The following is a 69,138-nucleotide window of genomic DNA, read 5'->3' on the forward strand; positions in this document are numbered from 1 at the left end:
CTGGCTGCAGGCCAGGCGCACCCATTGGTGCTGGGTAGAGTTTACTGAAACAAATCATTTTTTAATTTTTATTTTTATATATATATATATTTTTAGCATTTTTTAATTTTTAAAAAATTTATCTTTATTGTCGAAAGCATTACAGACGTCCGCCGTTTGCTCCCTCATTGACCCCCTACAGAGCATTTCTTGTAAAATGTCCGTGGGTGACCCGCCCGCCTTGTTGGGCGACATCCGTAAGCTCCACGTGGTATCAGATTTCTGAAGGAGGAAAACATCTCTCCCCCTAGAGATTAATTAACAGCTCTTCTCACAGGCCCACGGTGCCAAATCCCAACTTTATGAAAAACAAGACTTTTCCCATAAGCTAGTGGCAAACGCATTTGGCGGTGAAACCTGACCTGGTTGGATATCGGGACGGTTCAAGTCACGGCGTGAACATTGAAGCATTTCCCCCAGACACGCGGGTGCACTTGGTCGTGGGCTGCTCCCGTTCGGCTGTTACTTACAATCCATCATATGCACATTATTTCTGGCCTAAAACCCAATGTCCGGCCCGGCTGGTGCGGCTCAGCGGTTGAGCATCGACCTAGGATCCAGGAGATCGCGGTTCGATTCCCGGTCAGGGCACAGGCCCGGGTTGCGGGCTCGATGCCCAGCAGGGGGCGAGCGGGAGGCAGCCGATCCCTGACGGCTCTGCCATCCTGCCTCCCAAGGGGTAGAGACGGGGGTGGGGCTGACACAGTTATGGATTGAAATGCTTCCCAGTCTGGTTCTGTGGAACACGATTAAAAAATTGATCATAGAGCTAAATGTAAAACTATAAGCTTTTCAGATGTGAACATAGGAGAAAAATCTCCACGACCTGTGGTTTAGGCAGAGAGCTCTTGGGCTTGACATCAGAAGCATAATCCATGAAAAAATGTAAATTAGCCCCGGGTGGTGTGGCTCAGTTGGTTGAACGCTGTCCTGTGCACCAAGAGGTCAATCACCAGTTTGATTCCCGGTCAGGGCACATGCCCAGGTTGCAGGTTCGATACCCAGCAGGGGGCAGGCAGGAGGCGGCCGATCAATGATGTTTCTCTCTCATCGATGTTTCTATCTCTCCCTCTCTATAAAAATTAATAAAAACATTTTTATTTAATTTATTTTTATTTATTTTTTAAGTATATCTTTATTGATTTCAGAGAGAGGAAGGGAGAGGGAGAGAGAGAGAGAGAGATAGAAACATCAATGATGAGAGAGTCATTGATCAAACCCACAACCGGGCATGTGCCCTGACTGGGAATTGAACCCCGATCGCATGGATCCTAGGTCAACGCTTAACCGCTGAGCCACGCCCAGCCGGGCTAAACATTTTTTTTTTTTTTAAAAAGAGGGAGGTCACTTCTAAAACCTGGGGGTGGGGGCCCTGCAAGGGCCTGGGGTGATGACTACCAAGAGGAGTCAGTGTGCCTGCAGCACATGGGGAAGGGGCATAGTTGGGGCTCAGGGGCAGGAGCCAGACCCCAAGGTTCCTCCCTGGAGCTGCTCCTTCGGCGCCCACAGCCTCTGTAGGGAGGGGGCCTGAGCTCTGTGTTAGCGTAAGTGAAACGAGGGGTGAGGGACGCGGCCCCCACCTCAGGCAGCAAGGCCCATGGAGGGGACAGATCCGAAAGCTAACGGGCCAGGGCGCCCTTCAGGCCTGCAGGGCAGAGCAGCAAGGAGAGCTGCGTGCTCTGTGTCCCAATGTGGGAAATGACGAAATACCTTCTGTCCATTGACCTTGACACACAACCGCTTAGAAGGTCAGGCTCAAGTGCAGTGTCCTGAGCTCCCAGGTCAGCCCGGGGAAGCAGCCTGGCCCCGCCCCGTCCCTTTGCTCCCACTCCCCGCCCAGCAACCCCTCCCTTCGCTGTAAACCCTGGGCCCACGGGTGTGCACACCTGCTGGGAAGAGACCTGGGGGAGGCGCACAAAGGCCCGGGAAGCAGGGAGGGGCGTTTGGCAGGAGCGTCCGGGTCGCCCGCGTCCGCTGCGTGTGCCAGGTGCAGGCTCCGGGTGAGCATGTCCCCTGGGCCTGCAGACCCGCCGCCCATGGGAGGGCTGCAGCTAGAGGGACACACCCAGCCGCCCCCCCTTCCGCCCACCCTCTGCCATCACGTGCCTGCCCGCCCAGCCGAGGCCCACAATGCAGCTTTGTGCCGCAGCTGTGCCTGGGGCAGCCCTGGCCAGTGGCAGTGCCAGCCCTGGAGGCCAGAGATGCCAGGCTGGGGCTGGAGGATGCGCCCTGCCCAACCCTCCAGGGCCCTGGGCCAGAGACTCTCTAGGAAACCCCTGGGCTGGCCTGGGACCCCAAGGGAGAGGGCAGCCACCTGGGGCCAAGGGGACTTAATTCACCTCCAAGCGCAGCACCCACCGGGAGATTTTATCAGGCCCCAAGCCGGTCCCCACGGGTCAGGCCATCTGGAGGGAGGGTGCAGAGCTCGGGTTGCCCCCAGAAGAGGCCTAGCAGGAAAAGCGCTTGTTATCGGCTGAAAGGCTTAGGAAACGAACACGGGGGTGTCTGTTGTTTCTTCCTTTCGAAGGCCACGGTGGGTAAGGTGTCAAACGTCCTTGAGGAGCTGCACAGCCCGGCTGGTGTGGCTCAGCGGTTGAGCTCGGGCTATGATCCCGGAGATCGCGGTTCGATCCCCAGCCGGGGGCGTGCAGGAGGCAGCCGATCAATGACTCCCATCGCCGATGTTTCTCTCTCTGCCTCGCCCTCGCCCTCCCTCTCTCTGAAACCAATTCTCTATATACGTATATGTACGAGCTGCACAGAGCTGTCTGTGACGAGCGAGCAAACCGAAAGGAAACAAGGCCATCCCTCTGCGTGGGAGGCCGCCAGCCTCGGTGTCTGCAGAGCCCGGCGCCCGCTCAGAGCAGGATCGGGCCTTTTCTCCCCCTCTCTCCCCCTCCAGGCACCGAGGCGCAGAGGTAGGCGCCCTGGGAGTCACACCGCTGCGTCCCCCCACGTGCACACTCAGGGTGACACAGGCGCCACCCCAAAAGCCACCCCGCGGGGCGCCCCCGGCCTCTCCCTGTGCTCGGGGGCCTGGCCCACCTTCCGAAAATTACAACTGCCCACTGTTGCCATGGCGACTGGCTGTGTTGCTTCAGCCCTGCGGAACTGGGGGTCGGGGCGCCCCAGGCAGTCCTTCCTCTGCTGCGGGGGACAATCCCCACCTCCAAGGGTGTGTGTGTGTGACAGCCACCACCCTGGCCCTGCCCGTCGCCCTGCCTGGCACCCTCTCCCTCTTCCCAGGCCCCTGCCCCCCAGGCTCACAGGGGCCCTGGCTCGGCCGGGCAGGAAGTTGTCCACCTACCCACCCCGACCCAGATGGCTCCTGTGTGGTCAGCCCCCCCCATCGGTAGGCAGGGGCACCCTCCGTTTTCCTTTGGCTGAGTTCCGTCCTATGAATGGACAGCCCCTAACCCACCTACCCACCCCCCGCAGACAGCTAAGCCACGTCAAGTGTCTGCCTACCTACCGCATGGATCTGCAAAGAATAACCTTGAACACAAGTCATTTTGTTCAGGAGAGAGTATCCTTGGGGCCTGGCCGGCATGGCTCAGCGGTTGAGCATCGACCCATGTACCGGGAGGTCGCGGTTCGATCCCAGGCAGGGCGCAGGCCCGGGTTGCGGGCTCGATCCCAAGTAGGGGACACGCAGGAGGCAGCCGATCACTGATGTTTCTATCTCTCTTTCTCTCTCCCCTCCCTCCCTCTCTCTGAAATCAATAAAAACATGTATTTTTTTAAAAAAGAATATTCATGGGATAAATTCCTAGAAGCAGCACGGTTGGGAACCCAGCATGTGCATTTCCAAGCATTCCAGACGAGAAAATCGAGGCTCAGAGGAGCGTGGGAATTCGCCGAGTGGCCATCCATCCCGGCCAGTGTGCGCTGGGGTGGGGAGGGTGCCTGAGGGTGTTGGCCTGGGGCTCAGGCCCTTCCCTGGGTCACACAGGCCGGGAGCCTGTGGGTGGGTCCTCTGCCACCGGCCGGCCTCCTCCAGGAATCGGCCGCCCCACCTGGGGCCTGGGCGCGCACAGCCCCTCTGCCTGGGGGTGACCCACCCCAGATGCTGGCCCCCAGCCCCGCAGGCTCAGAGGGGCCTGTCCCAGCGGCCTCCTTCATTCTTCCCGGCCGGTTGCACAACTGAAGGTGACGTCCTCCTGCCTCCGGTTACTGAACCGAGAGTCCCCGAGAGCCAGGCCCCGGCCAGGCTCGGTGCAGGGCAGGGCTCGCTAAGCCGGGCCGGGGGTGACAGTGGGGAAGGCCGGGCAGCTCTGGGACTGGGAACCGGCGGGCGCGGGAGGCCCTGCCCCATCTGCAGCACAAGACGGTTCTGGGGGAGGGGGCGAGCTGGGAACCGCCCTGCATTTGCATCACAAGAGCCATCGCCCAGAGCCTGGAGGCCACGCTCCCGGCGGCTTTGTTGAGTCACACCAACGCTCCCACGAGCCTTGGGAACTGTCCCCCAGCGCAGGTTGTCCCCGGCTCCGCGGCCGCCCGGCTCACAAAAGCCACATTGTGGGGCGGGTGGCAGCTGCCAGCATCTGCTCCCTGCGCCGCCACCCAGGGGCCTCAGGGCTGCGCCCTGCAAACGCCGTCCTTGTTAGGGACACGGCCGAGGCCGCAGCTCTCACCCGGAACGGGACCCGGGGACAGGCCTGCCCTCCGCTGGAGAAACAGGTCTCCAGGTCACCCGGTGACTAACAGTAACCCTGAACTTGAAGGAAACGACCGTGGTGCACGTGCCTGCCCCGCTTTAAAGATGGGGAAGCAGGCTCAGAGAGGTTCATTAGCTGGCCCAGGGTCACACAGCTGAGCTGAGGTGTGAAGGACCCAGCCCTGCAGGGCGTGACCCTCTCGGCCATCCCCTCCTTCCCCTTCCCCTTTCTGAACATCTCACTCCTTTCTCTCCCCCTCCCTCCCCCTCCCTCCCTGTGCCATCCAGCTGCCTGGGCGAGAGAGCCCACTCCCTGGCACCGGACCCTCTGCCCTTGCCAAGCTCCTTGGGGCTGCGTCTGCCATCACACCCGAGCCCCCTTCTGTCTCCGATGGGCCCACAGGCTCCTGCTAACCCACCCGGCCTCTTGCACACGCCTCGCCTGCCCTGGAGGCTCCCCCGGCTCCAACGGAGGCCTGCTGCCTTCTCTCTGCTCAGGGTCCCACGTCCCTTGTCCTTCTGCATCTTGGGACCCTCAGCACTTAGCCGGGAAGCCACACCTCAGTGCCTACGATCAGCGGGCATTTGTGGAACAAGATCCACTTTAGGGCCGTGTCCCAGTGAGCAGGATCTGGCCGCTGGGCTTTCGGGAGAAACGCTGAACTCTGCGAGTGTGTGTCTGTGAGTGTCTCCGGCTGGCCAGCCTGGCAGGGCGAGGGTTGGGTTGTGTTGGCCACACATGCAAATGCACCCAGGTGCCGACTCTGAGCAGCCTGCGAGGCCTTGGCCATGAGCAGTGCAGAGAAACCGCAGGGACGGGGTGTCCCCTTGGGTCAAAAGAGCTCCGGAGGGGCTGGTTACCACCCACGGTCCCCTGGGGCGGGCAGACAGTGCCTGGGACCAGGAAAAGCTGTGTGGAAAGGGGTCCCTCAAAGCCAGGGCCTGCTCCCGAGGGACCCAGCCAGTCCGCAGACACCCAGGGGAGGGTCCCTCCTTTTCTCTCCCGCGATTCCCAGCTGGGGCCCTGCATCGTGCAGAACCAGCCAGAAGCCTAGGAAGGTCCCGAGAGGCCGGGAAGCCCAGTGAGCGGAGTGGGGGCCGGGAAGCCAAGGTCGCCATCATGGGAGAGAGACACCGCTCAGCTCGGAAGCTGGGGCCGAGCTGGCCCTTGGGGGGAGAATGGGTTACCCTGACCAAGCTCTGACTCTGAGGATCCCGTCCCCAGGCTGGTCAAGCCAACCGGCAACCTCAGCAAGAGAGCCCGGCGATGTCTCGGAGCCCGGCTGCAGGGGTGCCTCAGGCACGCTTCATCCTTTGTTCCTCCCCACCAGGAAAATAAAACCCCACGGACTGGGGCCCTGGCCGGTTCCTCAGTGGGTTCGAGCGTCATCCTGATACACCAGGGTTGTGGGTTCGATCCCCGGTCAGGGCACATACAGGAATCAACCAGTGATGCCTAGATACGTGGGACAACAGATCTACGTTTCTTTCCCTTTCTCTCTCTCTCAAATCAATCAATAATTTTTTTTTTTTTTTAAAACCCACACATTGGGCATGCTCAGTTGCTAGGTGTCCAATTAAACCTCACAGGGCAATGGAAATTGGATGAGTCTCCAGACTGTCCCAAGCTGGTAAAGCATCTGACTCAGGCAGCATCGTAATGAGAGGCCAGGGGTGGCCCACAGGGGCCATGCCCAGCCCCTGTCCCTTTGGAGGGCCTGCCTCGTGGTCACCCACCAGACCCGATGCCGACCACTCAAAGGGCCTTAGTCAGCGGTTTCCAGTGGGAACTATTTCAGGCCTTTCAAGAAATGACTTCTGGCCAGGGGTGGCTGCCTCTTGGCTGCTCTCAAGTCACCTGTAATGAGATTAACGCTAATTCATTTTCAACGTCTCCCTTCCTTTTTCTTGGGGGGAAAACATTCATTTCCCTGTCCCCCCCCAATATCAGTAGCCTTGGTTGAACTGCTATCTGCTTTACATATGAAAGAAGTTTCACCCGGCCTGTGTGGCCTAGTGGTTGAGCGTCAAACCATGAACCAAGAGGTCACGGGTTCGATTCGCACATGCCTGGGTTTCGGGCTCCATCCCCCGTGGGGGGCATACAAGTGGCAGCCGATCAATGACTCATCATTGATGTTTCTGTCTCAAATCAATAAAGACATATTCAAAAAAGAAAAATTTAAAAAAAAAGAAGAAGTTTCATATCAAGTGCCAAAACCAAACACCAAAACCAGGAGGCTGCAGTGGACAGGGGCTGGGGTGGAAAGAACCAAGTCACAGCACATTCTGAAAACACTTCAAACATCAACCAGCTTAACTGCAACACCAGGCCCTGCAGCTGCTGCGGCTCCCGAGAGACTGTTCCACACAGAAGCCCAAAGCCCCGGAAACCAGCTGAACATCAGGAGGGTGCCAAGGACAGAGGATGGTCCCGTGGGGCTGAAGCCGTGTCCCCTACTGAAGAGCTCCCCTGAGCCTGAGTGGCATGACCCGGCAGGTCGTGCCCAGTGTCCCTTTCGGTGATTTGATGGTGCCTAAGTATTGGCATCCTACCAGCTCACCCTCCCACCCCTCAGTTGCCATCCCTCAGTTCTTTGTAAATAGCTGAGAATTATCATTGTTAAAAATTTATTGATTTTTAGACAGAGAGAGAGAGAGAGAGAGGGAGAAACATTGATTTTCTGTCCCACTTATTTATGCCTTTTACGGGTTGATTCTTGTATGGGCCCTGACTGGGGATCGAACCCACAACTTTGGGGAATTAGGAGGAGATGCTCTAAGCAACTCAGGTGCCCGGCCAGGGCTGCAAATAGCCAAGAAGTCGAGGGAGTCCTAATCCTACCCGGTTCGCGGCAATCCTTCCAATCTCATTAACGGGATTACTCATTAGTCCCGAGAGAGCCCAGAACGGACCAACCTGCCTCTTATCTAATTGATTTGATAAATCCCCACATTAATTAGCCAGCTTCCTCCAGGCTGGGGGTGGGGCACCACTGTGAGGCGAAGGGACAGGGCTGAGGCTCTGGGCTCTGCCTCTCCCTCTGTGTGGCCTCGGGAAGGTCTCTCGGCCTGACTGAGACTCAGGGTCCCCACTTGGCCCCTGGGAAGGTGTGACATCTTCCTGGGGTGTTTCCCTTGGGGGGGGGTCAACGTGGCAGGGGCGGGCTGAAGACTCACAAAGAGTGGGGGGCTATTGTTATTGACGTGGGCTGGGCCGGAATCTCAGCATCTGGTCCAAGGGATGAAATGAGGCCCCGGCCAGCGTGGGTTTGATTCCCGGTCAGGGCATGTACCTGGGTTGCAGGTTTGATCCCTGGTCCTGGTCCGGGCACATGCAGAAGGCAATCCATCAATGAGACACGTCGATATTTCTCTCCCTCTCTCTCTTTTCCCCTCCCTCCCTCCCTTCCTCCAGTCTCTAAAAATCAATGGAGAAAATATCTTCAGGTAAGGATTAACCAACCAACCAACCAATAAATTCAAGGCTCACGGGGGAAGGGAAAGTGTAGTTTGCCTGTGAGAAAGAAACATGAGCCACATTTCTGGGTCAACGCTCCCCCGTCCTGCCACGGCGACCAGCATGTTCTAGACTGAAGCCGCTCCGTCACCCTGGGTGTCCCCAGGCGCCTCACTACGAACGCACAGCGGGGCCAGGAAGAAACCACTGAGATGTGCGGGATGTTTATGCCGGGAACGTGACCCAGCTTCTCCTAGATTCTATCTGCTCCACCTTTTCAAGTGTCCCTGCAGCTTGTGGCCTGCCCCAGCCTGGCCTGGTGGCCCTCTGCGCCCCTCCCCGCCCTCCTGCGTGCCTCCTGGATCACTCGCCTGTCTCTCTCTGGGTTAAATTCTTTATTTTCAGGAAGTTATTATCCCTGGTAGCTTCCCACCATGAGAAAGAATGCATGGAAGGTAAAGTGTTCTTAAAATTTTTTTAAATATATGTTTTTATTGATTTCAGAGAGAGGAAGGGATAGAGAGAGAAACATCAATGATCAGCTTCCTCCTGCTCGCCCCCTACTGGGGATCGGGTCTGCAACCCCGGCCTGTGCCCTGACCAGGAATCGAACCACGATCTCCTGGGTCACAGGTCGACACAACCACTGAGCCACGCTGGCTGGGCTGGAAGGTAAAATTTTTGAAACCTTGTGGATTTAAAAATACACCGGGCCCTTGCCCTGGCCGGTGTGGTTCAGTGGGTGTCCCCGTGTACTAAAATGTTGCCTGTTCGATTCCAGATCAGGGCACAGGCCCGGGTTGCGGGTTCGATCTCTGGAGGCGGAGGGATGGTGGTGCAGGAGGCAGCTGATCGGTTTCCCTCTCACATCAATGCGTCTCTCTCTTTAAAAATCAATAAAAACATATTTTTAAAAAACCTATTGGGGCTTTTACATTCCATGACACGGGCTTTCCTGAGATGCCGGGTCAGCCTGTGGAAGACAGATTAGAGGGCCGGGGCCCCGGCGGGGGGCTCGCTAACCGTGGCCTTGCCTCCATCTGGCTGACCAGTGGGCAAATGCACGAATCAGAATGTTCAGGTGCTCTCCTCGGCCTGGTCTGATGGCCCAGGAGCCCCCTTTCCAGGCTCGGCCGCCTGCATTCTGAAACCCCAGAAAGGGTACGGGGGGGGGGTCTCAGCATCCAATACCTATGTGTTCATTTAACCCCCCTATTCCTGGCACCTCTGCCTTTACTTGTGCCTGGTGTCTCCCAGCCCCAGACACTCCCTTTGGATAATAAACACCCAGCCTTTTCTCAGGATGGGGGAGCCTGCAGAGAATTAAGGAGGGGATCTGGGCATCTGAGTACTTCTTAAGCAGACTTCTTGCCGATTATCTTTCCTTTAACCCCCATTCGCACCCACACCCAGAGGCACCTCTTGCCACCGTTCCCGAACCTCCTGGGGATAAGACAGTTTGTTCTTGGCTTTCCTTCCTGGCTACCATTTCAGAATCCCATTTTCTCAGTTCTGCTCAAGTCTTTTCGCTTCAGAAATCCTGTTGCTGTTCGTGCCCCTCCCTGGCCTGTTTCCACTCTACGACAAACTTCAGAAGTTAAAGTCGACCCGGGCCATCCACCCGGTGCACCAGAAACCTCAGACACCTTTGCAGTCTCACCTCTTTCCTCCCCGGACGCGTCTCCTCGGATCTCCCCTCCCCTGCTTTTGTTTTTTCTGTTCCGTCTGATGACCCATCGCCACCCACCCTCACACACACACAGAGGCCACCTCTGTCACAATCCTACTGAGCAAGGAAACACACGGGCCCGAGGCGCTCACGAGATTTTCTCTGGGGAGGGAACTGTGTCTGTCTGGAAGATACTTCCTTCCACGTGGGGCTGAGATGAAGGCTGCCAGGCCTGCGACTACCCTTCGGGAACTCCGTAGCAATCACCAGAATGCTTGAGAAACGAGCCAAGGGGCTGAGTTTTGCATCTGGAATGCCGCTGGGCACAACAGTGGGGGTGGGACGTGTGTGACCCGTGTGCACACGGAGGACCCCGGACCCAGGCTGGCCTCCCCTCACCCAGGGCAGGTGTCTGGCTCAGTGCTTAGACACGCATACTGGAAGGAGGCCACCCATGTGTGTGCAGGCCGGAGGGGGGGGGGGGTCCCAGCAGGAGTCATGGAGAAGGCGGAGAGATGGGGTTCCTCAAAGACTGGGCAGAATCCCACCGGCCGGAGAGGGCCTGGGAGCGGGTGGGTGGCTGGGACGTGGGTGTAGGGCCAGCTCCATCCATAAAGAAGTGACTGACTGTGACATGTGGTGGGACTGGAGGAACATTCTGAATCGATGTTTGGACAGAACACAAATCTCTTAAACGTCATCAACACAGTCTGCCCGGGGGGGGGAAGGAGGACTATTTCTTGTCAAGAAGAGACCCTCTTGGAGGGACTGGACCCCACTGGCCAGGACAGAGCCCTTCTCAAAGGGCTCCAGCTGGTCAGGAAGAGGGAGCTTGAGCTTTTTAGGTGCTCAGCTGTCCAGTTCCCCCTTGGTTACCTGGAAAGCTGTTTTTTTTTTTTCTACCCAGCCCCCAAATTAATTGAGAAACGTCTGCTCCTAATTTTTGCGCAGGACTTGCCCCACCCACCCCTCTTCTCTGGCCCACAGGGGGCCGGTGTCCGGGCTGCGCTCCCTGTGCGGCCTCCCCGGGGCGCGGCTACCACGTTGGGGAGCCTTTAAGGCCAGTGGTGCGGGGCTGCGACCCCGGACTGGGGTCCCCGGGGTCGGGGTCGGGGTCGGGAGGGCGGCTCGCTGCGCACCGGCCACTCGGGGCGGCGCAGGGGGGCGGCGGGGGCGGCGAGGGGAGGGCGCGGAGAGTCCGGGGCACGTGGGCCGGGCCGGGTGGGGGGCCGGGAGCTGGGCGCAGCCGAGCGTTTCCTCCCGCTCGGGAGGTTCGACGGCGGGCGGGCGGGGCGCGTGGGCGGGGTCCCCGCGGCCGGCAGCGTTGGAAGCCGCCCCGACCGCGGCGGGAGAGGGGCAGCGCGGAGACGCTGGCAACCGGCCGGGGCGGGGCGGGGATGGGGGAGGAAGGGGCCCCGCGTTCCCAGAACAGCGCACGTAGTCGGCTCCTGCGAGCACCGGGCGGCGGGGGGCACGACACCCACGCTGCCAGCTTAACCGCCAGCTCGGGGCCGGCGCGTCCCAGCCTCGCGGGCAGCGCGGCCCGCACCGGGGCCCGTCGGGGAAGCTCCCGCGGGAGAGGCCGGGCCGCAGCCGGGCCCCCCTCCCGGCCGGGACGCGCCGACGGGAAGAGCGTGGACGGGGGGGGGGCACCCTGGGTCCCCGGGCGCGGCCACCCAGGAGCGCGGCCGCCGTGGGTGCGGCCGGAGTGGTGCCGCCCCCAGGCGCGGCCGCCGGCCCCGCGCGCGGCGGAGGGGACACGCCTCCCCGCGGTGCGAACCTCGCCGGGGGCGGGGGGGAAGGAGGAGCGGCGGCGCCCCTCGCGGGCGGGGCTGGGCGGACAAAGGGGCGCCCGCCCCCGCGCTCGCCTCCACGCCGGGGTTCCAGGCTGTCCCAGTACAAAAGGTCTGGCAGGAAAATACCCCGCGGGGTCCCCGGGGCGGGGGAGGGCTGGCCGCGGCCCCGCCCCCGGGTGACGTGCGTCCGCGTGCCCGCTCCCCGCCGGGGCGCTCGCCCCTCCTCCCGCGGGGCGAGGGGCACGCCCATTGTCGCGCGTAGTCCCGGGGCGGGGCCGGCGCCCCTAGCGGCCCGGATTGGCCCGGCGCGCCCTGACGGACCAATGGGGGGCCCGCCCCGAGCCTTGGCCACGCCCCCTGCCCAGGCGCGGCGCGCGGCCGCTCCGTCCTGCGTGTGCGCGCCCCGGGATCCCCGCCCCCTCCGCGCGCGCAGCTCCCCGCGGCCGCCGCCGCCTGTAACCTGCGCCGCCAGGATGTGGCTGGGGGCTGACGTCGGGTCCAGATGTGGCCCCGGCCCCGCCCACCCCCGGGGCCGGGCCGCCCACACCGAGCCGCGGCGCGCACGGCGGCTGTCCCGCCTGCCACAATGCGCGGCGAGGCTGCGGCCGCGACTTGGCGCGGTCGTCCCTAACGTCGCCGCTCCGCATCCTTAGGACAGGCCGCCCCTGACGCCGCGCCTGGACCCCCCCCCTCGTTCCGCGCCGCCCTCCATGCGCTCACTCCTCGGGGCCCGGCCGGGCGGGCGCCTCGCGGACGCGGAGCCGCGCGGGTGACGGCAGAGGCGGCTGCGCGCCCAGTCCAGCCGGCGGAGAGGGCACGCCGCGCCCCCGCCCCCCGCCCGCTCCCCGGAGGCCGTGGGTGCGGATGCGCCGCTGACGACTCGTCGCCACCAGCAGCGCCGCCGGCCCGCCGGCCGGAGCCCGCAGCATGGCAGCCGCCGCCTATGTGGACCACTTTGCCGCCGAGTGCCTCGTGTCCATGTCGAGTCGCGCGGTCGTGCACGGGCCGCGGGAGGGGCCGGAGCCCGGACCCGAGGGCGCGGCCGCCGCCGTCGCCGCCGCCACGCTGCCCCGGGTGGAGGAGCGCCGCGACGGCAAGGACAGCGCCTCGCTGTTCGTGGTGGCGCGGATCCTGGCGGACCTGAACCAGCAAGCCCCGGCGCCCGCCCCGGCGGAGCGCAGAGAGGGCGCCGCGGCCCGGAAGGCGAGGACCCCCTGCCGCCTCCCGCCCGCCTCGCCCGCCGTCCCCGAGCCCGCCTCCCCCGGCGGCGAGAGCGCGGCGGCCGCGCCCCTCAGCCCCTCGTGGAGCGAGCCCGAGCCCGAGGCGGGGCTGGAGCCCGAGCGGGAGCAGGGCCCCGCGGGGAGCGGCGAGCCCGGCCTCAGACAAAGGGGCCGGCGGGGCCGAAGTCGCGCCGACCTCGAGTCCCCGCAGAGAAAGCACAAGTGCCACTACGCGGGCTGCGAGAAAGTTTACGGGAAATCCTCGCACCTCAAGGCGCACCTGAGAACTCACACAGGTCAGTGGGGCGGCCCCCGGGCGCCCGGAGCGCGCGGACAAGGGCCGGGGCCGGCCGCCGGGCCACGCCCCCGGAGCCGCGGGCCGGGCGCGAGGGCGCGCGGGCCGGGAACGGCCGGGGCCTCGCCCCTGCCCCCGCCGCTGGGTCCTGCGGTCGGCTCCGCGCACTTGGCGAGGCGTGTCCCAGCTTTGGGAGCCGGCACCCGCCCGGCGACCGCGCCCCCGCCGGGCACGCCCCCTCCCCGGGCGCTGTCGGGCGGGGCCGCGGGGGCGGATGTCGTCATCTGGGTTGGGGGCGGGGAACCCGCCCAGACCGTGGGGGGGGGGCGCGGGGGGACGGCGCGGGCAGGTGCGAGCGAGCTGGGTGGGGGCCGCGGGGGCCGCTCGGGGAGATGGGCGGCCGAGGCCCCCGGGAGGCGCGAGGAAGGGGGTGCCCTGGTCCGGGTCCCTCCGTCGCCGCCCCGGCGGGCGCGCTCTCGGGAGGGGCGGGGCCGGGCGGGCGAGGCGCGCGGCGGGCGAAGTTCACGCGGGGACAGGGCTCCCTCTAGCCACTCGGCACATTCTTTGCTCTCCTCTTCCTGTAATTTTTCCAGCGCTCTAAGGTTTAATTTGTCGAAACCAGAGCTTGCGGCGGCGGACGCGGGGGGCGGTCCGGGTTCCCAGTCCCCGGCTCTTTGTGGGAGCCCCGCCCATCCGGCCTGCGGGGGCACGCCCGACCCCAAGGGCTCCTCGGTGAGACCCGGCTTTCTCTCCAGAAAGGAGTGTCCCGCCCGCCGCCCGTCGGTGCGCGCGGCCCACGTCCCGGCCCGACGCCCACCTGCTCGGGGCGGGCGCGCGGCACCTGCGCCAGGGCCTCCGATCCGAGGGCAGCGCTCCCATCCCGCGCGCCCTGGACCTGGTCGCTGATTCATCTGTAGTTGGCTGTTGTTTTTAAACATAAAAGTGGCCAAAAAAAAACAAAAAACCCCACACACATTTTAATGGCTGGCAACCTTTCCGTCCCACTTTGGGTTCAAGACTCGCCTATTTCCTCTGCGCTCACGTGCACCCGTCGGTGACACTTCACTCTTCCATATTTGGGGCAAGTTCAAACACCCGTGTCCTTAGGCTGTTTTCTTGTTGCCTAAGGCTCAGGCTTCTCGGTTATAAAACAGCGCACGAGGCGATTAAAGTACCGACTTAAAAAACTGCAGCCGCCGCTCGGTGGGATGGGCGCGGAGCGGGCCCGAGGTCCGCGCGGCTCTCCGGGGAGCCCTCCCCTCGGCGCGCCGCCCCCGCGTTTCCGGGCGCCAGCTGCGGTCGCCCCAAATCGCGCGGCAGGTCGTGGGGTCTGGGGTGAAGGCGGGGCGTTTCCAGGCTTTCCGAGCCCCAGTGAAGGGTGCGTGGACCCAGATGGGGGCTGGGGTGAGGGTGGGGGTGTTGGTTCAGCTCGGGAACGGCGCTGCCATGGTGGGTGTGGCCGCGAGGGAGGGGCCCGGCTGGGTCGGGAGCCGCGAGGACCCCGAGCACAGGGGCGGGGTCGGCGCTTGGGGCGTGGCTGGGGTTGAAGACCGCTTTTGGGGGGGACGGGGCCGGTTCTGGGCCAGGAGCTTAATGATCGGAAAATCCTTTTTGCCGTCGGTTTCACGGTGGCCTCCACTCGGTAGCACCGGGTGTCTGGGTTCGTGAGGCTGGCTGAGGGGTGCGCCTGGCATGGCTGGGGGGGCTTCAGCCTGGGGATGGCTTGGGAGTCCCTCCAACCGCTGCCGGGGTCCAGGCTTTGCCGGCCCTGAGCGGGCCCCTCGGCTAGAGGATTGGGGCGCGGCCCTGGGAACCCGCACCTCCAGAAGTGCGCTGGGTGCCCCTCTCTCGGGGGGGCGGGGGAGCCTGGAAACCCAAGGTGGGCAGAGACGATGGAACCGACCCCTCCTGCCGCGTGCTAGGTCTATTCAGTGAGCAGGGGCCCCGCCCCACCCCCCAGATGTGCAGAAACGCCGACCCCACCTCCCCAGCAGACGCAGACTCCGAGTCTGGAGCGCACGGGTTCCGCTGGGGCCCTTGGAAATGCAGATTTCCAGGTCTCCGATGCTGATCTTCAGCCGAGCACTGCAGTTTAAAGTGGTGCTCCAGCGAAACCGATTTTGAACCAAGAGCCGGCCTCTGGCCGAAGGCACCTCCAGAAATGGAAGTCCATTTCCAGCCCCAGCTGGGATGGGCAGGGCATAGGTAACTGGTGTTCAGAGGAGGCAGCGGCAGGCTGGCTGCAGGGGGTGACTGAGAGGCCAAGCCACCCAGGGGCGAGCAGGGCGGCAGCCCCTGACTTTGAGGTGGCTGTAGTTTGGTTTGTGGGCTCCCAGTAGGGTTCTGGGGGATCTCTGTAGTCAGTGGTTTAGGTCATGCCTGGCCCTTCCGCCAGGGACCCCCTCAGCCCCCCCCTTAGCAATTTTAGGGCAGGGGGTGCATATCAAAACCACTTTAGCCAAGAAGCCAGTTGGCAGTGTGCTCTCTCTGGCTCTGTGACCAGGGACCAGTCTGCAGACCTCCCTGCAGCTTGGAGACGTCTCCCCTGACCTGGAGGGCCTGTGGGAAACCTGGGTGTGTGAAAACCGATTGGGAACTGCAGGGGTCTGTTTTTACTGGGGGGGACACCTGGCCCTCGCGGGCTCTGCTCTGATCCCCACCGCACCCTCGCCTGACCAGCTGTGTGCAAAGAGCTGCCTGTCCTGGTTAGCTGGGTGCCAGTGTGGCCCCTCATTTCCCTCCCCCAGTAGTCATCTTGGGAGCAGATCACCCTCTGCCACGTTTAGGTGATTGTTGGTGTTACAGCAAATGCCTGAGAAAACAAAGCAAAGACACAAATGTCTTTGTAACTCAAGCAACTTCTTGTTTGGTTGATCAGAACTCCCCAGCCCAGCAGATTTTCTCTGAGGCTGAAGGGCTTTGATGTGAAAATTCAAAGACTTGCAGAGGAGAAGCCTGGGTCCTGGGAGGGCAGACCCAGCTCCTGAGCCCCGAGGTCTTGCATCTGGAGATTCTTGCTGTTGTCCTAAGTGGTGGGGCTTGGTGGGCCCCCATCGGATGGCCACTCAGTCCTGCTTGGCAGAGATGCCCCAAATATATTTCTATCTACTTGTCCCCACGAAGAATTGTTTTCAGAATGAATTTCGTGCCCTGTTTCCCCTCCATGGCCAGGAAGCCAAAACACCTCCTTGCACCTGTCCACCTCAGCAGCTCTGGGGGTCTGGCCAGCAAGGTGGGCACTGTGCTGTGCACGGCTCCTCCCTCCGCAGACCCCTAGAGAGGGCCCTTTTCACCTGCCCTGTTTGGGGTGGGGGTGGGAAGCATCCAGATTGCATTCTCTCAGCCATTTCCTGTTATAGTTTGGGCGGGGTTACTCTGAAACTTATCTTTACCCTGAACAAGGGGCTCCATCAGCATGAGATGACACCGGCAGCTTCCCCCAACACACACTGTGGCTGTTCCCCGGCACCCTGCTGGCAGGATCCCTCGCAGGTGCCCGTGGTGCAGCGGCTTTGGACAGGCGGCCGGTCAGAGTGCAGGGGTGCGTGGCTGGATTCTCTTTCTCCCAGGGCAGAGCTGGGCTGGCCGAGGGCCAGCACTTTGTCTGGGGCACATCCAGGCCACCAGCTCCCGCCCCTCTCCCACACAGGCCCAGGCTGCCAGTGGGCCCGATTGTGAAACTCCTCAAACAATACAGAAGTGTGCAGGCAACACTCAAGACTTCCCCTCCCCCAGCTAACCACTTTTTCCCTGTGTCAGTGACTCTTTCCAGACCCTTTATTTTTATTTTTTTTTCTTAAATATGTTTTTATTGATTTCAGAAAGAGGGAGGGAGAGGGAGGTAGAAACATCAATGATGAGAGAGACTCATTGATCGGCTGCCTCCTGCACACCCTGTACTGGGAATCGAGCCCGAAACCCCGGGGCATGTGCCCCGACCAGGAATCAAAACATGACCTCTTGGTTCCTGGGTCAACGCTCAACCACTTAACCACACCGGCCAGACCCTCTCCAGACCCTTTAACGGGTGTGCTTCCTGTGGGCATTTGGAAAGCATGTGTAGGACCCTAGCAAACACATTTCTGTCTCAGGCTTGTGTCCCGTGTGCTTGCTTGACAAGGCACCTTCGCCCTTTTTTCTGGCTGCGTGGTGCTCCGAGGTGTGGCTCCGGGCTCTGCCATAACTCTGCAGCCTCTCAGCTGTCGAGAGCACAGCCACGCTGCGTTTCGCTCTAAGCCGTGCACAGTGGACCCTGGCGTAGGGCCTGGTGCAGAGCAGCTGGCGTTTCTGTGGGACTGAGACCCGGAGGTGCTGGCAATAGTGTAGGCAGCTTTGAAGAAGAGCTGAACCAGGGGGTCTCGGTTCGACTCCCGGTCAGGGCACATGCCCGGGTTTCGGGCTCAGTCCCCAGTAGGGGGCGAGCAGGAGGCAGCCGATCAATGACTCTCCCATTGATCTCTCTCTCCCTCTCCCTTCCTCTCTCTGAAATCAATAAAAATATATTTTGAAAAATAAAATAAAAGGACACATTATGTTGGGTGTTTTTTTTTTAAGGAAATAGACGTTCTTGGTGTCCCCACCACCGGGGTTCTTACTGGGTGGCTGCCCTTCATTGTTTTAATGTCTCCCCTTTCTCATTTGCACGTGTAAGAGCGTCATACTGAGAACGTTTAAACCACCACCAGCAAAACCAGCTGTTCCTCTCAGGCCCCAGGACCCGCTCCCCCGCCGGCTTTTTTTGGCTGCCCGTGGGCCCAGCCTGGGTGAGCACTCATCTCTGCAGCAGTGAGGGGCAACCCCCCCCCCCCCCCCCCCCCGTGGCACAGCTGGCCCTGGGCGGAGCCCGGCGAGGCGCTCTTTGCACCCCTGCCTCCCTCCCCTGGCGGAAAGAGGGCTGGAGGCGCGGGCGAGCGGTCGACTTTGTAACGGTGAGCCCTAAGTATCGGGGCTCTGAAAGGTGTGCCCCGTTTGCGCTTTGAGAAGGCAGTTAAAAATAGTCCGTAAAAATACAAACTGCTAGGACGACAGACTCAGCTCTCGCAGTCGTATCTGCTATTTCCACACCGCTTGCTAGGGTCCAAGCATTGTCCTGTTGGTAGAGTTTATACTGAGCCACAATCTTCCCAAGGACCCTATGAAATACGCCCCGTTCTGATCACTGGTTTTCAGATAAGGAACTGAGACTCAGATGCGTTAAGAAATATGCCCGAGCCCTGACCGGGTAGCTCAGTTGGTTGGAACATCGTCTGATACACCAAGACTGGGGGTTCGATCCCCTATCGGGGCACATACACGAAGCGACCAGTGAATGTATGAATACGTGGAACAACGAATGGGTGTTTCTCTTTCTCGAATCAATAAATAATTTTTTAAAAAAAGAAATATGCCCAAGGTCACACAGCAGGTGAGGCGGGAGCTGGGATTTGTGCCTGGGCAGCCACACGTGTGAGTTTGTGTGTACCCACTGTGGCTTACTGCCACGCCTGTCCGGACCGGCGCACTGCTTCCCCCACAGGTTTTTGTGACATCTGAAATGTTAAGGGAATGATAGGACAGTGAACAGTTAATATCTTGTCACAATTTTTTATTCTTTCTTCCCTCCTCCGTCTCTAAATATTGTACCTTTCACCCCCCCCGCCTCTCCTCTCTCTTCGATATGACAATTATCTAATACACAGTCCATATTTTGTTTCCCTAATGATCCCCAAATGTCCCATACAGGGCCCGGGATCCACTCAGCCACATTGCATTCGGTCGTCCTCTCTTTCATTTAATTTACCCTGGAATAGTCCTCGGTCGTCTGTTAACACTGGCAGTGTAGGGACCCAGGCCGGTGGTCCTGTAGAACGCCCCACAACCCGGCTTGGCCTGATCGTCTCTTCATGAATAGATCCAGTTGAAACCGTTTTGGATCCAAAACACAACAGGTGATGTTGGGCACTCCCGTGGCCCGCAGCAGGGACACGTGGGGCCGGCCGCCCGTTGCCGGGTCACGTGGTTGCGGTGGCTGCCAGGCTCCTCCACCGTAAAGGAACGTTCTTCTCTCCTTGACGATTAATGAGTAACTTGTGGGGTGACACTCGGAGACTGCAGCTGCGGAGGGCCAGGCCCTTCCGGCCGTGGGCAGCCAGGTACTGTGCCGGGCCCGCTGGTAGATTTCGGTTCCCTCTGCCACGGGCATGGACGGGACAGGCGCTAGGAAAGCCTCGCCCCATCCTGCTGGCGGAATCTTTTTTTTTTTTTTTTTTTTAAATCTGTTTTTATTGATTTCAGAGAGAGGCAGAGAGAGAGAAACATCAATGATGAGAGTCACTGATCGGCTGCCTCCTGCACGCCCCCTACTGGGGATCAAGCCCACAACCCGGAACTGTGCCCTGACCGGGAATCGAACCGGCGACCTCTTGGTTTATGGGTCGACACTCAACCTCTGAGCCACGCCAGCTGGGCTGGCAGAAATCTTTTTAAAGTCAAAGGACAACTCGGGCGATTCTTAGTTGTCTGTGCCCATCCCCAAACCAACAAGACACCCTAATTTTACTTTACATGAAAAGGTTTCCCGGTGGTGGTTAGAGCCAGCTCAGAAGGTGGTTGTGGGTGTGCTCTCGGTCAGCCCACCCTGACTCTGGCTCTGTGGCCACAGGTGACGCTTCTCTCAGGCCTGGCCGAGGCCTGCAGCCGGTGACACGCTTAAGATCCCGATGGGTCTTTTCATGCTTTCCAGAAAAAAAAAAACAAAACGGTCTAAGCCCACACACCTCAGCCTGTTTTTCTTCCCCTTCACAGCCCCAAATAGGATTATTTTCTTGACATCAGTTTCCCGTCAAGCTGGCAATAAACTGGAGTGTTCTCTCCTGCTGGGCAGTTGGGAAGCCACTGCTCGGCTGGGGCTGGGACTGGGGTGGGTGGAGAGGATGGCCGCTGTGGCCCCAGGGTGGGAGCATTGAGCTCGGGAGGCCTGGTGCTCTGGGTCGAGGCAATGGAGTCTCAGATGCTAACCTTTTACGCTGTTGGCAGTGATGTGACTCTAGGCACTTATTGTAAGACACAGAAATCCTCACCCAAACCGAAGCTCTGCCATTTGGCTGCACACGTGTGCGTACATGCACACACACGCACACGCACACATGCACATAGATGTGATATCCTATTTATTGTTGTGGCTACACTGAGCACCCAAACCTGGAATATATTTATGTGGACTCTGATTTCTGGGTTATTTGTTCAGTTTTAGATCTTAGGGTTCCCCCCCCAGCAATTATGGGTCTGCTGAGTAACTCAGGGTTCTGGGAGGCACGGAGTGCCTTGGGCTGAAACTAAAGAGGCCGCTCACCGGCCCGTCACCCCCTTTGATCCCGCCAGCGCCCAGCTCAGGTGTGTCTCCCACCTGCTTCCGGTCCCCTCCTGACCCGGGCTCACTGTCGTCCTTTTCGCCGAGATCACTCTGGACAAGCAGGACAGAGTGCACGCTCGGGGTTTTCACTTCGAGGTGTGTCTGTGTTGGGGGCCCGGTTTATTCTGCTTTTTGAAGCTCATCGCTCAGAAACACTTGCTAACCAGGAACTTGGCCATACTCCGTGGCCATTGGCCAGGCTGTCCCAAGGTGACCTGTTTGCAAAAGCGCTGAGGCCTGATGCCTCCGATTAAATGTGCCCATGCTGCCACCTCCGGGCGTGGCCTGCCCGCGTGGGCGGTGACCGTGGCTCCCCAGCACCGGGCACGGGCCTGGCCTCTGGGAGCCCGGGGTGCAGCGTGAAGAGCTTTGCAAGAAATAGGGCCCGAACTAAGAATCAGTCACCATGGAGCACGTGTCTGGGTGGGTCTCCTGTCTCAGAAGGAGCTTGGGCCTGGGAGGAGGCGACAGGACCTCAGGCGGCTTCCTGCCTTCCACCCAGGGCCACCGCGCAGATGTGAAGGGGGTCGAACAGCAAGCTAGGTGATGGCTGGGCAGCCCGGTGGGTGGCCCCGGGCCCAGGATGGGGCCTCCTCATGCCCTTGGGTTAAAATAGACCTGAGGTCATTGATCTCTGTACTTAACCTAACCCTGCAAATCCCTTCTCTGAGCCTTTCACTTGTCTCAAACTCTCTTTTATTGTATAAATGCTCAGTTCTTTTATTGTATAAAGAACTGAGCTTAGGGCTGGAGTTAGAAGCTCGAGTTAATGGCTGATCCAAAATAGAGGGTTTTGCAAGGAAGTATTGGGAAAGAGGAAACAGAAAAGGCGGACTTGACCCTCAGAAACCGGCCCTTTCGGAGGGAGGAGCTGAGGCCCAGGGGCCCAGGCGTGCCCTTGGCATGGAATGATGTTTTGCCTGGGCTGTTGGCTGGCAGATTGCTCTAAACCATGTCTGGAATCAGGGGGAGGGTCTGGGAGCTGGGGTTGGCACCGGGGGTGCACCCCAGGCGTCTTAGCAGTCACAAATCCCAACACATGTTCACTGAAGGGGGGGTGATCAGTGGGAATTCCTGAGAGTGACCGCTGATACTAATCTATGCGGGACAAGTGATGGGCCCTCTGCTTACTTAGCAGGCTGTCCGAGGTCCTGCTTTGTGCTCTGGCCACCTGCTGCCCTGACTCACTGCCCATGGTCCTCGCACCACCCCAGGTCCTCTCCCCCAGGGCACGCTGAGTAACCCGTGGCAGGGTGGGTGGGGACTCGGGCTCTGTAGCCACCTGGGTAGACCCAGTGGGACTCCGGCTCCATGCAGCCCTGTGTGCTAAGGTTTCCTTGCCTCCTCCAGGGTCCCCTTGCCCTGTCTGCTTGCGGGCAAATGCTGTTTTCTAAAATGACTCTGCCGCTGGCCTTAGGCACCTGGGGCTTCTCTGGGAGGGTGCCACCTTTTATCGCGATGAAGTGCAGTTTCAGCGTGGGTCATGTACAAGCGTGTGTGTCTGCGTGCGTGGGTGTGCGGGTGCACGTGGTCAGCCACCCGCCAGAGCTCAGGACGATTGTCCTTTGGCAGGCGGCCAGTCCCCAGGCATCTGGCCAGGTGGCGCAGGCTGTGGCAGGGACGCGGTTTCTGTAGGGTCCCTGAGGGGCTGTATCACACGGAGGCAGTGACAGAGGAGGGGGCGGTGTGCCCAGCTGTGTGGGCTGGGCTGGCCTTCAGGGTGGAGCGGAGAACCCTGGGCAGAGCTGGAGGGGGCACGTTGCTGGTCCCCATGGGGCACTCCTGGTCACCCTGCCCTGGACCAGGGCCAGCAGCCTGGTGTGGGATAGGGCCCTGGCAGGGGGAGAGGCCAGGTTGGGCTTTTGTCTGCCCAGCTGAGGGCTCAGCCAGCTGCACCCTCACTCCTCCCCCTCCGCTCCCCCTCATCTCCTTCCTCTTCCTTCCCCCCTCCCCTCCCTCCCCGAACTGTGGGATCTAAGCACGTGTTTATCAGCACGCCTTCTGGGGTTTCCAGCCCTCAGGACGAGCCTGGGGTGGGCGCTGGGGGCGGGCGAGACGCCTGCCTTTGCCCCCCAGCCCTGGCCCAGCCTGGGAGACCTGGCGGGGGAGGCTGCGGCTTCCTCCTTGGGGGCGCCCTGGCAGCCTTCCCGCGGGGTGCGGGCTCCAGGAGGAGGCCCGGTGGCTGCTCCGGGGCGGTCAGCACCCTCCTCCCACGGCGCAACCGAGAGGTAAACATTGGGTCACCTTGGCAACCGGCTGAGCCGGGCTCGAGGAGCTGGTGGCCCGAGAAGTTCTCATTGTCTCGGGTTCCGAGGACGGGGCTCTGTTTTCTTTCTGTAAAAATCAGCCCGACCGACGGATACCGAGATGCCTGACACGGTTCCTATAATTTCCTAATAAACATTTAGAGTCCCCGGGGAGGAGCCCGTCTTCCTGTGATTCATTGGCTTTTTCTCCTAAGCTGTGGCGAGGCCCTGGGGGCAGGGCGGGGGCAGGCTGGGGTCCCCCGCTGACGGCTGGCACCGGGCGGGAGCGCTGGCCAGGGCCCAGGCCTGGACACCCCGCCGCCGTCCGGCTGGCTTTGAGGTTAGGTTCCATGGAAAATTTGGGGAGGTGCCTCTCTCATCTGGGGGTGTTCACACCCCCACGACTGGCGCCCCTGAAGCTGCCTGGCCGGTAAATGTTTCTGAGGCCGAGCTCGAGCCCGGTTTCCCACGAGGCCGAAGTGTGAACTCACTTTATACCTGGTACAAGGTGACACTTCGGTGTTTGCTGTTAAACAGAAAGGGCTCCTGTCGGTCGCTCAGGCCGGCCGTGCCCTCGGCCTGCTTCCCGCCTGGGCAGCCGTCTCCCGGGCGCACCCACACCGAGAGGCGGTGCCTGTGTGTGTGTGTGTGTGTGTGTGGTATGTATCTTGTGTGTATAGGAGACGTAAATGTGATGTGTGTGTGTGTCTGTGTCTCTGTGTGGTGTGTGTGTCCGTTGTGTATGTGTGATGTATGGATGTTGTGTGTTTGAGTGATGTGTGTGTGTGTCTGTGTGTGATGGGTGTGTCCACGTGTATGTGTGATGTATGGATGTTGTATGTCTGGGTGGTGCACGTGTGTGTGTGTGTCCCTGTGTGATGGGTGTGTCCGTGTGTGTGCATGTGCATGCGTGATGTGTGTGTGTATGTTGTGTGTCTGGGTGATGCACATGTGTGTGTGGTATGTGTCCCTGTGTGATGGGTGTGTCTGTGTGTGCATGTGTATGTGTGATGTGTGTATGTCTGTTGTGTGTCTGGGTGATGTATGGATGTTGTGTGTTTGAGTGATGTATGTGTGTGTATGTGGTGGTGTGGGTGTCTGTGTCTGATGTGTGTGTGTGCATGTGTATGTGTGATGTATGTATGTCTGTTGTGTGTCTGGGTGATGTGCATGTGTGTGTGATGTGTGTGCCTGTGTGCCTTGTGTGATGTGTGTGTTCATCTGTGCATGTGATGTGTGTGTCCATGTGTGCATGTGTATGTGTGATGTATGTATGCGTGTTGTGTGTCTGGGTGATGTATATGTGTCTGCATGTGTCTGTGTCCAACCCCCTGGAGCAGAGCCCGCCCACTGCAGTATTATTCACGAGCACCTGGATGAACAGACATTTTCACTGCTTTCTCTTTTGAAAAGAAACAGACAACTGAGAATGACTTTTCCCCCCAAATTATAAGAAAAAGTTTATCTAGAAGGTTGCAGAGGTGGTAGGAGTGAGCCAGCCGGGCTGCGTAGGCTCAGGGAACAAGTGAGAGAGACAAAAGGGGCCCTTGGAGCTCGGGAGAGGCAGGCGCAGGTGAGCACCTGGGGAGGAGAGGGAAAGGCAGGGAGGGCGCCGCCGGCTGCATTTTTGAAGCGGGTGCCAGCTCATGCCCTGGGCCTCCCAGAGGCGCCCTGTGGCACCACGTGTGGGGTGACCTCACGGGCAGTGTGGCCCCAGCTGTGTGCCAGCCTCTGATCAGGTCGAGCCTGCGAGATGCCAATCTAGGGGCGTGGGCGGGTGCAGCGGGAGCCCTGCAGCAGGCAGTGCAGAGCGAGGTTCCAGGGCATCGTGTTGCTATGGAGACCCACTGCCTGCCTCTGGCTCAGCCGGGGGGTGGCGCCGGTCTCAGGTGAGGGGCCCGTCTCAGGTGAGCCTCGTTTGTTGCCAGGTTCCAGAGCCTCCCAGGGACCAGCCAGTTATACCTGGCCGGGCTCTGAAGAGCAGCAGCGGCTGAACTGAACCTGGAGATGACAGACCGGTGCGTGGTCGCCAGGACGTGCCACCTTCCTGAGGGGTGGACACGGGGCTGGCGCTTCCTCTTTCTCTCCTCTGGGTGTCAGGGTGACACGTGGCTGTGCCAGTCCTGCCGGGTGACTCCACTCACATGGAAGGACTTTCTGAGCCCAGGTGTGCTCTGGGCAGGACCAGAGGCCTGCAGGCTTCGGGGAGGGTGCCCACCCTTCAGGGAAGCCCAGGTGCCTCCAGGGTGCTCACCTGTCCCGCCTCTGTGGGGACCAGAACAGGAGGGCCCTGCAGCCCAGATGGCCCAGGTGCTGCGGGCCCTGGCAGAGCCCTGTGCCCACTGTGCCGGCAGCGCCCTGGCCACAGTACTGCAAGTTAGGGTCCCTGTTAGGGGATGATTCCAACCACAGGAAGTGACTCGGGGAAGTGTTCTGCGCAGCTGGCCAGCCCCGGGTCCTGGGTGTGCTCCTTGGGAGCCAGGGGTTCCCACTGTGGGCGATGGAACCTTGCAGAGGCCGGGCTGGCCCAGGACTCCGTGGACTCCCAGGCACAGAACCAGACAGATCCTTTGGTTCAGGTTCCTAAACCGGCGGCTGCCTCTGTCTTCCTGGAGGGCTGGGCACCCCTCTAGGGCCCCTGCCCAGCTCTGGGATCCGCCACATGTCTCCGCCACTGTCCTCTCCGCCCCCACTTCTCCTCTGGGTGCTTTTTTGTCATCATGGGTTTGGTGTGTCCCCTCCCAGGGAGACAGGGCCACCGAGCAGAGCAGGAGGCCCATGCCTACTCTGTAAATACTTGTTTCTGCACGAAGGGCCGGCTCCCTGGGGCGACTTTGGTTCTGGAGGCTGCTCCCTGCTCTGGCCTGAATGTTCTGTCCCCTAAATGCATGGGCCGAAATCGAAAGGCCTGATGTGATTGTTAGGAGGTGGGGTTCGGGGAGGGGATCAGTGCCCTTTTTATAAAAGGCTCCAGAGGGTCCCCTCCCCCTTTCCTCCAAGCGAGGACACAAGTGATAGGGCTCCACCAACCGTGCTGGCGCCTTAATCTTGGACGGTCCATCCTACAGAGCCGTGCGACATGTATGCCTGCTCTTCGTAAGATAGGCAGTTGGGGGCTTTTGTTACAGCCTGAGACAGTCCCCAACCCCCCTGGGAGAACACCCCCAGTACGGCCCAGCTATCTCGGGTTAGCATCTGGTGCCTGTGCCAGAGGAGCCTGTCACTGCAGCTCCAGGGGTGGGACTCGCACCCCCACCCTGCCTGTGCCCAGGAGGCAGCCCCAGATCTGTCCCCACAGCAGCCCTGGGGGGGGCACGGCACCTGCTCGCGCCCCCCCCCCCCCCCCGCAGCAGGCCGGGGGCTGTGGGCAGAGCCGCGTCCGCGTCCTATGTCTGCATTGCCGCCTTCACCTGCGTGCTCAGCGCCGTGGCTCAGACCCGTCCGTGCATCCAGCTGGCAGGCGCTCCAGCGAGGGGCCTGGGAGGCCGGGACCAAGGCTGGAACCAGCCGCAGCTTGGACACTTGTTTCATTTGTTGATTTTTAGAGAGAGAGAGAGAGAGAGTGAAGAGGGGAGAGGGACGACCATCGATGTGCGGTTCCACTTACTGATGCATCAGGGCTGATTGGGGGATGGAACCCCCAACCTCGGCTAGCGGCCTTTGCCCCTCGGGGTGGCCTGCTTTTGCCCCACTGTCACAGCCTGGCCCACGGCTGGGGGTGTCACTCCTTCTCTGTCATTCCACCCCTGCCCCAGGCTGAACATGGAGACCACAGGGTTGGGCCTAAGAGCGTGGGGTCTGAGTTCCGGTCCTCGGGTGTTTTCTTTCAACAAAACCTCGTGGATTCCAGCACAGGAAAGACCAGGAGGACTGTGGGCAGGGGCGGGACTGAGGGGAGGGGTGAGCGCGCGGCCCCTGTGGCTTCCACTACCTTCCCACTTCCCGCCTGGACCCTGGTGTCTCTGAGCCTCGGGGGCTTCCAGCCCCTGCCGCCCGCTGCCACCCCACCCCCAGCCTCCGCCCGAGGTGACACCGCTTCGCCTCGTCGCAGTGGTCCACTTCCTGCCGTCTTTTCTCAAAGGCATCTGCTGCACCTGGAAGGAGAAATGAAAACAGCACCTGGGTCCCAGAAACCGTCAGTTTCCAGACACTCGGCAGCTGGGCCCCACTCGCCCCTCGCCCAGCGCTCTGCACCCCCAGTGCCCAGGATCGGGGGTCAGCAGCCAGGCCTCTGAGCTCAGGGAGGTGCAGCATGGAACAGCAAGGGACAGGGCAACCTGGGGGGCCCAGCACAGGAGGGGCCCTGGGTGGGACTCTCAGGTGCCCTGTGTGCTGGCCTTCAGCTGGGCTAAGGTGTGGGCATTGTGAGCCTTCGGGTGACCAGGCCCCTGGGGGTGGGTGTTGGCCAGCCCTGTGCTGCCATCTCTGCCTCAGGTGCCCACTGGGAGGATGGGAGTCAGGAGCAGGGGGGCTTCGGGTCCTGGAGGCTGCTCCAGGTCCTTCTCTCCTGGGCCTGGGGGGCTCCCCGCGACTCACAGCTTCCAGCGCCCCTCCTGCCGGTGTGAGATTGGGCATGAATTAACGAGGAGCCGATGAGTTCAGAGGGCCCGGGGGTTCCACATAAAGCCAGAGGGCAGTACAAGCGACCAGCCAGCGTCCCTGGCCGAGCCGGGACTTGGAGAAGCGCTAGCGGAATTTGTGAGCAGGACTTTGTTTGGATGCTGTGGCTCTTCACCTACAGAGAATTCCCTGACCTCCCAGACCTTGGAGTGTCCTGCCCCGAAGGGGAAGGGGCTTCCAAGTCACCGTGGGGGAGGGGACCGCAGGACCTGGGGATCCTGGCTTGGGGAGGGGCCCAGGACGCCCACCTGCACTTCCCACAGGTCACACAGGTCCACTTTCAGAGCCTGTCCTGGGCCCTCACATGGGTCCCACGTGGACTGCTGTCCCTCGGCCAGGCACGTGGATGTCTGTGGGTCTCAGGACAGACTTCAGGGGGAGGGATGCAAGGTTGCAGGTGAGGACACTCCCCTTAGACTGTGGCTTTGGGGGACTGTGTCTCCCAGGGCGTGAGATAAAAAGAAACGAGACCGAGACCCGGGGCTTCAGCTCTGCACCTGTTGCACGCAGGCACTGGGGGTTTGGCGCCTGGGGCAGCCTCTGGCCTGACTTCAGAGCCCCGCAGGTGGCTTTGGCCTGGGCACAGCCGTAGGGCACAGAGCCCAGGCGGCCCCCTCTGCCCAGCTGCTTCGGGGCTGCCGCGGTTTTGCGTAGGCGAGGGGCCTCGCTCTCAGCGGCCTTTCTGTGACAACACGGCTATTTTACTGTGAAACTTGGGATCGTCCCATGCAAGTTGATATACATTCTTCCAAGGGAAGATCCCGTCCCCAAGGCGCTGACTGGCTTTTGGACCTGGCTGGTGCATCCTCACGGTCGGTCGTCTCCGGTGTCCTAACCAGGCCCTGGGGTGGGGGGGCTGGGACACCTCCAGCGACTTGCTTTCCTGGAACAGCCTGTGTCTGACGGCTCCCAGTGGGCGGGTCCTTGTTGTGTTCACAGCCGGCAGGGAATGGACATCGAGGGGCAAAATGCCCTCTAGAAGCCCTGGCCGGCGCAGCTCAGTGGTTAGGGCGCCGGCCCACACACCAAAGGGTCGCAGGTTCAGTTCCTGGTCGAGGGCAGGTCCCCGGGCTGCAGGTTTGATCCTGGTCGGGGCGTGGGTGGGAGGCAACCAGTCGATGTGTCTCTCTCATCAATGTTTCTCCCCCCCTCCCTCCATTCCTCTCTCTCTAAAAATCAATGGAAAAAAATATTCTCTGGTGATGATTCACACCAGTGCCTTCTAGAAAGGGGAAATTAGTGTGGCACCCACCAGCAATGTAGGGGAGCACCCAGCCCGGCACCCCGGGGTGGGGGATGTTATTAGATATCCAAGGGTAGCTGGTTGAGTACAGTTTACAGAACGGAGGCCCCAGGCCCACCCGCTCTTTACCCCAGGTCCCTTGGTCTCTCCTGTTGTGTCCCCCACTTCCAGACCCTCAGGGCTGGGGGGTGTGATCCAGCCTCGGAAGCCTGCCTGGGGAGGCAGAGGCTTGGGGAGCTTTTGTCATCTTCAGGGCTCGGGCCACGCCCAGGGGTTTCCGTTCCATCTCTCTTCTCAGCTCCCGTGTCCTCAGGGGACCCTCGGCACCCCTTGCAGGACAAGGACAATTAGAGGCAGCCTGGGCCCCGAGGTCCCGTCCCTCGAGCTCCACTGGTTCCCAGCATCCCCAGCCCTGCTTTAAATGGCTTGGGAGGTGGCGGCTGGGCCTCGGTCAGAGCTTGCTGGAGATGTCAACAGAGCCAAGGTCATCCCGTAGGACAGTGTCCTGAGCCCACCAGGGAGAGGCCAGTTAGACCCCTGCTGTTGGAGTCCCTCCCCGGGTTGGTGAGGGCCGGGCCCGAGGCCTGAGGAGCCTCGGCCACTGTGGAGATTAGTGCCCATGTGCAACAGGGCCACTCGGTGGGGCTCCAGCTCCCAGCCCTGGGCTGGTCCCATGGAAGGGCCTCTGGGTGCTTGCTCCTTGCAGAGGACAGGGCCTCTGCATTTCCCGGTTCTCGTATGTTTTAGTAAACGGCTGGATTAATTCTTGTGTGTCTCAAAGCCAAGCCGGTGCCCTTGGCAGTGGACAGAGGACATGGCTCCCAGGTCCCAGGGCGTGCGCCTCAAAGTAGAACCCCAAGGCCACTGGGTGGTTGCTTGGGGGCCTCAGGGGAGCAGCCCCCTGGCCGTGGGGTGGTGATGAGGCCCGGCCAGCTTCCCCTGTCTGTCTGCAGCCACCATGAAGTGGCCCAGAAGTCAAACTCCTGCCTCCCTGGGCCCCGGGGCCCTGGTGGTGCCTCCCAGCCACGCCTCGCTGTGGCCGGCTCCGGCGCGCCTCCTCTGAGCCTGTGGGTAGGCCTTCCGGAGGAGGAGGGGCTGGGAGCCGGGACAGGATGGCTGTGTGACCCTGCATGTCACCAGCCCTCATTAGGGCCGTTTCCCCATCTGTCACTTAAGGCCCTTTTTCTGGATCATGTTAAAAGGCAGGTGGCACCAGAGCAGGGTCTGTAGCCCTGGTCACACGGGACAGGGAGTGGGGGCTTTACAGCCCATGACGCAGGCAGTCCAGGAAAGGGAGTGGGTGCCAGGCTTGGCGCGGGGAACCCTCTGTGACCTAAGTTGGAGGTGCTCCTCCCATAGACGGGAACAGCAGGAAGCCCTGGGGGAGGGAGAGCCCTGGAGGGTCTTGGGCTGGTGAAGGCCCTGCCATCTGGCCTGGCCCAGGGTCCGGCTGATCCTGGCAGGGGTTGGGCTGCTTCCAGATTTGTTTTCATTTTCAATTCCCTTTATTGCTCAAACCACCTCAGGGCTGCAGAAAACAAACTGTTATCCTCGGCTGACCTCAGATTCCTGGCCTCAATTGTTTGCCTTTTGCTAATTTTAGCCCCGATCATTTCCACTGGTATCCTCCCCCCAAAGGGAGACACAGACCCAGAATAGATGCTTGGAAGGGGCCAGAGTTCCCACAGTGATCTGGCCGGGTGGGGGGCAGCTGGCTGAGGCTGGGCTGGGCTGGGGGGGGGCAGCCAGGGACCCCCCAGCCCCTCTCCCTGAGGACCCTGGGCCTGGAGGGCGCTCACGTGCAGGGAAGAGGGACTTCTCGTTGAGTGGTTGAGTGTCTGTTTCCCCTTTTAAACAGAAGCCAGGCTGCTTCTGGGAAAACCACCCCCCTCGGCCCCGCCTGGCTCCCACACCCCTGGGAATCGGGAACTCCCCAGAGCTCCCAGACTCCAGGACCACATGCGTCGTCCGAGGTTAGACGTGGCACTTGGCTGCAGGGAGGCCCAGGAGACGGCATGGGGCTGGAGGGCCCAGGCCAGGCCCGGCCCTGCCCAGTGTGATCTGCTGTCCTGGGGCAGGCGCTGGGCCCAGGCCTGCAGGCAAGACCCTGCCCACGGGAGGGCAGGCAGAGGGGCAGCTACGAGCCCCAACCTGGGGGCAGTGGAGGGCTGACCTCTGGCGAGCAGAGTGGCCTCCAGCCACATCGGTCCAGTTGTTAGACCTGTGATGGGAAAACATCAGGCAGACACCTCGGCTGAGAGACGCGTGTAACAAACACCCACACCCCCAGCACCCACCCCGCCCTCGACTGTTCAAGGAGATCCATACCGTGTCATTTTATCCGTAAGCATTTCAGCGTCCCACATTTAAATTTTTTAATTTATTGATTGATTTTTTTAGAGAGAGAAGCGTGTGGAGAGAGCTCCGGAGAGACATTGATTTTTTGCTCCACTTATGCATCACTGGTTGATTCTTGTATGTGCCCTGACCGGGGATCGAACCTGCAACCTTGACGTATCCGGGCGATTTTCTAACCAACTGAGCTGCCGGTCCAGGCCCAAGCCCACATTTTTAAACAAAAGCAGTCGGAAGTACCACTGTCCCCTGGTGCTGGTGTCGGGTGGCGAGGGGGGGCAGAGAGGAGAAAACAGCTGGTCCACGCACCTGGGATGCTGGCGGGGCCTGCGCCCTCCCAGGTTTCCAAAGAGGGTGACACAGGAGCCAAGTGATTCTCTGAGGAAAGGCTCGGCTGCTGAGAAGGTGAGGCCGGTCCCATTTTGTACATTTAAAAAAAATTTTTTTAATATGTTTTTATTGATTTCAGAGAGAGGAAGGGAGAGGGGGAAATTGAAACATCGGTGACAGAGAGTCACTGATGGGCTGCCTGCCCCCTGCACCCCCCCTGCTGGGGATCGAGCCCACAACCCGGGCATGTGCCCTGACCGGGCATCGAACTGTGACCTCCTGCTTCATAGGTCGACGCTCAACCGCTGAGCCACGCTGGCTGGGCTGTTTAGCAGATTTATCAGAGCAGCTCGTGTAGCCGGCCTAAGGCCCAAATCGCCCTGCTCACTTGATGAAGACAAACAGGTGCCTGGCTGGGACCCTTCCCTCCCCAGGGGCCGCGGCTGGCGGGTCCTCAGCCACCTCTATATCGGTTCATGTTTCCGTCTTACGCGGTATCTGTTGACTTTCCACGAGGGCAGGTGACAGGTGAGTCCCCTGTCACCCACCCGGACAACGAGAGTAGGTGTTTGGGATTAGGTCGGCGTTCGGATACTGGAGATGGCACCATGAAGCAAAGGCCGGTGTGGGTGACCCCGTATTGGCTCTTTTCCTTAGTTGCCTTTTTTGCTTGTTTCTCTTGGTGCCGTTGTCACTGACTTGTCCCCAAGGCCCCCAGCCATGTGGCTTTCTTCCTGTACAGTGTTGTCATCTGGGGGGGAGGTCTGCTCTCGAGCCCTGATGGCCCCCAGACTGGCTGTCGCTGCTGCCCCCTTGCCGTTCAGTCCCCTTTCCTGGAACCTGCACCCGTGGGTGCAGGAGGCGTTTTCATGAGACTCACGTGTCTGGAAGTGTCTTGCTTGTGGTCTGACACCGGATCCGTGCCTGCCGGGTGGGTGTTGAGTCACAGGGCACAGACACTGCTGCCTAGAAAGTGAAGTACCTGCCCTGGCCGGTGTGGCTCAGCGGTTAGAGCTCGGGCCACGGACTGAAAGGTCCCAGGTTCGATTCCAGCCAAGGGCACGTACCTGGGTTGCGGGCTCGATCCCTGGCCCCAGTTGGGGTGTGTGTGGGAGACAACCAAGCAATGTGTCTCTCACACCCATGTCTCTCTCCCTCCCACTCTCTGTAAAGCAAGGGAAAAATTCCCTCAGGTGAGGGTTAAAATACCTGACACGCTCTCTTCTCAGGAACCTCCGGGCTGGGGTCTCTGCGCCAGGGTTCGGGGGTGCCTGGCGCAGGTGCTGGTTCCTGCAGCCAGCCCTTGGGTGTCCCCGTGAGCACCCTGGCCCCTGGGCCCTGTTCCTGCACATGCTCAGGTGATGGGCCACCTCTGGGTCCTCAGGGCTCCCTGAGTCCCTTCGATTTGGAGGTGGAACTGTTGGCCTGATCCTTCTATTAATTTCCTTACCATTTCCCTCCTGTCGTCCATTCTTTCATTCATTCGTTCGTGTCTTGCCCTGTTTTCTGGAGCCTTTCTCAATGTTCCCTCCCAGCCGGAAACGGAGAAGTTCATCTTTCCCCGGCCCCGCTGTGTCTTCACTCTCAGATGCAGGTTCCTGGAACCCCTGTGAAGGGACATCCTGCTGTTGCTGCAGGAACACTGTGTCTCACCCCTTAGGATGGTGACAGCTCTGGAAGTTTCTTTCTACCTTCTTCCGTCGCATGGCCTCAGTGACCTCTGGGTCGCTTTATCCGCTTGCCATTTGCATCTCTCCCCCGCCTGCGCGTGTCAGAGGCTCTCCTCAGCTGCCTGGTGATCCCTGGGGTCTGGGATGCTGCCCAGAGGCCGGGGAACCGGTTGGGGTCTTGGGCACACAAGAGGGACTGTGGCCCTCTGTCCCAGCCTGGGGGTATCATCCTGGCTGCAGCACCTAGAGAGGCGGGTGGGGACAGGGCTGTGGCCGCACAGAGCAGGTGAGCTGCTCCTCAGGTCCCCATTCTGGAGGCCACTTGGCCCAGGGTCCCCAGGCGAAAGCCTGCACCTGTGCTGACCTGCTCAGACGGTGAACTGGGCTTCGGCAGGTGCAGGAAAGGCGGGGAGCCGTGTGGGAGACAGGGACGCGCTGGCATGTCCCCTGCATCTTTCACTAATGCGCAGGTGCCCCCCTTTCAGCCCAGTGCGTGGACTCCCGAGCCGTCGGGGGTGCGCATCGTGTGGGCAGCCTGGGTTGCTTCTTTGCTTTCTCCGCCACCTTTTCTAATTTCCAGCTTCCAAATTATTACTGGCAGCTCCTTTCCCTTTCCCTCTGTCCTGCTCTTGTCCTTGGTCCGGGGGTGGGAAGATGGTGACCTGCCATCTATACGCAGAGTCCCTGTCTGACTTTGGGTCCAGTGCAGGCAGGTCTGGGGGAGAGGAGAGAATGAGGCCCCCCTTCCTGAGCAGGAGCGCCACGTCCTGTCGCAGGCTCCCACCGCCGTCGTGGGCTGTGTGGTCAGCCCCCGGCCAGCCAGTGTCCTTTTGTTCTTGTTTAGTGATGTTATCCGGGAAATTCCAGCCAGAGTTACATGGAGCCATAGTCTTTTTTTTTTTTTTTTTTAAAAACAGTGTTTAAATGTTGGAAGTACCATTATTTTTATTATTTTATTTTTAGACTTTTATTAAATTTATTGGGGTAACATCGGTTAATAAAGTTATATAGGCGTTAGGTGTACAATTCTATATACATCAGCTGTATTTTGTATTGTGTGTTCCCCACCCAAAGTCAAGTCTCCTTGGAGCCGTGTTCTTGAGGCAACTAAAGGCAGCTGACGAGTTCTCAGAGAGGAGAGGGTCTAAACATAAGGCGCAGGTTCTTTTTCTGCAGTTACAGGTCTTGACGAGGGTAGTCCAGGGCTGATGTGATGCCTCCAGAGACCAGGGCACATTTTGTCTTTCTGTTCAGTCATTGTTGGCATGTGGATTCAGCCACGCTCTCCACCCCATGCTTACGTGACGGCTGCTGCTCCTACAACATGGGAACGTACTCCATGCAGGAGAAGGGCGGGGTGAAGGGCAGAGGGAATATGGCCCTCTTTATCGTGAAAACGCACCCAGCAGCTTATCCAGAACTCACTGGCCAGAATAAAGCCAATCCTAGCTGCAAGGGAGTCGGGCAGAGAGCACTTTTTCCTGGTGCATTGCTGCTGCAAACTGAAGTTGTGCTGTCTGGGCAAAGAAGATGTGGAGAATGGTGCTGGGCCAGTGGGCATGTAGCCGTCACTGCCGCAGTCGCCAGGCAGCTCCCATGTGCTTGTCCTCCGGGTGGGCAATCAGGGAAGTATCCAGTTGGCAAAGGTGACCATTGCATGAGCCAGGACTCCCGAAGCATTTGAGGAACCTTGGAAATCACTTCGCTTTCTCCAGTATTTACTTTCCCAACAAGTGAGGCTGTATCAGCCATTTGCACTCTCTAAGAAGTATTGTTTATGACTCATAAATAAGCTAGATGGTCACTGCGGTAGTGACCACAAACTGTGAGTGAAACGGGTTTTCTATAATTCATTATCTGAACTGTAGTCACGTCTCCTCAGGCTCCTCTTGGCTGTGGCAGTTTCTCAGACTTTCCTTGTTTTCCGTGACCTCAGCAGTTTTGAGGGGCGGTGGCGAGATATTTTGTAGAATCTCCCCCAATTTGCAATTGCCTGATGTTTTTTCTCATGATTAGACTGGGTTTATGGCTATTGGGGAAAAATGCCGCAGAGATAAGTTCCCTCCTCATCGCATCATATCAGTGGTAGAACATCCGCATGACTTACCACTGATACTTATTTTGTTGCTCAATGTCCCAGCCTTGGCCAGGAGCTCTGTTAGGTCGGCTCCAGGGTCCTTTGACTCTTCCCCATCATTTTTTTTAATGCTCTTCCTTACTTTCTGGCATTACAAGATGCTTCAGGATCACCTTATATTTATCCTACTCTAGTTCTAGAATCAGTCATTTCTCCAAGGAGCCCTGTTTCCTTTAAATGGAAAATGGTATTTAGAAACCAAGAGCTGGGTGCCCAGTGTGCTCCTGGCTTGTTGCCGCTTCTAGCTCCTCCCAGGGTGCAGAGCAGGAACCAACCCATTTATACACACATCCCGGTCCCCCTGTGTGCACCCTGAGCTAAGTGAGTTCACACGGTGTCGCAGTCTCTGGGACGGCCCCACAGGAAGGACTCACTCTCAGTGCCCCGTGCTGGTCTGTAACCCCCTTCTCCAACAGCGACAGTGGCTCCCACCTTCTACCCTGCTTTCATGGTTTGTCCAGTCCCCAGTGGACATGTGAAGCAGTTTTGGAATTGTTTGCCCACTCTCATGAGAAACTAGAACAGTTGCTTTGGTCTGTAGTCTTACCGTTTCCAGTCAAAACATTGCTTTCCCAGATCACTTAGGTCAGTTTATTTCCCGTGTTCCTTCCTGAGATGCCAAGTCTTACATTTGTAGTGTGTTCAGAGTCTGTTGGCACAGTCTGCATTCTATCCTGGGATCCCCCAACCTCCTTTACATGTTAAAATTTTGCCTCCATCGAAGTGCACTTGTAACGATGTACAGTTTTGTGGGTTTTGACAAATGCAGAGTGTCCTGTATCCATCACCCCAGGACCAGGCAGAAGAGTTCCATCGTCCTAAAAATTTCCCTCTGTGGTCACATGCTCCCTGATCTCCCAGCCCCTATCTCCTATCTCCTGTGACGCAGTTTCTGTCCTTACGTTGTTGCCTTTGGCAGAATGTCGTAGGAATAGAGTCACACAGTATACAGACTTTGTGTCTGGCGCCTTTGACTTAGCAAAATGCATTTAAGATTCATTGATTTGTGTGGAAGGGAATCCATAGCTCCTTCCTGTTTGCCATTGAATCATACTCCCCTGGATGGACACTGAAGTTAGTCCATCCATTCACCTGTACAAAGTGCTCGCTGCCAGCGTCTGCTGATTATGAATAAAGCTGCTGCAGACATTCGTGGACGGCCCTTCAGTGAATGCTGACGACTGGGCTGTGCAGTGAGTCTGAGTGTTAACTTTATAGGGAACCGCCAGACTATCTTATAAAATGACTGCGCCGCGTTGCATTCTCACCAGCAAAGAACGAGCATTCCAGTTGCTCTGCCAACATTTGATATTGTCAGTTTTTGGATTTTAGCCGTTGTCATTGGTGTATAGCACATCTCATTGTTTTGCATTTCCTTAATGACAAATGATGTCGAACATCTTTCCACAGAGCTGCCTGTCACCTGTATACTTTCTTTGCTTGACTTCAGATCTTTTGTTTGTGTTTAAAATTGGGTGTTTGCTTATCGCTGCGATTTAAGAGTCCTTTATATATTCTGGATACGAGTTGCCTTCACTTTTGACCAACCTCAGAGGAAGAGCATTTCGGTCCAGTGAGTAAACCTGGATCTTCAACGGTGGATTCCAAACTCATGTCCTTGCCTCTCACTGGCGTTTGAGAAAATCTCTGAAAATACCTACTTGAAATATCATCCTGGGCTGCCGACAGCCATGAGGGCTACGTGTGGATCCCAGGCTCCTAGGACAGGGTTGTGGATGGCACACTGGCTCCTGGAGCAGGGGGCTGCACCCTTCGAGACTGCAAAGGAAAGGGGCTCAGGGATGGACGTGGTAGCTCCGCTAGGCACAGGGAAAATGCCCGTGGAGTCCCTTTGGAGGCAGTTAGTGATGTGACCATCAGAGTGGAGGTGGAAGATGCCCTAGCCCATGTGTTCAGTGGTTAGAGCTTTGGCCCTCACACCGAAGGAAGGGTCTCCGGTTTGATTCCTGGTCAAGGGCATGGACCTTGGTTGCATGTTCAATCCCAGGCCCCAGTTGTGATGCATTTGGGAGGCAGCGAATCGATGTGTTTCTCTCACATCAATATTTCTCTCTCTCTCTCTTTCAAGAAAATAAAATAGAGGGGGAGGAAGTGAAAACGGCTGTTCTGTGGGTTCAGCTCACATGAGGCCACTCAGAGCTTTTGGCCACATGGAGAAGGACCCTGGCATGTAGCAGTCCAGAGATCTGGAAGCTTTTGGTGGTAGGAGCCCATGTACCTCTCCCTGCATGTCCTTTCAGGAGCATTAGGGGTATGTGAGCTGGAATGTGTACGTGTGGGGGTGGAGCCCTTGTCTGGGGTGGCTTCTGACCACCCGCTGGCAGAAACCACGGGTATTTCATGGTTGCTGTTTTCAAAGGGACCTCGGGAACAGAAATTTTCCAGTGTGTTTTGTAACCCGTAGCAAGAGGGGGGGAAACACCTTTATGAAATTCCTGGCATGTGGTCCTTTGACCTTTCTAGGCACGTGCACCCACGTGTGCGAGTTATGCTGCTTGGTCACCAGAGGTCAGAGGTGCTGGGTTCTGGGGAAGCAAGCCCGGTTTGTGAGCTGGGGTGCGGGTGAGACTGTTGCTGTTTTATAACAGGATTCTGTGACACCGATTCTGCATGTACGTACACATGTAACTCCCTGAGATCGTGGGTGCGTGCTTTCCGGCGGCAAAAGGCAGATCGGTTGGATAGACTAGGAATGTTGCCCCGGCTGGTTTGGCTCAGTGGTTAGAGTGTTGGCCCGTGGACGGAAGGGTTGTGGGTTTGATTCCTGGTCAAGGGCACATACCTTGGTTGCAGGTTCCCCATCCCTGGTGGGGGGTGTGCAGGAGGCAACCAATTGATGCCTCTCTCCCTCCCTACCTCCCTTCCACTCTCTCTAAAAATCAATAGAAAAAATATCCTTGGGTGAGCATTAACAACAAGGAAAAGAAAGAAAAAAGAGGAAGGGATGGGTTAGGAGAGGCGAAGCCAGGCCCTGGCCAGGCCAGTGATGGGGAAGGGGCTGACCTCTGCTCCTGAGCCCTGCTGAGCGCCTTCGGGTCAGTTCCGGGGGGAGAGGGTGGTGTAGCCGGGCTGCACCTGAGGGGCCAGCCTCTGGCTCAGGCTCCAGCAGCCTGTTGTCTGCAAGCATTTTTTTTTAAACAAAATCTTTTTCCCAGGACACACTGGGCTTAAGGCGCTCCAAGTGGCCAAGGCTAGCCGGCAACGGGTGGGCCTGTGACCAGGCCGCTGGAGGAGAGCCCAGGGGCCCCTCCCTGTCCCACCCGGGTGTCTGGGGCCTGTCCTCCGCGCTCTTCAACTGTCCCAGAAAAGTCGATCAGTGGCTGCCTTATTATTTTTTTTTCTCATCAGCTTCCTTAAAATCCAGAGGCATCTTGGAACGGCAGTGAAACTGCAGGACTTGCTCATTTCCATTCCCCGTTTTTTGGCTCTGCGAAGCCCACTCTGAAAGGGGCTTGTTTGGCTGTGTTTTGTTATAGATTTGGGACATTGTTTCCAGGGGAAACGGCCTGTTTTGTGAGCCTGGAGTGGCCAGGTGTAGGTGCCGGGCCTTAGCCAGAGCCTCTCCCCAGGGGCCTCTTCTTACTTCCCTCATTTTATTTTTTGTTAATCCCGACCTGATTTTCCCATTGATTTTTTTTTTTTTTTTTTTTTTTTAGAGAGAGTGGAAGGGAGAGAGAGAGGGAGAGAAACATTGATGTGAGAGAGACACATCGATTGATTGCCTCCCATATGAGCCCCTGCCCGGGCTGGGGATTGAACCTACAACCCAGGTATGGGCCCTTGACCAGGAATTGAACCCAAGGCCCCGTGGTGCACGGCCGATGCCTTAACCACTGAGCAACACCAGCCAGGGCGAGCTCCCTGGTTTTAAGTGTGCTGCCTGAGGTGCTCAGTGCTTCTCAAATGCAGGGCCTGTTGGAAAAGGGCCATCCACCGGGCAGGTGTGGCCACAAGGGACCGGTGACTGCCTGCTCAGGCCCCCATAGACAGATAGGCCTGGGCAGCCTGACCGGGTGGGGGGGCTGCTGGCCCTTTCTGGGGAGCTGGAGGCTCCAGGGTGCCGAGTGTGGGGACCTTATGGGGCCTCTCAGCATGGAGTGTGTTGAGCCTCAGTGCCCTCATCTGTGAAATGGGGCCTCAGCTTGGATGGTTCCTCCTTGCACCCATCTTCTGGGACATTGATGGCTGAGGTCAGCTTGGGCAGCTTGTCACAGCTGGGTCCTACCCCAGAAGCTGGGTGCCTGCTGTCAAGGACCCCCCAGGAGGCAGAGGGGAGAGGCCAGCAGGAGGAAATGAAGGCTGGGGGAGGGGGGCACACAGGAAGCGGAAGTGGGGCAGAACGTTGCCAAAGCTCTGCAGAGAGGGGCCCCTCCACCAGTTGTGCAGGGAGCTGGGGTGCCCCGGGGTGCACATGGCAGGTGGCAGCAGGCAGGGAGTCTGTTTACTGTGCGCCCTGCGCTCTCCCGGGGCTGACCTCGCAGAGTTTTGGTTCTTTGGGGACGGGAGGGCGTGGGCAGCCCCAGGTTGGCAGTCTGGCTTCTCTGAGTCTCTGCGGAGCTCCCCATGTGGCCACCAGTGACTGGGGCCACCCCAGCCAACAGCTGGACACACTCACCTGGGGAGGAAGGACTTGCGGCCAGCACCTGTCCCACCCACCCAGCTGGTTCTCAGCAGCCAGCCAGTCGAGCGAGGGTGGACAAAGCGACTTTTATGCCAGGAGCCTGGTATTCGGGAGCCTGAAGGGCCTGGAGTGACATAATTACAGCCCAGGGTCGGCTCCTGTTCAAATTCTTTTCCGTATCTTTTAAGTTGAAAGCGCCCTCCAGCAAAACGTCTTCCAGCGTGACCAGGGGCCCTCGAGCCTCAGCGCCCTGCCTGGGACACCTAGAAAGGTGGCTTGGGCTTTGTTGCTCTTTGTGAATTTCTCCTACTCTAAGCCCCCCCCCCCCAATCATTCCGAGAAGGTTATTTAAGGGGAGCCTTGGGGTGGGACTGTGCGAGGCAGCACAGGGCCTGAATGGGTCTGGCTGGGAGCCGCGCTGGTCCCTTCAGTCTGCTTTCGAACTTGCATGATTTGTGCCCGGCCGGCGTGGCGTAGCGAGTGTCAGCCCATGAACCAGGAGGTCGCGGTTCGATTCCCGGTCAGGGCACAGGCCCGGGGTGCAGGCCCGATCCCCAGCAGGGGACGAGCGGGAGGCAGCCGATCAGTGACTCTCATCACTGATGTTTCTCTCTCTCTCCCCCTTCCTCTCTCTGAAATCAATTAAAAAAAATTTTTTTTAAAAATACAAAAATAAACTCGCATTGTTTGTGGTGAGCATGTCCTAGTGTGCTACGGATGTTTGTTTTTAACTTTTTCAGATAGTTAAATCCATTCGTGTTTGTTCCAGAATCCAAGAGGTTTTAGTAACTTTCCAAGGAAAGTGCCCCAACACCCCTTGCTCTCCACCTGCCCAGCCATCTGTCCCCAGGTAAATCCCTGTTCCTTCGTTTTTTTTCCTTTTTAAAAAAATTGAGAGAGAGAGAGAGAGACATCGATTTGCTATTGCACTTACTCATACATTCTGTGCTTCTTGTCTGTGCCCTGGCCTGGGATCGAACCCGTAACCTCGGCGCCTTGGGACGGCACTGCAGCCGAGCTCCCGGGCCAGGGCCCCGTCCCTCTGCTCTTAGGGGTCCTCTCGGAGGATCTCCCCGCAGCACACACACAGGCACCAGCTGTCCTCGTTCAGTTCAGGAGGATTCACAGAGCCTCTTGTCCTGTGATGTGGGTGCCCCGCAGGCTACCGAGTGGGCCCCGCGGGAGGACTCGCGTTCTTCTGAGGCTTTGGCTGCACCGGCATATATCCCGCGTTGCAGCTGTTTGTAAAATCGTTCCCTAAAGTTGAGTTGTGGGGTCACTTTTTAAAAAATAGATATATCTTTATTGATTTCAGAGAGAGGAAGGAGAGGGAGAGAAACATCAATGATGAGAGTCATTGATCGGCCGCCTCCTGCTCGCCCCCTGCTGGGGATTGAGGACCCCACAACCCGGGCCTGTGGCCTGACCAGGACTCGAACCCTGACCTCCTGGATCCTAGGTCGATGCTCAACCGCTGAGCCACGCCGGCCGGGCTGTGGGGTCAATTTTGATGGAGGTCGTGGCGGTTTGTGCTCCCGTCAGCCGAGCGTGAGATCGCCTGTCCCCACGGCCTTACCGCCCAGATGGGTAGAGAGCGGGGTTTCCGTGGGGTTGAGTTTGCGTTTGTCCGCTGATGGTCCAGGTTGGGCCTCTTTCCAGATGTTTGACAGCCATTTGCCCTTTCTTTTGGGGAACGGTACAGCCTTTGCCCGTTTCTCTGTCGGGTGTTGGTTTCTCCTTGTGATTTCTGTGAGCCCTTTCTACACTGGACATCAGCCCTGTATCCGAGGAGCTACAGATATTTCTTTCTCGGTCATTTATCTTTTCCCTTTGCTTGTGGAGACTTTGTCCATGGGAAGTATTTTATACTTTTGTAGTAAATGTGTCCATCCCTTCCTTGGAGAGGTATTTTATAATTTTGTAGTCAAATATATCCATCTTTTCATGAATGGCTCCTGGACTTCACCATCCTCGTATTTTAAAGGAAGCTTCCCATGTTTTCTCCTGGGACGTTGGTAGTTTCACTTTCCCATTTAAATCTTCGACGTGTTTATAATTTATCCTGGCGTAAGGTGTGAGTCCTGGACCTTCCTGTCCTTCCAGGTGCTGCCTCGGGGCCTAACACACGTTCTGGGCCCACCCCTCCCGTCCTCCCCGGGCCAGTTATCAGCTTAAGCGGCAATATGCTGACTGCGTGGTGGTCCCGTCCCCCTACGGTGTTCCTCTATTTCATAGTTTCTCTGGCTTTTGCTGTATGAATTGTAGCATCAGGTTGCCCTATTTCCAAAACAAAGCAAAACGGCGGCAGAAATGCCCCCTCTCCAAGCTCACGCCTGCCCGTTGTGGAAACGTGGCGACGCGCACGGGGGAGGAAGGCGGGTTTTCTCGTTTAATCTGTCCCCCCGGCTGCGTGGAGCCAGGTGCCGCCTCCCTTCATGTCCTGCCAGCTCTGGCTTGTGTAAGAGCTCAAAGGACCGTGTGATGGGTGACGCCCTTGCCCCCGCAACAGCAGATGGGGCCGGGGCAGCGTTGGCAGAGATGAGCCGTGCCTGGCGTGGGGCTCGATCATGCTCCAGTGGCTCCCGCCGTGGCCGTGGCCACCAGCTGGTGCCTGCGCACACTGCCCAGGAGCCCCACTGGTGATAACGGTATCTCCTGTGAGCACGTGTGTTCTCTAATTAACTCACAGCAACGGGTAGAAACAGGGGAGATGACAACCCCCTGGGCCATCAACACGAGTGGGCAGGGCTGGCACTGGCCACTGCGGGGGCGTCCCCTGCTGCAGGCCAGGTTCTAGGGCCAGATGGGTCCCTGTGCCCTCTCCCCCGGGCCTCACCTGTGTGGTGGTGGGAGCCATGGTCACTGCGTGTCAGCCCCGTGGGGTTTTATTAACCACTGGTGTTTTTAGTGACTGGTGCAGCAGCCAGATGGCCTCCTAGAGAAAGTAGGCAAGCCCCCTCCCCACCAGAGGACAGTCCCCTGCTGAGCCCGCAGCTGCTGCAGGCCGGGCCTGGGGTTCCCCGGAGGCTGGCAGGTGACCAGCCCCAGTGGTTGGCCAGATGCCCGGCTGCCCCAGACTACCTGGACTGAAGCACATGGCAGTCCTGAGGCTGGGACAGGGAAGTGGTCCCGTGCCAGCTGCCACCTCGATCAGAGCTTCCTGTTGGTGAGCAGCAGCCCCCTGGCTCACAGTGAATGGCCAGGGCATGGCGCCCGGGCCCGGGAGCCCAAGGGAAGCCGCTTCTCTGGACGTCCCCCCTCCCCATTCCCTGTGCTCCCTGAGGTCTGGCCAGTCGCTGATCCTGGGCACCCCTGTTGAGTTGATGGATCCATTTGCCCTTCCCTGGGTGACAGGGGTGGGCGCAGAGATGCACCCCCTCCCTTCTCCCTCCCACAGAGGGGAGTGCAGCCTGGCTGCCCAGAGCCTGAGCTGAGAAGACCCAGCCTGAGGCTCTCTGCCCCCCAGGCAGCGACCGGCTGCAGACAGCTCCGGCCTGTCTCGGGGCGAGACACTGGGGAGACGGCTGCCCCCAGGAGGCGGTTCCTGCGGGTGCTGCTGGAGCAGGAGGGGCCCCCTCACCAGTGGGGGCTGCTGGTTGGGCCCGGCTGGATGGAGTGACTGAGACAGCCGGGAGCAGGCCCTTCAGACAGGAGGGCAGAGGGGGGAGGAGGTCTCCCCAGGGCCAAGACTGAGCTCAGGTTTGAGCTGGAACCTGTGTGCTCGCCGGGAGCAGCTGCAGGTGCAGCTTGGGGACCTGGACAAGCCCCCCAGGGTGGCGCTGAGGGGCTCCCGGAGGGGAGGAGAGGAGAGGAGGGGAGGGGAGCCCCAGTGCTCCCGCCCGGCCTCTGGGCTCCAAGGAAGGAACACGCTGTCCCCACCCAGGCCTGCGGCTTGGGCAAGAGAGTGCTTGGGACGCTCTGTTCCCTGATAAGATGAAGCAATCGCTAGCTCTCCAGCCGCCTCACCAGGGCGCCAGGGACATTTATGCAGCCCCGCCCAGTGCCCTGGGCCGGCTGCCACCGCGTCCCCCAGCTTCCCCGCACTGAGCTGCCTGCCACCGGCTATCTGCCCCCCTCTTCCCGCCCCCCTGCCTCCCCACCCAGAGAGGAGCAGATGTCCCCGCCCTGCGCCAACCAGTCACCCCGTCCCACAGCCACCTGCTGGCTACTCCACCCCCAGCACGGCCTGGCCCCGGGGTCCCCAGGCCCCCCAGTTCCCCTCACCCCCTCCCTGTGCACCCAGCACCCCCACAGGACAAGGGCTCAGCCCCTCTCACCGTCCTGCCCCACAGTCACCTCCCCAAGCAGCCAGCCTCCTGAAAGTGGGGCGGCAGAGGGAGCGGGGGCTCCCCGGGCTCGGGCTTGGACGCCAGGGAGGGCGCAGCGCCCTTCAGGGCCTGGAATCCGGGAGGGCCGGTGTCGCTGCGGAGCTGGGCGGGAAGGGCGGCCTCCTCACGCAGTCCTGAGGGACTTTGCCGTCTCCCTGCCACGTGCCCAGGAGGAGGCCGAGTTCGAGCCCAGCAAGGAGGAAGCTCTTCAGCCCAGTGGCCAACTTTTTGTAAGGCCTGGGCCTGCTGCCCCGCCCCACGGGGAGGCCACTGCCCACGGACTCGGCCCAGCCTCAGCACCCTGGGGTCCCTCCCAGCCTCAGCACCCTGCGGTCCCTCCCAGCCTCAGCACCCTGCGGTCCCTCCCAGCCTCAGCACCCTGGGGTCCCTCCCAGCCTCAGCACCCTGGGGTCCCTCCCAGCCTCAGCACCCTGCGGTCCCTCCCAGCCTCAGCACCCTGGGGTCCCTCCCAGCCTCAGCACCCTGGGGTCCCTCCCAGCCTCAGCACCCTGGGGTCCCTCCCAGCCTCAGCACCCTGCGGTCCCCCCCAGCCTCAGCACCCTGGGGTCCCTCCCAGCCACAGCACCCTGGGGTCCCTCCCAGAAGTATGGTTTTCAGAGAGAGGCCCAGGGACACCTGTAGGTAACTGACATCCTTCCAGGCACCATGAGATGCAAACTGTTTTCATAATAATAACATTACTGGTCTTTCTTTCTCTGAAAAGAAAACAGCAGGCCTGGCCGTTTTTCTCAGTGGTTAGAGCGTCGCCCCGAGGACTGAAGGGTCCCGGGTTCTGTCCCGGCCACGGGCACGTGCCTCGGTTGCAGGCTCGGTCCCCGGCCCCAGTCGGGGCGAGAGTGGGAGGCAGCCAATCAGTGTGTGTCTCTCACATCAATGTTTCTCTCTCTCTCTCTCTCTCTCTCTCTCTCTGAAAAGCAGTGGAAAAAATATCCTCGGGTGACGATTAAAAAAAATAAATAAATGAAAAGAAAACAGTGGAATATTCCAGAGGTTCCCTGATGTGTGGTGACGTCACTCCTCTGACAGCCACTGGGCCGCGTGCTGGAGTTGACATTTTTTTGTTTTAATCTCTAGCATGACACCTGTGGGTGGCGAAGCCTCATGAACCGCCTCTCCAGGCCTCGGCCCGGCGTGCGGAGCGCTGTCCCGGTGGGCCGGGTCCCCTCCCCCGGCCGCCCTTCCCCAGCCGGCCCGGTTCTCCTGGCTGCTCCTCACCGGCCTCCTGGGTGCCCCTTGAGTGTCGCCACTCGGAGGCCGGCCCCGCCGGAGCCGGTGCCCCTCCGTGCCAGCGTGAATCATAACTTCCAAGCGCCTTCCCCGGCTATTTGGGGACCCGTTTATGGACCGTCTCCCCTCCCGGGCCGGGCAGATGGGACAGCGCCCGGGGCAGGGAGGACCCGTGTGACCGTGTTGCAACCATGTCCCCAGGGCCAGGTTTGTGCTCAGTAAAAGTGTTGACGCCCGGACAGGCCATAAGCTGTGTGCCGGCCACGTGGTGACCCTGGGCTTCCCCTCGACCCCACGCCAGGCCACCTGGCACCAGCGTCCCACCCCGGCACCAGCCCGCCCCCTCGTAGCCTGTGGGTAATGAGCACCCACCTCTCGTGCTCCCCGAGAGGTGTAAGCAGAAGGACCCCCCCAAGAAAAAGAGAGGCCCCCGGCGAGGGCCCAGGGCTGATTAGGTAGCAAGGGTGAGGCTGAATGTGGGTGGCTCCCCCTCCCCAGAACCTGAGACGCCCGTGTTGGTGAGAATAAAGATTTGAGCCACAGTAAGAAGTTTTCTTCTGAGATGCAGACTGTCAACCCCCTGAGCCACACCGGCCAGGGCTCGTCTCTGTTCTTAAACCGTTTTCTAAGTGACAGGATCTTTGAGCAGCTGTCACTCACTCATTTCTGGAAACGTGTGGGCAGCTGCCAAGGTGACCTCTCGGTGCACGGTGCACGGAAGGACTCACCCAGCTGGGCCACGCTGGCCGGGCTCTCCTCTCTTTTAACCTTCAAGATCCTCCCCTCAATTACATCTGTGAAGACCCTCCGCCACGTAAGGACACATTCAGAGGTTTCAAGGGTCAGGATGTGGACATATCTCTTGGGGACACCGTTTAGGCCACGAGGCGCTTGTCCGAGGCCACGCCATCAATACGCCGCGGGCACAGGGTCTCAGCCTCCGCTTTCCGACTTCACGGCTCGCGCTCTGGTCACACGAAGCGAAACCGGTCTTTCGAACGCCCGACCTTTCCAAGCACAATGACAGATGTGTGCTGTGAGTTTCCTTGAGTGGAATCAGCCTGCAACGTTTCTCAAACAGTTCTGTTGACAAGATTCCCCCCCCCCCCCCCCCCCCGGGCCCATTAGCAGTTTATTCAGCTCTGATGTTTCTTTGATCCTGGTTTGGGAAACTCGGGCTAGATGTGTAAAGGACTCTATTTAAACAACCCTCTTTTCTGTTATCAAAGAAATAAATGCATGTGATTTTTTTTTTTTAAAGACACATAACACAGAAGGGCTTATAACAAACAAACAAAAAACCCGCTTTTTAATCCCGCTTTTTACTCCCGAGAGACCAGCACTGTTCTGATTTTTGTTGTCTCGGTGGTGACTGCCAGAAACAGGCTAAAGGTTCCCCGCTCTGCCCTGGACCTCCTGAGTGGATGGATGGATGGATGGATATATTAGTATTTTAATTCTCTCGTTCATTTAGCTGCTCACGTTAACCTCACGCAGAGTCCCTTTGTGCGTGTTCCTACCTCTCCCTTAAGGCCACGTTCTCTGCTGGCACCATGAGTCACGTCCCTAAGACTGATTCTGAACGCCGACGGCGAGGGCCGGGGCTCATGTGATCGTGGCTGGGTTAAGTAAGAGCCTTTCCGTGGGCCAGGCCTGTGCTGACATCCCACTGCCTCCGCCTCCTCGTGGGCGGGCGGTAAAGAAGAAGAAACACCCAAAAAGCCCCTGGAGCAGAGGCTGGCTCGGAGGACGTGGCCTTTAGTTTGCTTCAGAGACCACAGTGTTTTGTGTATTTTCTGTTTTTCCTGGAGTTTCTAATTGCCTTTCTTTCTCTCCCTGTCTTTTCTGTGTCTCACTCTATCCTGAAATTTATTCGGCTTCATGGTCCTACTCCCTGGTACATGGGACGAACGTCTTGGAACTCTCCTGCTGTGTGTCCTGGGCCTCTGCTCCTTCCCCTCCCTGCCCCCCACTCTTGTCCTGAGACACCCCCCCCACCCCCGTCCATTGTTTACTCACTCCCCTGGCCTCTCATTTTTTTCTCTCATTTCTGCTAGAGTGTGAAAGGTTAACCTGGAAGGGCCTGTTCGCGTGTCTGTCCCAGCCTTGTTATCTCATAGGTGACCTGGTGCAGCTTTCTCCTGTCCCTATGAAGTTTCATCTCTCTCTCTCTCTCTTTTTAACCTGTTTTTATTGATTTCAGAGAGAGAGGAAGGGAGAGGGGGAGAGAGAGAGAGAGAGAGAGAGAGAGAGAAAAACATCCATTAGCTGCCTCCTGCACACCCCCTACTGGGTTCTGGGCCTGCATGTGCCCCGACCGACCGGGAATCGAACCAGCAGCCTTTTGGTGCCCAGGATGGGACGATGCGGAACCCACTGAGCCACACCGGCCAGGGCCCGGCTCCTCACTTTGCCCAGCGTCCTGACACTGCAGAAATTCTCAAAGCGGGAGCCTTTGCTCACCGCCCTGCCCGCCTCCAGTAGTCCCCTCTTTTTTCTCTTTGGAACCTGCCAGATACTGTTCTGTTGTTTCTTCGGTAATGTCCTCTCCTCCGTTGCTTTGTAGAGATGTGGCACCTCCAGGCTTAATTCCCTGTGACCCTGAACTTGTAGTTTCTACTGTTTGTAATGATCACATAGGTTTGGGAATTGATGGTTTGCTTTCTTATTTCATGCCCCACCCCCCACATACGCTTCTCCCCAAAACATAAAATCAGTAAGAACACCAAATAAAGCCACACAGCCCTCAACATCAGCATTACTGGGAGAAGAGACCACTGTGACATTGACATATTTTCTAGAGCTATTTTTCTGTTCTGTGCTTTTCTGGGCTATTTCCTTGAGTATATTTCCAGCTTTTCTATGGAATTTTTGTTTGGGCAAAAATATTCTCGGTTTCTAAACACTGTTTTTGGTTCGCTGGACTTCCTTTTTATGGTGCGGTTTATGCGTAAAGTTTTGTCTGAAGTGGCCCCGAGGATGCTAATTAGGATTTTTCAGGTTAACATTCTCTTATGTTTCCTGGCTTCACTCTTTTTCCGCTGGAGTCGCTGCTTCTGTGGCTCTTGGCTTTTCCCTTTCGTGCCGCTGGTTTTCCTTGGCTGTCTGGCTGTCCTTGGGTGTCTGTTTATATTTAAGTCTGATGGGCTCATTTGGGGTGGGTGGTGTGGATTTCCTCTGCTGGGCACAGGTGGGCCAGCTCAAGGCCTGGAGTGGGGAGGGTGGCTGTGTGGTCACTCCAGTGCCAGGAGGGCTGCACTGTGGGGCGCCAGACACCACCACCCCCTCAGGGCCTTTCCTGAGCCTTTGGTGTCATTTTCTGTGGTTCAGAGCTTGTCTGGGTAAATGCAGGCCTGTCCCTCGCCCTGACCGAGGGATGGGAGGGAGGGGCGGGTCCTGACCGTAGCTGACCTCCGTTACCTCCCTCTCACTCCGTGTTCTGGGCAGCCACCCTTGTCTGTCACCCTGCTTGGTTCTGCAGGAGTTTCCTGTTGTATTTTCCTGTCCCGCTGGCTGTCACCAATTGGCCACGTTGGGACTTCTCTGTGGAGGGAGCAGCAGGCTCTGGTTGGAGCCTGTGGAGCGGAACCAGACATCTTGGTCCCAGACTCTCAGGCTGGGGCGACGCCCTCATGTTACAGAGGGGAGGCTGAGGAGGGTGCCTGGTCTGCCTCCAGGCCCTGCAGGGGTGCGGGCCTCCGAAGAGCGGCTCCTGTGGGGCCCACGTGCGGCAGTCGGACTCTCCCAGGTGTCCATCCCCTCCCTGGGCCCTGAGTGTTCCCTCCTGGCTCCTAATCTTAGAGCCGGGGACAGCTGGCCCTTCACAGGCTGCGGGGTGGCATGCTCTGCTGTGTCCTTGGAGGGGCCACTGGCAGGGCCTCGCTGCCACAGCACCTGAGATGCGGCCATTTCATCCTGGGAGGGGTGCGCTTCCATCCGCAGGTGCGCGCAGAGGGGGGCGCAGAGGCGCGCACAGCTCTCCCTCGGTGGATCTGTCACTGGGGCGCAGGGAAAGGGCGCGCGCAGAGGGGGGTGGCGCACAAGCGCGCACAGCTCTCCCAAGATGGACCTGTCCCTGGGGCGCAGGGAGAGGGCGCGCAGGGGGTGGGGTGGCCCGGCGCGCACAGCTCTCCGGTGATGGATCTGTCACTGGACGCAGGGAGAGGGCGCGCGCAGGGCGTGGGGTGGCCAGGCGCGCACAGCTCTCCCAAGATGGACCTGTCCCTGGGGCGCAGGGAGAGGGCGCGCAGGGGGGTGGGGTGGCCAGGCGCGCACAGCTCTCCGGTGATGGACCTGTCCCTGGGGCGCAGGGCGAGGGTGCCCGCAGCTCTCCGGCGATGGACCTGTCCCTGGGGCGCAGGGCGAGGGTGCCCGCAGCTCTCCGGGGATGGACCTGTCCCTGGGGCGCAGGGCGAGGGTACCCGCAGCTCTCCGGTGATGGACCTGTCCCTGGGGCGCAGGGAGAGGGTGCCCGCAGCTCTCCGGTGATGGACCTGTCCCTGGGGCGCAGGGAGAGGGCGCGCAGGGGGTGGGGTGGCCTAGGGCGCAGGGAGAGGGCGCGCACAGGGCGTAGGGTGGCCAGGCGCGCACAGCTCTCCGGCGATGGACCTGTCCCTGGGGCGCAGGGCGAGGGTGCCCGCAGCTCTCCGGCGATGGCCCTGTCCCTGGCGCGCAGGGGGCGGGGTGGCCCGGCGCGGGGGAGGGCCCGGGAGGCGAGGGTGGCGAGCGCCCGCCGCACTGACGCTGCGCCCGTGTCCCCGCAGGTGAGCGGCCCTTCGCCTGCAGCTGGCCCGACTGCAGCAAGAAGTTCGCGCGCTCGGACGAGCTGGCGCGCCACTACCGCACGCACACGGGCGAGAAGAAGTTCAGCTGCCCCATCTGCGACAAGCGCTTCATGCGCAGCGACCACCTGACCAAGCACGCGCGCCGCCACGCCAACTTCCACCCGGGGATGCTGCAGCGGCGCGGCGGGGGCTCGCGCACCGGCTCGCTCAGCGACTACAGCCGCTCCGACGCCAGCAGCCCCACCATCAGCCCGGCCAGCTCGCCCTGAGCGCCCCGGGCCCCCGCGTCCCCGCGCCCCGCAAGCCCCCACCCGCGCCCCGCCGGCCGCGCTCGGCCGTCCCCACGGCAGCCGGGAGCGGGCGCTCACCCTTCCTGGGGACCCCTCTTTCCCTTTTGTAACAGGAAAAAAAAAAACCCACAAAAAAACAAACCTGATGACGTCAACCACAACCCCGCCCCCCGTTGTCTTCACCTCAGGTGTCAAACTCGATTTGTTAAAAAAAAACACACAAAAAAATTGTTTCTCAAAAAAAAAACACCCAGCGCCCTCCACCACTGATTGCACAATGGACGTACCCACGGGGGGGAGTCGGCCCGTCGAACCCCTTTCTCAGGGATGGACGTGTTTCTACGAGGTCAGTGAGGACCCCCCGCCCATCCGCCGCCTTACTCTGGACATGGATTTGCACTCGGGCTTCCTGCTGGGCTCGCTGGCTCGGGGACCCTGGGGACACGGCGGACACAGCGGGAAGCCGAGGAGGCGGAGCTCGGCGCCGGCCTGTGGTTCCAGGGCAGGGGCCCAAGCAGGTGCCCACGTCCCCCTCTGGCTGCCATTGCCCAGCCCCAGCGCCCAGCAGGGCTCAGGACGCGGGGATGGGTCGGAGCGATGCCTTAAGCCCAGCGGGCAGAGGAGCACCCTCCCCTCTGAGGATCGGCTCCCCGTGCCTGCGTCCAGGAGCCCCTCTCCGGCCTGTCTCTGGGGCACTGGGAACAGAGGTACAGGTGTTGGGGAGCCACTGCGCCGCTGACTTCTAATGCAACAGCCCTGGGGCCGCCCCCGCCGGTCCTCGGCCTGCCCCGGGCGCTCGCTCTGGACAGGATGCCAGCCCCCAAGCGCCCCGCAGAGGCACCGGGACCTCTCACTCTTCTGCCACGTTCTCTGTCCGAGAAAGAGCCCGGGATGCGGTCTTCCGAGACGGCCCAGAGCGTCGTCGGTGCATCCAGCTCCTCGTCCTCCTCGCCAGCCCTGCTCTCTGCCCTCGGGACACCTTTGTTGGAACCGGTGGGTAAACTGTCCGGCCACCTTGGTGGAGGCTGTGCATGTGGCCGCTCGGTACCTTGCAGGACATCAGGACATGGTGACTTGGAACTTCCCAGGCGTGGTGACGCAGGTGTCATGGGACGAGCTGTCGGGGGACATGCATTCTGTTTTTTCTCTGGGGAACAGCAGGCGGGAAGTCGCAGGAATGCTTTCCCCATGTCCCCAGCTCAGAACGAGCGAACCCCCAGCTTCCCTGGAGCTCCATATCCCCTGGACTTGTCCTGTCCCTCCTGCTGTCCCTCCTGCTTCCCCAGGGCCGCCTGCTCCTGCCGGGGAGGAAGAGCAGAGCCCGGCAGTTCCCCCTGGAACCCCCGGCCTGGGCTGGCTGGGGTGCGAGCCCTGGCAGGTCCCTGAGGCCGAGCTCCCCTGCAGACAGCCCGGCGTCCACCCAGCGCCGCTGCGCAGAGTCGGGGCCTGTAAATACAAGCCCCCAGGACAGTGTGTGCGTGCGTGTGTGTATGTGTGTGTTGGGCCGGGGGGGTGGGGTTTGGGGCGGACTCGGGGTATCTTACAGAGACCTCTGCCCATTTTGTTGAGGGGGAATGACCCTTGGGACCTCAGAGGGCCATCGATGGGCCTCCTGGGCCCAGAGTGCCTTGGTTGTGGCCACCCAGCTTCCACCCCACCCTCTCCCTCGGTGTGGGGTGCAGCACAGAGAACCCTCGCTACCCAGGCCTGGTGGGTGCTCACAGCCCCTGGCCACGGCTTCAGGCCCGCTCCAGAGGGGACAGGTCCCCTCGGTCCCTAGCGACCATGAGGGTGGCAACCCAGCCCACACCTAACTACTCTGTGTCAGCTGGGATTGGCCAGTACCTGGATGGTGGTGGCTTCTGAGTAGCGTGATAGGTACCAAGTTGGGCAGTGGTGTCCTTGCTGTGGGTGGAGCAGCGGGGGTGGGGGGTGGCCCCCTGCCCTGGCCAGAGTGCAGAGCTGGCCGCCTGGCTGCTGGGCTTTGTTTGGGCTGCAGGACACAGCCCTGCTTGTGATGGATCTGGGAGGGGGCCTGGCCAGGAGAGGGCCCCAGCGCTCGGGGCGAAATGTCTTCTCGGGCCCAGTTCCAAAGCGAGGCCCAGCAGGGTCCTGGGGGTCCCCTCCCAAAGCTGTTTCCGCGTGAGGCCGAGAAAGCCACACTCTGAATACATTTCATGTCTCAGGAACTCACATTCCAGGTTCAGGAATTTTATTCCAAAGTCCTTTGGTGCCCGAAGGCAGGGGGAGGCCCCCAGTGCCGTCCCCCGAGGAGCCAGGTGGCTCCTGGCGATCGGCCCTGGCGTTGGGAGGGTGGGTTTCGGATCCGTCCGATCTGCACATAGGAAGGGGGAAAGGACTCTAAACCCAGTCATCTTGGAATAAAAGGAGAGCTGGTTTGTTTTAGAGGCAGGGTGGGGGGTGGGGGAGGGGGAGGGGGCGTTTGCTGTTTCCAAAGAGAGCACTTAATTTAATTTTTCCTCTGAATGACCCAGGGCTGTTCCGTCTGATGGATGGAAGGGTAACATTGCCTTAAAACAGAAATATGCAGGCATTGGCTATTTTTGGCAAATGAGTGCGTCTTCATTCCCAAAGTGGTTCTGGTCGAATGGCAGGGTGTGGGCCTGGCCTGGGCGGTGGGGCAGGGGGAAGGGAATCGTGCCAGGCCCCTGGCCTGGGGCTCCAGGGACGAAAATTCATTTCCCTCGAAGGGCGGGGAACAGTCGTGGAGGGTCCGGGGCCAGTGCGGGCGGGCTCCAGCCTCTGCTCAGCGGGTTCCGCGTGGAGAGGGGTGGGCCTGGAGACAGCCTGCGTTTCCGTCTGAGATGCAGACCGTCTTCCCAGCCGGGTCTAATTCAGGGTGTTTCATTGGTCTGGTTCGTGGCCACGCTGGCGGGCTTCGGTGTGACTGAGGAATCCACGGGACACCGAGAAATCATAGTGAAATCCTTTATTTTGGGCTGACCCTGGGTCCTGCAGGTTGAGGGGACTGAAATCTCACAATGACTCTTGTCCGAGTGGAGGGAGAGCCCCTCTCCAGAAGGGCCTCAGAGTGACCCCGGACCCAGCTTATCGGGGGCTCATGTCCCAAACGGGGACACCCCTTTTTTGTCTCAGCCATATCGGGGGAAGGTTGTCTGCTCCCCATCTGCCTACCGGATCTTACAGCCATCTGGGGAGACGCCTGGCACACCCCTCCCACAAAGGGCCCTGGGTGCTATGCAGGAATGGGGAGGGATGCCCTTGACGGGAACGTGGTCTGGAGGCGCCCTGCCTGTGTCCTGCGGTCCCCCCACCCACGTCAGTTCAGGTGCAGGGCCCCTTCTATTCTGAAGCCACACATCTGGGCAGGTGCGGGGATCGCCAGGTGCAGCCTCCACGTGCAAACGTTAGCATCCCCGGGGGCCCCAGGCCTCCCCGTGCCCCGGGTCACAGCTCAGATCAGTGCAGGGTGATTCCGGGGGGGAGGGGGGGGATACACAGCCAGGCCACAGGTGTCCCTTTGGGGGTCCCAAGAGGAGCACGTGGCAGACCTTCTGCTGGCAGCCAGCGTGTCTGGAAGACCCCTCCCCTTTTCTTGCCAGAGCAGGTGCTAAGCGGACACAGGGTCACAGCCCTTCCCGGGGACTTCAGTCTGGGCCTCAGCGAGCAGGGGTGCCACTCACAGGAGCACGTGATCAGAGCAATAGCATCCCCCCCATTTCCGACTCCTGGTTTGGGCTGTGTTTACAAGGCTGCCTGACCCCCAACAGGTAGCGCTGATTTTGCTTAAACCCATTTTTTAAAAAGCCATCAGTCAAAGACAGAAGCTCTAGTAGATCGAAAGGGTCAGAAGGACCCGGCGCCTCATGACCAGTTGGAAGTGCTTTGCGGGTCACCCACGTCTCTCGTGCCATCCCGGTGACCCCGTTTTCCAAGGAGGTGAGCTGGCGCCTGGGGAATTCGCTGTCGCCCCCGGAAGTGCCAGGTCCTTTGCCCGTTTCCGATTCGGACGCTGGCTTCGAAGGTTTGCCCCAGACACATTCCAGAGAACTTTGTATCCGAATTTGGGTGCGTGATGGGCTCACTACTGAGAAATGCCTGAGCGTCGTTTAGGGAGAGGCCCTGCCCTCCCCCCGTCCGGTCCCTGAGGGGTTAGAAAAGTTGGAATTGGTGGGAGACGGGAGCCCCGGGTCTGCCAGGGAAGAGGGGCCGCACTGGGTTTCTGCTGACCCCCAGGGTGACATGGGACTTGCATTGTGGCCACCTGGCCCCTCCCAGCCTCTCCCCTTCTCGTGAAGCTTTAAAACCTTAAACTCTTATTTAAAGATGAACAGCATGGGGGGAGAGGAGGCATTGGGGGGCAGGGGCTGGGCCCCAGGAGCAGCGGGCTCCCAGGGCTCCGGGCGTCTTCCTAGCGGCACGTTGACAACACACTGTCATTTGCAAACCAAGCCTGGCCCGAGGTTGCCTCTACCGCTCAGAACAGGCCGCTGGGCTCCACGTGGCCGGATCCCTCCCCGCCCGCGGAGAGGGGGCCGCTCCCAGCGTGGCGCAGACACCCGGGAGGTGACACCCCGCCTGGGCCAGGGTGCCCGTCTCGGTGCGCGAGCGGCAGACCTGGCTCCCTGGCCTCGCCCTGGACAGTGTCTGTGTGCCAAGTGCCGACGGCACCCAGGGCCCCACGGCGCGGGCCCGAGGCTGTCCCGCGCAGCTATGCACTGCGGGCGGGGGGCCCGCGGCGCCCGCGTGGCCGGGAGCTGCCCGCGTGGGTGTGCTGGGTGCATGCGTGGGGGACTCGGCTGCCCCCAGACCCGCTCCCCTCCCCCGCCCAAAGCCATTGGTGGGACGTCTGTGGAATCACGCGCCAAACTCCCAGGCACAATCCAAGGGTCCGAGACCGTTTCCACCGCCGAGCACACGGCCCCTTTCCCGCAGGAACTTCCTCTTGTTTTTTAACCAGCAGCACGCCACGCTTCCGGAGGCCACGCGTCACTACAGCGGAGTGTCACAGGTGTACAGCCCCCAGCCTGGCCTTGGCTTGCTCCGATGAAACTTTGTATGTATTTTGTATGGCTTAGAGTCTATATTGTAATGGTGTCCTATGCAAAAAAGGAAAAAAAATGACCGAAATTGTACATTTTGATTGTTTTAACGTGTATGCATGTTTAGTGACGTTTACATTTTGAAATAAAATTTATGATTCATTATTGTATTGGCCGGAGCGGCTTCCTTTGCAGGGGACGCCTGGGGCGGGCCTGGGGGCGGGAGAGGGGACCGGCCCCCGCAGGCAGGCGGGTGTAACAGGCCCAGAGGCCGGGGCCAGCCTGGGTCTTGCAGACGAGGTTCTGGCTGGCTGGCCACCCCCCGGCCTGTTTCAGCCCATTCCCACCTCTGCCCCTCTCCCTCCCCCCCCAAGAAAGCTCCACCTCACCAACCCACCCCCAAGAGCACTGAGAAAAAAGGTAGGTGCTTGGGGAGGTGGTGGTGGCAGCTTCCCACACCGGGCACAGCGCTTGTCCCTAAAGTCCCATCAACACCTGGACCTTCCTGTCCCCAGGCCGCAGCCCTCAGCCCTCCGCCCGTTGACCTCGGGGGTCCTGAAGTCAGTGGGCCCACTCTGTCACTCACCCCCCCTCGGCCCAGAGTCCAGCAAGTGCCCTGTGGCAGCCACCGAGGTCCCCAAGCACTGCTACGGGGGCCAGCCCAGCGCTGGGGGGACACACCTCCTGGGGAGCGACAAGGCTGTGTTGACACCGGAGCCCATCCAGTCCCCTGTGATCCTGGACTGTCCCCGGCTGCTCCCCAAGGCAGGGCCTGTCCACCGTGGGAGTGAAAAGCTGCCAGAGCAGGAGGAAGCCGATGGTGGGGCCTGCGCGCACCGTGCTCACCTCGGCTTGGACGGAGGCGAAGGTGTCGGCACCGGCCAGGGAGTGGGAGTGTGGGGTTCGTTTCGTCTTTCTGGGTGGTTGCTCCAGGTGAGAAATGTGTCACAACTTGACAGGGTCCGCGGATGGGGCTCCTGCGGGCAGCCCGAAGCGCTGAGACCGAGAGCCCTGGCGGAGGCGGAGCCCCGGGTGTGCGTGCACACGAGCAGGCGGGTGGGTGTGGGTTGAGCACGCGTGTGTGGGTCGCTGTGTGTGCATATGTATGTGTGCGTACATGCTGGTGTGGGTGGTGTGTGCGTGTGTATGTGTGTGCATGTGAGTAGATACTGGTGTGGACAGGTGTGTGGGGTATGTGTGTGCGTGTGCATGTGAGTAGACACTGGTGTGGATGGGTGTGTGGGGTGTGTGTGTGTGTGCATGTGAGTACATGCTGGTGTAGGTGGTGTATGGGTGTGCATGTGTGTGCATGTGAGTACATGCTGGTGTGGATGGGTGTGTGTGTGTGCATGTGTGTGTGTGTGCATGTGAGTACATGCTGGTGTGGATGGGTGTGTGGGTGTGCGTGTGTGCGTGTGCATGTGAGTACGTGCTGGTGTGGGCGGGTGTGTGTGTGTGTGTGTGTGCATGTGAGTACGTGCTGGTGTGGGCGGGTGTGTGGGGTGCGTGTGTGCGTGTGCATGTGAGTACGTGCTGGTGTGGGCGGGTGTGTGGGGTGCGTGTGTGCGTGTGCATGTGAGTACGTGCTGGTGTGGGCGGGTGTGTGGGGTGCGTGTGTGTGTGTGCATGTGAGTACGTGCTGGTGTGGGTGGTGTGTGGGGTGCGTGTGTGCGTGTGCATGTGAGTACGTGCTGGTGTGGGTGGTGTGTGGGGTGCGTGTGTGCGTGTGCATGTGAGTACGTGCTGGTGTGGGTGGTGTGTGGGGTGCGTGTGTGCGTGTGCATGTGAGTACGTGCTGGTGTGGGTGGTGTGTGGGGTGCGTGTGTGCGTGTGCATGTGAGTACGTGCTGGTGTGGGTGGTGTGTGGGGTGCGTGTGTGCGTGTGCATGTGAGTACGTGCTGGTGTGGGTGGTGTGTGGGGTGCGTGTGTGCGTGTGCATGTGAGTACGTGCTGGTGTGGGTGGTGTGTGGGGTGCGTGTGTGTGTGTGCATGTGAGTACGTGCTGGTGTGGGTGGTGTGTGGGGTGCGTGTGTGCGTGTGCAGTGTGACGTAGGCCTGGCGGGTGGGCGCCGGGACGCAGGGGCCTGGGCAGCCCTGATAAGCTGGCGCGCAGGCAGCCAGCAGCGGGGGAGTGGGGGCAGTTGGTCTGGCAGCGCCTGAGAGGTCGTGAGGGGACAGGAGGGCCCCTGGCTGGGGCCTTCCCTCCAGAAAAGCCTGGGGCCGACCTCCCAGGCCGGCCGCGGAGGCTGGGCCCTCAACGTACCTCCAGGACCCGGCCCAGAGGGGCCCCAGGTCCCTGAGCTGTTGCCTCCTGAGGACGGAGTGGGCCTGGGCCTGGAGCAAGGAGAGAGGAGGGGACTGGCCAGGCTCTTTCTGGGCTGGGCCCCTTGATCTCCAGGATAAAAAATGGGGGCCCCCACCCCAAACTAGTGAACCAGAGGCTGCCTCCCCTGGTGCGAGGAGGCCGCCCCTTTTCAGACCTCTGGACTCTGGACGCGTCCTCTGCAGCGGCCTTGGGGGCTTCCCATGGGGTCTGTCCTGTGTCCTTGGTGGCCCGGCCTTGGGTCTCTCTTGCACCGAGAGCCCCGTGGGGAAGCAGCAGGGTCCACGCTGGGGGCTGCTTGGTCCCCACACCCCAGCTCTGGGCGTGATACCAGGGCAGGTGTCCCCGAGGCAGGGCTGCCTGCGGCCTGGGCCGGGAGGGCAGAATGCGGGTGACAAAGGAGCCCCAGCCCGCTGCCCCTAAGCGAATGGCACTCTTCCTCTGTGAGGGGGGTTTTGGGGACCTGAACTCGGCTACGCTCTCTGTCACCTTGAAAGCAGAGAGGGAGGCGAGCGAACCTCAGCCCAGCTGCAGCCGCCTGGAGTTTTCCTCCTGTGGTTCCTCCCCAGGGTGAAGCAACGTTTCATTTCTCGTCATAACGACCCATGGCGCAGGCCCTCTCGCGATGTCAACACGGCCTGATCCGAGGGGGTGGGGCTGGGAGGGACACCTTGGGCCCCTGGGGTCCTTCTTTGTCTCACTGTGAGGGAATGAGCCACCCCAGCGCTCCCGGAGGCACCCCGGGGTGGGTGGGAGGAGTGTTCTAGTGAGATCAAGACCTGGGGATGCCCTGGGACAGACAGACATTGCCTGTGATCGCAAGGCAGGAAGGCCCCTGGCTCCTGGCTGGCACCCCCTCTCCGGGTTGGGCTGGGCTGGGGGCCCCAGCGTCCCAGCTTCCTGGAAGGCAGCCCCACCCCAGTTTTTCTTCCCGTCTCTTGGACCCCTTCACCCCGGGTGACTCCATGGCCTCCTCCGAGGGCCACCAGGCAGTCCCTCCAGGTGCCAGGTGCTCAGCGGCGGTTGACTCAACCTGAGACGCAGGAGGCCACTGTGGGGTGACGGAGCTGAGCGGTGGGACCGGAGCCCAGGCGGAGGACTCTCTCCTTGAACCTGCCCCTGCCCCTGCTCCGTACCCCCTGCCCCCCAGCCGGCCTGGGTGGGCTCCCCCAGGAGACGGTGCCCCTTCAGCCTGGCAGCTGCCCTTCACCCGGGCCTGGGGTTACTTATTTATTTTTATTAATACTCACCCAAGGATATTTTTTCCGTTGATTTTTTTTACAGAGAGTGGAAGGGAAGGAGGGAGGGAGGGAGGGGGGAGAGAGAGAAACATCGATGCAAGAGAGACACGTCTATGGGTTGGCTCCTGCTCGGCCCTGCCTGGGCCCGGGGATCGAACCTGCAACCCAGGTACGTGCCCTTGGGACTCAAACGCGACACCCTTTGGTGGGCAGGCCGGTGCTCTAACCGCGGGGCCCACTGGCCAGGGTCGGGGCCTGGGGGTTTCATACCAGCTCCCGGGGCGTCCGCCCCAACAGGCTGCCCCAGGGCGGCCCCAGATGCCCTGTCCTCCTGCTCCCCTGCCCGGCTGCCCGCGGGCCACACTGGGTTTGTCCCCGCATCCCACCCCCTCCCAGGCGTTGCGCCTTCCCTCGCTGGCGTCAGCCCCGGCAGGCACACTGTCCCCCGCGCCCCTGTGACCCTAACCGCAGTCTCCGGGAATGTTTTGCTCATGTCGGGAGAGCGAAACAAAGCATCTGGCCGGCCCTTCCGCTTCCTCCTTGACCTTGGCTCGGGCCCGAGCCCTCGCACGCAGGGGAAGGCCCGGGGGTGCTCGGGAACAGGGGCGCCTCCCCCCACCGCCGCCTCCGGGCCCTTCTGCCTGGACGCCTGTCTCTTGCAGCTGGACGGGGCCCCCCGAGCCCCTGGAGCGAAGGAGGGGACAGCTGCCTGGCTCCCCGCCCTGTGCGCAGCCCCGGCCCCCATTCGGTCCGGGTGGTGATTTCTGCGCCCGTGCCGGCTCCCTGCAGCCGCTTTGTCACCCTCTCTGGCCCAGCGCCTGCGAAGGGGACGGAGAAGGGACAGCACAGGCTCTCCAGGTGGACATCTGCTGTCGTCTCTGCTGCTTTGTGACCCGCCTCGGCGAAGGGCCCTTTCTGCTCCCTGCAGCTGTGACAGTCCCCGCCCCCGGTGTCACACGCGGGACACCCAAAGGCTGCTCCTCCCTGCTGCTCCCATGGGCACCCAATGCAGGGGGAGGGTGCCCCACTGGAGGCCAGGGACTGCCCTGTGGGTTCCCCAAAACTGCCTCAGCTCCTTCCCTAGGTGGCCCCAAGCTCGGGACCTCAGCCAGCCTCTCTCTCCCCAAAGCCAGAAGGTTCTGGGGCCTGCTCCTCAGCTTCCTCTGGAGCCTAACCCCCCAACTACATTTAAGACTCAGCCCACGAAGTGCGTGTTTCCCAAAGGCGACCGTAGGCAGGGACCCAGGCCGGGGAGCCTGGGTGCCACTCAGATTGACCCCACGGGCGCCAGGGTCCTGTTCCCTTCCCCAGGTCCTCCTGGGGAGACCTTGTCTGGACACAAGCGAGGGGTCTGTCACCGGGGGCCGGGAGTGGGACAAGAAGAGACCAGCTCAGGAACCTGCAACCACAGCTGGGTTTCGGTTCAGCCGGCGTTTGCGGAACCGGCCTTGTGCCTGGACAAGTGCTCGGCTCTGGGGTGGCGCGGAGAGGAACAGGGCTGCAGGCGGGAGGCCTGACTGACCCCGGCTTGTCGCCCGCGTGCTGAGGACACAGGGAGGTTCTCAAGGCGGCAAAAGCTCTGAGGTGGGAACCGTGCAGGGGCGCAGGGAGCCCGGCAGAAAAGGGCAGGGGTCTGAGCTGATCCGTTAAGAACGAGGGAAGCGTCTCGGCTAAGGGGTCAAGCTAAGGCCCAGCAGCAGGGAAGGGACATCTCTCTATACCATGACCTGGCCCCCCACATGGGCAGGGCGTCCCCAATGGTGGGGGGTGACTTTTTTTTTTTTTTAAATCCACACCCAAAGATATTTTTTCCATTGCTTTTCAGAGAGAGTAGAATGCAGAGGGGGGAGAAAGAGAGAGAAACACCAACGTGAGAGAGACGCAGCAATTGCTTGACTCTAGAACGCGCCCCGACGGGGTCTGAGCCTGCAACCGGAGTACGTGCCCTTGGCCGGAATCGAACCCGGGTCCCCTCAGCCTGTTGGGCCGCTGCTCTAACCACTGAACCACACCACCTAGGGCGGGGGGGGGGGGGCTTCTAAAGCCAAAGAATCAAGACCATCCCCTTCACCCGCCCACCTGCCCAGCAGGGCACAGGCCCTGGGACGGGCCTGCGTGGGGCTGGACTTGGGGAGAGGTGAGGTTGGGGAGGGGTGGCTAGAATTTGGGCACAGAGAGGGCGGTTGGCTGGTTCAGAGTTAGCGGCATCCCGGGACGTGGCTGTGTACGTGGCTCCTGCTCCAAAGTGCAGGTCCCTGGGTGTTTTCCAAGCTGGGTCCTGCGGCCTCGCCTCCCGGTGTCCTTCTAAAGCAAAGCCTCTTTCTGCTGAGTCACCCCAGTTGGTTTGTGTCGCCTGCCACCAGCCTCTAGTTATTGGTCGGGTGCCCGAGAGGGGGAGGGGGGGCTCGTTCCCGGAGGCAGAATGTTCTAGCAATGGGATGAGGGCTCCGTCTTCAAGTGCGAGCGAAACCCTAGGGACCGCTGGAGAGTTGCAGGGGAATCTGGGGGCTCAGAGGGCAAGTCCAGATATCCTGGCCCCAAGGGTCAGGACCCCAGCCCTTTCCTAGCTGGGCCCTGACGTTGGTGGCCTGCCCAGGAAAGAGAGGAACTGCACACCCGACTCGCCACCAAACCCGCCTTGTGCAAACCAGGGGGGATGAGCCCTGCCTGGGAGTCGGTCCAAGGGGAGCGGAAGAGCGAGCTGGATAAGAGAGATCTGTCGACAGGCGGGCGTTCGGCCAGACACAGGGTGTCGCATCCCGGGCTGTGCTCTGAGATGGTTCCGTCTGGGTGGCTCTTGGAAGCTTGAAAAAAGCAATGCTCCCGACTGGATCCCTGGGTTAGACTATGTCTCCTTTTTTTTTTTTAATTCTCACCTGAGGATATTTTTTTTCCCATTGCTTTTCAGAGAGCGTGGGCGAGGGAGAGAGAGAGAGAAACATTGATGTGAGAGAGACGCACCAATTGGTTGCCTCCCGCATGCACCCCAACTGGGGCTGGGGATGGAACCGGCGACCCAGGTACATGCCCTTGGTCAGAATTGATCCCGAGACCCTGTGGTCCGATGCTCTAACCACTGAGCCACACTGGCCAGATCTGCCTGCCTTTCTGAACTCAGTTCCCACACTCACGGGCTCTCTTTGTTTTTTTTGTTTGTGTTTTACTTTTTTTTTTAATAAATATATCTTTATTGATTTCAGAGAGAGGAAAAGAGAGGGAGAGAGAGATAGAAACATCAATGATGAGAGTCATTCATTGATCGGCTGCAGCCCGCAACCCGGGCCTGTGCCCTGACCGGGAATCGAACCCTGATCGCCTGGATCCTAGGTCGGCGCTCAACCGCGGAGCCACGCCCGGCCGGGCTCACGGGCTCTCTTGGTGACCCTGCGGACCCCGGGAAGTGGGAACCTGAGTGTTGAGACCCAAAAGGGAACCTCCCCATGGAAAACCAGTACCTTGGCATCTCACTTACTGACTTTAGCCCTTGATGTGTGTGTGAGTGTGTGTGTGGCAGGGAAGCTGGCCTCCCCGGTCCCAGCAGGATTCCATCAGGGTTTCAGGAACTGAGACCCAGCCAGAGGCTTTCAATCTTCTGAAAGGCTCTTAGGGGATGCACCCGGCTTCCTTCGATTTAGGCCTCTTGCCCGACCTGGCGTGCAGCATGTGCGTGGCCCTCAGCTGCTGCTGCTGCCTGCAATCAAGTCTTTTTTAAAAAAAAAATATATTTTTATTATATGTTTTTATTGATTTCAGAGAGAGGGAGGGAGAGGGAGAGAGAAACATCGATGTGAGAGCGAAACATCGATCAGCTGTCTCCTGCGCGCCCCCTACTGGAGAAACCCAGGCATGAGCCCTGGCCGCCAAACAAACCGACAACCTCCTGGTGCGGGGACGACACTCAATCCACTGAGCCGCACTGGCCGGGCTGCAATCAGGTCTTAACTTTCCCTCCAGCCCATCTCCCACTGCCCCAGAGACCAAGCCTAGCGTGAAAACCAGCCAACGAAGGAACCCGCTGCCAGCACCGGCCGCGGGAGTGGGCGGGCCGTGGGGGTGGGTAAAAACACACATGGTCTGGGGGCGTTGCGGATACAGTACAGAGTATTTTTAGCAGATTGTTCTGACTCAGTGAAAAACCTGAAAGATAGTGTTGATAATCACACTTATTATAGCGCCGCAGATGGCCCTGCTATTATTAGGCTCTTGTTTCTGGGTGATTCTGCTGTGCCCAGGAGAAGGCACCTTGCCTGGTGTGGACAAACAGCACCGAAGGTTGTCTTCATTTTTTTTTTTTTTTTTTTTTAACTGGGGGCTCAGTCTATTACTCTTTGGTCTTAAGTATGAACAACGTTTGTGGGGAAAAGTAAATTATTCCCATGTCTCTCAAGCTAATGTTAGCCTGAACAGAAATAAGGGGTTTGGGCTCTCTTTTGTTCTCTGATCCTAGTGACAACCAGGAATTAGCCCCTGTGCCCGCCTGCCTGCCTTCTCAGAGGGACTTCCCGAGCTCCCAGCCAACCCAGGCTCCCTGCATTTACTTTCATATCAGTGGTTTTCATTTGCAATGGTGTATTTATCTGTGAGGCACCTGGAATAATATCTGTCCCCTCTCCTGGGCCATAAGTTCCCACCCGGGGGGCTCACTGCACAGGCCAAGCCTTTGGCTGGTATCGGGCCCATCTCTGTGCATTGTTTTCATCTGACAATTAACAAAACATGCTCAGCCGACAGCAAAGAGATATTGTGAGACTTGAAGAAGGAAGCTGTGAGTGAGATCAGGAGACTGAAATGGTGAAACAGATGTGAGTTGGTGATCCTGTGAAGATTAGGGTTGGGGGGTGGGGTGGGGAGAACTGAAGTTCCACTAAGAGCTTGAGTTCCTGGGAGCAGATATCTCCTTCAAGATCCCATCAGAGCCACAACCGGGAAGCACAGTCTCGCACACAGTAGGTGCCCAATTAAGGCATCTCCCGTTACCACCCCACGAAGCAGCCTCTGAGATGGCCCCAGAGATCCTGCCTCCCACACCAGGACCAGCACAAGTGATGGTGTGACATCCCGAAGTTAGGTAATAAAAGGTCCTGTGTCTTCCTTCCTAGTTGAGCTGTCTGTTATTTTTTGTTTTTTGTTTTTTTTTTTTTTTACTTTTTAAAGGTCTCTTTCTGCCTCTTCTAGCACCCCAATAATATGAATGTTGGGCCTCTTGAAGTTGTCCCAGAGGCTCCTTATACTATTATCTTTATTGTTGAGAGTATTACAGGTATCCCATTTCCCCCCCAATTGATCCCCTCTACTTCCCTCCCACCCCCTTCGCAGGCCTTCACCCCATTATTAACTGTGTCCATGGGTTATGCATATATGCATATAACTTCTTTGGTTAATCTCTTCCCACCTCCACCCCCCTTCCCTCTTTCCTCTGAGATATGATCGTCTGTTGCATGCGTCAGTGTCTCTGGATCTATTTAGTTCGTCAGATTCTTTTGTTCATTAGCTTCTTCTTAAAGAAGATCCTTCAACATTTCCTGTAGTGCTGGTCTGGTGGTGATGAACTCCTTCAGCTTTTTCTTATCTATGAATCTCTTTATCTGACCTTCAATTCTAAATGATAGCTTTGCTGGGTAGAGCAATCTTGGTTGTAGTTCCATGTTTTTCATCACGTTGAATATTTCTTGCCAGTCCCTTCTGGCCTGCAAGGTTTCTGTTGAGAAATCAGCTGACAGTCTTATGGATGCTCCCTTGTAGGTAACTAACTGCTTTTCTCTTGCTGCTTTTAACATTCTCTCTTTGTCTTTAACCTTTGGCGTTTTAATGATGATGTGTCTTGCTGTGGGCCTCTGTGGGTTCCTCTTGTTTGGGACCCTCTGTGCCTCCTGGACTTGTAAGTTGATTTCTTTCCCCAGGTGGGGGAAGTTTTCTGTAATTATTTTTTCAAATAGGTTTTCAATTCCTTGGTCTCTTTCTGCCTCTTCTTTCACCCCAATAATACGAATGTTGAGCCTCTTGAAGTTGTCCCAGAGGCTCCTTATACTATCTTCATATTTCCGGATTCTTTTTTCCTTTTGCTCTTCTGGTTGGGTGTTTTTTGTTTCCTCATGTTCCAAATTGCTGATTGGATTCTCAGCGTCCTCTACTCTACTGTTGATTCCCTGTAAATTATTCTTCATTTCAGTTCCTGTAGCCTTCATTTCAAATTGGTACTTTATTATGTTATCAATTTTCTCAGTTATTTCCCTAATAGCCTGCTTAAACATCCTTATAACCAAAATTCTGAACTCTCTGTTAGCTTGCTTGGATCTATTTCATTTCATTCCTCTTCTAGAGATTTCTTCTGTTCTTTCCTTTGTGACATGTTTCTTTGCCTCCCCATTTTGGCTGCTTCCAGGTGTTTGTTTCTATGTATTAGGTAGAGCTGCTATGTCTCCTGGAATTTGCAGAGTGGCTTTGTGTAGTAGGTGTCCTGTAGGGTCCAGTGGCTCAGCCTCCCCAGTCACCTGAGCTGGGCCTTCTAGGTGCTCCCCTGTGTGGGCTGTGTGCACTGTCCTGTTGTAGTTGAGCCTTGGTTGCTGTTGGCATCACTGGGAGGAACTGACCCCCAGGCCAATCAGCTGTGAGGACCAGCTGCAGCTACAGCCAAAGAGCTGCTGTGCTGGAGACACCCCTATGGAGCAGGATTTGCTTCAGTGGGGCTTTGGTTCACCAAGTGCGCCCCTTGAGTGTCACTCGTGGATGTGGTAGGGTTGTAATCCAGTGTGGTCGAGTCTGACCACCAGGTGCACTGTCTCTGGGGCCTCCCGGGAGGTGCAAAGTCAGCCTGTGCCAGTGCCTTGCCCAGGGCCACCCAGCATGAGCTACTCAGCAATCCATTGGCTGCTCCTTGTGCTGGGCTTGGAGGTGCCCAGGAGAGGCCAAGCTATGAGCCAACACAGCTGCCGCTAGTGCCAGGCCTGGGGCCGCTTATCAAGTCATATGGGGCCGGCTGCTGCTTGTTTGAGAGATTTTAGGAAAGTCCTAAGCATGAGGCTCAAGGGGCCACTTGCACAGAAAAGCCCCTGGAAACGGCCTGGATGAGCTGCAGGTGGGGGGGCGGGGCCTCCGGGAATCACGGGGCGGGGCCAACGGTGTGCGTCAGGCGCTGGCGACTCAAACATGGCGCCCGCCTGCCGGCTGTGCGGGGAGGACTCACCACAGGAGCCACGGCCTTGGCCAGCCCTTCTGCCCGGGAGGAAGCCGCCCTCCGCCTCTCGCCCGGATCTCAGGCAGGTCAGTTCCCCCCGAGTGTCCCGGGTCCCTTCAGGCTGCTCCCGGCGCTGGGCTCAGAGGGAGCGTCCGAGTGAGTCCGCGCCGGGCCCTTTAGAGGAGCTGCTGGGGCTCCCGCGGCCTCCGCGACCCTCAGGGACAGTCCCCGCTGGTTTCACAGCCCCGAGTTGTGGGGACATCTCTTCCCGGCCTGGAGCCCTGGGCTGGGGACCTGCTGTGGGGCTGGGACCCCTTGATCCTCCTGGAAAACTCCGCCGCCGAGATTCCCTCCCGGGTTTACCCCGCGGCACCGGGTGTGGGCCCAGGGCCCGTCTCTCTGATTCAGCCCCGACCTGCCGGTGTCTGTGCCCCTCCTACTGGTCTCGGTGCGTCTTCAGGTCCCTGGCTGTGGGGCTTCTGTGCAGCCAGGTTTCAGGAGGCTCCAGGTGCTGGTGGTTCTGGGTTTTAGTTGTGATTTTGACGTGGTTGTGGAGGCGGCGGGCGCAGCTGTGACCTAGGTGCCATCTTGTTTCTCCCGTTTGTCTCTGTGTCTCTGGGGAGGGGGGGTTTTCACCGACACTTCAGCTCATGTTTCTCTTATTGTGAGTGGGATTAAGCACATTTTCAAATATTTCGAGGCATTTTCACTTATTGTGAAGGATTTCGATCCATTGCCGGTTCAGAGTTGGGTTTTTCCTTACTGATTTATAGCAGTCCTTTGCCTGTGACATAAATTACCTATATTTTTATGCATATGACACTATTCTCATAGAAACATACCTTCTTCATTTGAGCGACTTCATGATAATTCCATCTTAACGATGTGCCATAATTTTATTTTCATTTATCATTTGCTTTTGTGCTCTAATCGGGATGTTTTCTGTGCGAAAATATTTGTCTCCTATCTGGCAGAAGAAATCGATTATGTTATTTATGGCTTGGGGGGGGTTGTAACAATCAAAAAGTTCACCTTCCTCCAAGATTACTATTTTTTCAAGCATTTTACTAATTTAATTCTCACAGCAACGCTTTCTGGGTTCCCTCTCCATCACGAATTTCAGCACGTCCTGTACCTCTAGGACTTCTCTGCACCACAGGTCTCCTCCTGGGGGATGCTCTATGATTTGGAATAAAAGTCAAATTGTACCTGTTAACCCCCCAAAAAGCGAGCCCCTTGCTCCACTCCCAGAAGAGGTGAGGGGCATGAGTCGGCGCCTTGCCAAATGCTGGTCGCCTCTGTCATCGCAGAAGCACCCACTTGCTCGGGATGCTGGGGACCTTGTACTGAGTCACCAACCCATTAGCCAGCCAGGGAGGCCCTGGGGGTGGGGGTGGGGGTGGGGGTGGGGGTGCAGAGCTCCCTGCAGGTGTCCTGCCAGCTCCTCCGTGGCCCCAGCAAAGGGTTCCCATTCGGGTCAGGAAGTGGTCGCCTCTCACCGGGCTGCCTGAAATTATTTCAGCTGCTCCGAGGCATTTCAGAGTCAGACCAAATAAACATTTGCATCTAAAAACGGCAAAACAGGGTCATTTGAAATAGAGAAGAAAGCAGTTCCCGGATCTCGGGGGCGTGGCCAGGCTTTCCAGAGAAGCTGAGCTTGGGCTCTGTGTGTTTGTCCAGGCCCGGCCCCCGCTTGGGGAGGGAGCTCTTTTCTTTTCAATAAAATGGGAGCCGACCTACATTTCCCTCCATGGCCCCCTGCAGCTCTCAGACAGAATCTTTAAGGGGCTCGCTTTTCTTTCTTTCTTTTTATTTTTTAAAAGATACCTTTATTGATTTCAGAGAGAGGAAGGGAGAGGGAGAGAAACATCAATGATGAGAGTCATTGATCGGCTGCCTCCTGCTCGCCCCCTGCTGGGGACCGAGGAGCCTGCACCCCGGGCCTGTGCCCTGACCAGGAATTGAAACTCCATCCCCTGGATCACAAGTCAATGTTCAACCGCTGAGCCACGTAGATTGGACTCTTCCTTTCTTTTTTAAATTTTATTTATTGATTTGAGAGAGAGAGAAAGGGAGAGAGAGAGAAACATCGATTTGTTGTTCCACTTATTTATCCATCCCTGATTGATTCTCGTATGTGCCCTGACCGGGGATCGAACCTGCAACCTTAGTGGATCGGGGTGATGCTCTTACCAACTAAGCAACCTCGCCAGGGCGGGACTTGCTTTTCTTGGGAAGGTGACCATGCCCCACTGGATGTTATCAACGTGTTGGGCCCGAGACAGAGAAGAAGGCCCTGGTCCCCCAAACTCCAAAGCCGCCCGTAGCATCTTCCATGCAGGGTCCCCAGGTGGCCCCTTTCCTTCTCTGACACTTCTTGGCTCCCTCCCTCTTTCGTCTGGGCCCAGTGCCCAGCCCACAGGAGCCTGCTTTTCCCAAAGAATGTGGATTGGAACGAAGAGGGGACATGATCTCATCTAAATTAAGCCCCAAGTGAGGGGACATCTGCTGGAACGTTCTGTGTTGTCTCCCAGACACTGGTAGTGTTTCCACCGACTGCTGAGCTCCTGGATGACAGGGACAGTGCACACCTGGCCTCACCTGGCACACAGGTGCTCTCGCACGGGTAGGTCCCCTCGTCTACGCAGTGGGCCGCCCGATCCTCGGAGCAGCCCTGTCCCGCAGGAAGGGCCGTAGGAACACCAGGCCCTCTTCCCCCCCTTCCGCTCCCCCACCAGGGCCCTTGCTCATTTATTCATTTATTCCACCCTTTTTGACATTGGGCTGAAGATGGCTGATGAAACACATCTGGCTACTTCTCCCTCCCCAGATCCTCTGTAAACAACACGTAGACGCCACTGGCAGACCAGAACATTGGAGGATTTCTGGAAGTTATATGGGCAAACCTATCGATATTTACTGTAATAGAAGTTAACATGGAGAGCGATTTTAAATG

At 59.3% G+C, this 69,138-nt stretch overlaps 1 protein-coding gene across 1 annotated transcript; it reads left to right on the forward strand.

The window, feature by feature from the left end:
• Window positions 1–12,219: 12,219 nt before the first annotated feature.
• Window positions 12,220–50,420, forward strand: KLF13 (KLF transcription factor 13). The gene is made up of 2 exons (XM_087829088.1): window positions 12,220–13,137; window positions 50,109–50,420. The coding sequence occupies exons 1-2, from the start codon at window positions 12,549–12,551 to the stop codon at window positions 50,396–50,398; spliced, it is 879 nt and encodes a 292-aa protein (XP_087685214.1). The 5' UTR covers window positions 12,220–12,548; the 3' UTR covers window positions 50,399–50,420.
• Window positions 50,421–69,138: the final 18,718 nt, after the last annotated feature.

Source organism: Miniopterus natalensis, chromosome 22 (genome assembly GCF_054644295.1).
Source record: "Miniopterus natalensis isolate mMinNat1 chromosome 22, mMinNat1.hap1, whole genome shotgun sequence".
Classification (NCBI taxonomy): domain Eukaryota; kingdom Metazoa; phylum Chordata; class Mammalia; order Chiroptera; family Miniopteridae; genus Miniopterus; species Miniopterus natalensis.

Bases quoted from the DNA above. Each gene is read 5' to 3' on its own strand.
- KLF13 (XM_087829088.1), top strand. From the start codon at position 12,549: ATGGCAGCCGCCGCCTATGTGGACCACTTTGCCGCCGAGTGCCTCGTG. The intron at 13,138-50,108 runs GTCAGTGGGGCG...GTGTCCCCGCAG, and splicing joins GCACCTGAGAACTCACACAG to GTGAGCGGCCCTTCGCCTGC.